The sequence below is a fragment of the Cyprinus carpio genome, chromosome A4 (assembly GCF_018340385.1).
Source record: "Cyprinus carpio isolate SPL01 chromosome A4, ASM1834038v1, whole genome shotgun sequence".
Taxonomy (NCBI): Eukaryota; Metazoa; Chordata; class Actinopteri; order Cypriniformes; family Cyprinidae; genus Cyprinus; species Cyprinus carpio.
In genome coordinates, this window is record NC_056575.1 from 32,493,117 (window position 1) to 32,565,205 (window position 72,089).

General features: G+C 38.3%; 4 protein-coding genes and 2 long non-coding RNA genes across 6 annotated transcripts in view; all 6 read left to right on the forward strand.

Moving 5' to 3' along the window:
* The window catches only part of LOC122140723, a 6,019-nt gene extending 4,363 nt beyond the window's left edge, over positions 1 to 1,656 (forward strand). The window contains exon 3 of the long non-coding RNA XR_006157313.1: positions 1,396 to 1,656. This is a non-coding gene — a long non-coding RNA (uncharacterized LOC122140723). The remainder of the gene's footprint in view (positions 1 to 1,395) is intronic.
* Positions 1,657 to 1,703: 47 nt separating this feature from the next.
* On the forward strand, positions 1,704 to 2,403 carry LOC122140719 (zinc finger protein 120-like). Its single transcript, XM_042745431.1, has one exon. The coding sequence runs from the start codon at positions 1,785 to 1,787 to the stop codon at positions 2,241 to 2,243; it is 459 nt and encodes a 152-aa protein (XP_042601365.1). The 5' UTR covers positions 1,704 to 1,784; the 3' UTR covers positions 2,244 to 2,403.
* Positions 2,404 to 10,120: 7,717 nt separating this feature from the next.
* On the forward strand, positions 10,121 to 28,435 carry LOC122141057 (alpha-tectorin-like). Its single transcript, XM_042746927.1, has 5 exons — positions 10,121 to 11,237; positions 20,536 to 20,709; positions 23,567 to 23,665; positions 26,689 to 26,873; positions 28,277 to 28,435. The coding sequence occupies exons 1-5, from the start codon at positions 11,165 to 11,167 to the stop codon at positions 28,433 to 28,435; spliced, it is 690 nt and encodes a 229-aa protein (XP_042602861.1). The 5' UTR covers positions 10,121 to 11,164.
* A 443-nt stretch (positions 28,436 to 28,878) lies between these two features.
* On the forward strand, positions 28,879 to 29,922 carry LOC122140726. Its single transcript, XR_006157314.1, has 3 exons — positions 28,879 to 28,907; positions 29,156 to 29,319; positions 29,459 to 29,922. It is a non-coding gene; the product is annotated as an uncharacterized LOC122140726 (long non-coding RNA).
* Positions 29,923 to 36,203: 6,281 nt separating this feature from the next.
* Positions 36,204 to 43,695, forward strand: LOC109056667 (gastrula zinc finger protein XlCGF8.2DB-like). The gene is made up of 2 exons (XM_042746934.1): positions 36,204 to 36,259; positions 42,848 to 43,695. Exon 2 carries the CDS (start codon positions 42,850 to 42,852, stop codon positions 43,693 to 43,695), a length of 846 nt encoding a protein of 281 aa, XP_042602868.1. The 5' UTR covers positions 36,204 to 36,259; positions 42,848 to 42,849.
* A 16,881-nt stretch (positions 43,696 to 60,576) lies between these two features.
* On the forward strand, positions 60,577 to 67,795 carry LOC109108493 (polyunsaturated fatty acid 5-lipoxygenase-like). Its single transcript, XM_042745379.1, has 14 exons — positions 60,577 to 60,786; positions 62,147 to 62,345; positions 62,432 to 62,505; positions 62,863 to 62,984; positions 63,144 to 63,250; positions 63,382 to 63,554; positions 63,767 to 63,913; positions 64,014 to 64,211; positions 64,831 to 64,917; positions 66,022 to 66,200; positions 66,327 to 66,451; positions 66,575 to 66,675; positions 66,767 to 66,937; positions 67,026 to 67,795. The coding sequence occupies exons 1-14, from the start codon at positions 60,631 to 60,633 to the stop codon at positions 67,203 to 67,205; spliced, it is 2,019 nt and encodes a 672-aa protein (XP_042601313.1). The 5' UTR covers positions 60,577 to 60,630; the 3' UTR covers positions 67,206 to 67,795.
* The last annotated feature ends 4,294 nt before the right edge of the window (positions 67,796 to 72,089 follow it).

Here is a 72,089-nt window from a genome sequence, read left to right on the forward strand (position 1 = left end):
ACCTGTGCGATCAGATGGATTAAATCAAATGAAGATATAAAGAAAAGAAATAAAATGCATTAAGAATGGCACAAAAACGAGCATAGCCTATACATAGTTTTTTCCCCCCTTTTGTTAATCTGTTAAATATGTTATAGCCTGTTCCGTATTTTGTGTGGTTCTATTTATTTTATTCCTTTTATAGAATTAATTGTTGTTTTTTTCTCCATTCACAGAAGGTCTGCAGGTGTGTGATGTGACGATGTGTGTATCCTCATGGTCTGCTATTTATGCTATTCATGCATATAAAACTAAAGCCCTGAATAAAACGAAAAAAAAAAAAGTCATTCTAATCTTACTGGTCAGTGATTGACTAATGAGTTTTGGTTGTTGGTCAGGAAAATAACCTAAATGAACAAAATGCTGTCATTCTACAATTCTCCACCAGATTTATATGCTGAACACAAGTTCAGGGTAAAAAAACCTTGTGTACACGATCTAAGACCAGACGTGAGATTTGATCGTATGTTCATTTCGTAAATGAGGCCCAGTGTGTCATAAGCTCTTTAGCCACTGTATTTTAAACAAACTAGGACTTATTTGTTGACCCTGCAGCACTTCTAGCACGCAAGAAGGCTGTTCTACAAAACCAGAATTGAAAATTAAGAAATAATTAATTGCAAGTAAATTACTAGCCATCCCACATTTTATATTTTCAATACACCTGTTAACTTGGAGAACTGTGTTGTTTCTTCAGGTTGTGAAGAAATACTAAAACTGTGTGTTACTGGCATGATAGTGAAATCTAATGATAATGTCTCTCAAAGGACCTATATATACATGAGAAACAGAAGACCTAATACTGAGCCCTGTGGCACTCCATACTTATTTCTGATGAGATGGTTTTTTTTTTTTAACAAAGTGGTAGCAGTCAAAGAGATAAGAAATAAATCTTAACTCTTGTCCATAAGTGCTTACACAATTCTCAAACTATCAAAGTGAATTCTGTGGTCTATGTTTTTAAAGATATTACAGCTCTAGGAGAGAGCAAAGTTTCCATGTTAAAATTGGGCTTAAATCCTGACTGATATTGTTCACAAATACAGTTTCTCTGCAAAACTGAACCTCGTAGAAAGGAAAATATTCTTTTAACGTTTTAGACCAGGAATGTCAAACTCGCAGCCCTACAGAGTTTAGTTTTTACTCTAACTGAACACACCTGAATTAAGGTTTTCATTACTTGAAAACGAAAGGTACAGTAGGTGGTGTGGGTTTTGGTAAGGTTGAAGTTAAACTACGCAGGACTGCAAAAGCTGAGTTTGACACCCCAGTTTTAGACATTTATGGCAGGTTCAGCTATTGTTGCTTACTGCTTTTAAACAAGGGTTAACTTGCATCTGTCTCTTTTCATCCTAGACATGATGCCGCTGAAAGAGGAAAATGAAGAACTAAATGTAATGCAAGATACAGATCAGTATAAGAAACATGATTTCATAACTGGACAAACATCATTTAGTTGCCCACAGACTGGAAAGACTCGCTCACAAAAAAAAGCTCAAAAGACTGGAACTAGAAACAATTTCACCTGCCAAGAGTGTGGACAGAGTTTCGATCAACAAGGAATCCTTAAAATCCACATGAGGATTCACACTGGAGAGAGGCCTTACATCTGCAAACTGTGTGGATATACTTTCAGTCGAAAAGAAAGCCTAACCAGGCACATGAAAATTCACGCTGGAGAGAGGCCTTACACCTGTGCACTGTGTGGAAGTAGTTTCATTCGAAGAGGAGGCCTTAAAAGCCACATGAGAATCCACACTGGAGAGCAGTCTTACACCTGCCCTCAATGTGGAAGGAGCTTTACACACAGACAAACTCTTAAAGCCCACATAAGAATTCACACAGGAGAGAAGCCTTTTACCTGCCAACAGTGTGGAAAGAGTTTCACTCAACATGGAAACCTTAAAGTCCACATGAGGATTCATGATGGAGAGAAGCCTTTCGTTTGCCAACAGTGTGGAAAATATTTCATTGAACATGGAAACCTTAAAGTCCACATGAGGATTCACACTGGAGAGAAGCCTTTCACCTGTCAACAGTGTGGAAAATGTTTTTCAGTAAAAGGAACCCTTAAAAGCCACATGAGCGTCCACACTGGCGAGAAGCCTTACTCATGCCTTCAGTGTGGAATCCGTTTCACTCGGCATGGAAGCTTTAACAGGCACAAGAGAATTCACAACAGAGAGAAGCCACACACCTGCTAACTGTGTAGAAGGAGCTTCACAACAAAACTAATCATGAACAGTCACTGGTGAGAAGATGTTTATATTTGGTTGATGATGGTTTCTCATGCAGTAACATCTCATGGCTCAAACAGATTTCTCACCTCAGTCCTCAGTCGTGGTATGGAGGATGGAAGAGAGCACTGTACATTAGTAACATCTCATGAATCCCTGCCGGACCTAAGACTCGAACCCACAACCTTCGGGTTACAAGTCTAACCAGTTACTCTCTAACCATTAGGCCACATCTCCCCCCATTATGTACCGTATTATGTACGGTAGATGGTGAAAGATTTATATTCTTTGAAGTCTTGCGTTGAGAAGTGTTAATTTTGAATGTTTTGATAATTATTACATTACGTTTGTCGGAAAGAGGTAATCCACAACCTATCTTTGCTTGAAAAGACTGGGACTTTTGTGGATGCCTGTTTATACCCAATCATACACTTAACAAAATTATAAACGCAACACTTTTGTTTTTGCCTCCATTTTTCATGAGCCGAACTCAAAGATCTAAGCATGATTATTGCACAGGTGTGCCTTAGGCTGGCCACAATAAAAGGCCACTCTAAAATGTGCAGTTTTACTGTATTGGGGGTCCGAGGGGGTCTGAAAACCAGTCAGTATCTGGTGTGACCACCATTTGCCTCACGCAGTGCAACACATCTGGGCTGGTGTAGTTACACGTGGTCTGCGGTTGTAAGGCCGGTAGGATGTACTGCCAAATTCTCTGAAACGCCTTTAAAGACGGCTTATGGTAGAGAAATGAACATTCAATTCACGGGCAACAGCTCTGGTGGACATTCCTGCAGTCAGCATACCAATTGCACGCTCCCTCAAAACTTGCGACCTCTGTGGCATTGTGCTGTGATAAAACTGCACATTTTAGAGTGGCCTTTTATTTTGCCCAGCCTAAGGCACACCTATGCAATAATCATGCTGTCTAATTAGCATCTTGATATGCCACACCTGTGAGGTGGATGGATTATCTCAGCAAAGGAGAAGTGCTCACTAACACAGATTTAGACAGATTTGTGAACAATACTTGAGAGAAATAGGCCTTTTGTGTACATAGAAAAAGTCTTAGATCTTTGAGTTCAGCTCATGAAAAATCGGGGCCAAAACAAGTGTTGCGTTTATAATTTTGGTTCAGTGTAATTCCCTCATATTACCAGTTCATCTGCTTATTGTCAAATGTCTTAAAACAGTTTAACTAGGATATTCTATAATCACATAACTTTTATTTTGCTTCTGTCCCAACTTTTTTTCTTCGTAGTTCTGTCAGTAAAATAAAGGTTAAAGATATATTTAAAAAAAAAACAAAAAAAAACACAGGTTCTTGTTTTTATTGCATTTTACAAAATGCCCCAACATTTTTATTCTGCTGAACGCAAATGAAGATATTTTGAATAATGTGGGCAATCAAACAGTTTCTGGTCCCCATTGACTATTTCTTGGAAATATTTCTTCAAAATTATTTTCATTTGTGTTCAGCAGAAGAAATGAACTTTTAAAGGGTGAATAAATGATGACAGAATTTTCATTTTTGGATGAACTATCCTTTTAATGTGCAGTACTACACTTTGCACCCTTTTCACTCCCATTCCATAAATTCAAGTATGGTAAACTCCATCCTGCAAATCTGGATGACAAGAAGATATGTGACTAAAAGGTTTCTGTATTAAGCCAATTAATTATAGCCTTACAAACCCTCACACATGCACATGTAACTGTCTGTAATCACTTCAGGGCTCAGGAGATCTGCCTTTGCTGTCAAAAAAGATATCCTTCATTTATATATGTATTTATATATCATCTTTTGTATGGTAACACCCATGTAGAGTCTGCAGATGCTCTTAGAATAATTGATGGTGTTTGGAGAGTAATGTAAATACATTTTGATGGATTTTAGTGGTATAACAATGCTTTTAGTGACATTGTTTCATAAATTATGTACTTTAATCCAGCAAAGTTGTTCTTTGTCAGTATTTTTACCAGCAAGTGCCTGTTTACCAGCAATCCTGTCTCATGCATCAACCACTAAGAAATGCCAGTTCTGTAATGTTTCTGTTAATTCTCAAGAAGAACCTTTGTAGACATATGAAAGAAAGCCAAACTGGTTTGTTAGTTAAGCTGGTAATGCTGGTGAGATCTTGAGAGATTTAATGCATTCTTATATTTGCAGTTGATTTTGTCTCTGGATGGATACATGACTGAGATTCCTTGGGTTGACATTGGGCTGGATGATGCTGTAAACTGTATATTCTTCTGTGTTTACTCCGTTCCCATCTGCCTAATTTCCTACATAGTTTCCTCATCTGTTAAGAAGTCCCTCATACCTCCCTGATTACTCTCCCTGTGTATTTATGCTGCGAGTTTCCTTTATTCCACTGTCTGGTCTTGTTTGCATTCATACTCGTGGATGTGTATTTTACCTTGGTTATTTCTCTTGGATTATTGAAGTGTCTTTCTGAAGCCCTTCTGAAGTTTGAGTGTTGATGTAAAACTTTACAATAACACAACGTCTTTTGCAATTACATCTGGTTAATTAAAACTTCTTAATGTTTTCACAACCATTAACAGCTAATTTTTTGCTGGATTACTTTTCATCAGTTAAGTATTGTTAACAAGTAGCAACAAATTAAACAAAAGGTACATTTCCAGTACAAATTTGCGTAAAACTTAAGTGATATTTTATAAATGTCTATAAAAAACTATTGCGAAATGGTGTTTCCACATAATGGTGGAGGTTATAGTACATTAAAGAATGAGCGTGTAACATCTGGTTCTCTACTATCAATGGAGGAATGTCTGTACTTCCTCAACAGACAATGAAACAGCCACTTTTTGGTTGTTAAAAAAGGTGCGCTCGTGTAAAACAGTTGCGTTAGATCCTTCACTGGCTGCGCTGATTTAAATCTAGCGGTTCTTTTGTGTTTGTGTCGCAAGTTCAGTAACGCAGGTAGTGACGATTCTCTCCTACCAATCAGTGATCAACAGAGATTACATGTCACGTTTTGGTAATGGTAATGGTTCACTTGGAACCTCAACCGAGGTAGTACTAAAAAAGTACCAGGTACTGTACCCGGTGGAAAACCCCCCAAAAGTGAACCATAGTGAACCGTACCATGCAGTGGAAAAGCGGCACAAGTGATTTTACTGGCCTTCCATGTCTGTGGATATTAGAAATTGGGTAAGTAGAAATGAACTTTTTCATGTACGTATATACAATCTACTACTACTAAATGACTCTGACTGGCAGGCAGCAAAGTGCCTGACCTAAACGAAGCAAGCTCAAATTAAGAACCAAGCTGATTATACCCCTGATGAAGCAAGTTCCTGTAAATGAGATGATTGAATTATTTTGTACTTATGATAGCAACAACATTGAACATGTAACCATTTTTCCTCGGCTGGTTGGGGGTGATATGAGACGCAGCTTTTCTGTCTCTGTTACAACCGGCTCGTAGTTGCAACATTAACGATAGGCAACACAGGTGGGCAAGTAGGAAAAAGAGAAGTTTTATTTAACGAAATCATATATTTAACAAAAGATAACCAAACAATCAGTAGTTAGTATATGGCCTGACGATCGGATTCAGAGACAGGGACTTGGTTGTACTCACTGGCCAGATCTAAAGTAGAGAACCTGTGGCAGGCCGAGTACACAGGTGGATGGAGGAGCACCAGGCGCAGCTACATGTTGCCATGGAGGGTGCTCGAGAACAGCTGCAGGTTGTGGCAAGCCGCCGTAAGGCAGGACACGATCAGCAGGTGAAGGAACTGCCATTGGGCAAGGGCCAGTTGGTCTACCTGCGAGACTATGGGGTCAGCTCGAGAACTGTTTATGGGGTAGTCAGAGCTCCTCGGGCTGGCGGTTCAGTGTATACAGTGGCCCCGGTAAGAGACCTGAGTCTGGTTCGGAATGTCCATCATTCTGCATTGAAGCCTCGAGTCCAGGGGGAGGCACCATTGGTTGGTCTCCCCGAGAGTCTGGCTGTCACCTGTGCCCTTGGAGGCCGGGGGAAAAGGGGAAGATGGGGATATGGCCTATGTTGCATCTAGGGCCCCTTTGTTGGCTTGTGAAAGGAGGTATGCTTCCATCAGAAGAACTTGCCACTGCTTCTCATGTGACTAACCTGGAGGTAGTGCCTATAGCAGAGGCCAGAGGCTTCCTTAGGAAGGTCTGTTTGTTTTTTGTTTGATGGACGGAGGACGCGGGGGGGTAGTGGTGGTTGGTCATTATTATGTTGTTCATTTATTGCGGAGGACTGTGCCCGGAGTGGTGGGTACTCCGGACCCTCCGGTATGTGGTGTTAATACCGTCACTGTTTTGTTTAGGCCCTGGAATTAGGGTCTTGTGGGGTAATACCCTTTAGATGTTTCACCGTCGGGATGATGATGACAAGGGGGGGGTAGACTGTAGCAGTACTGTTTATTTCTGTTGGGTTATTTAATATGTAGGGGGAGTGCCCTTTAATTGCGTCCCTTCCGTATATAGGGGTGTCACTATGGGTGTGTGTTCTGTCTGCGTCATTTGAGCGAGACACCGTGTTTCCGGCGGGACGCGCTGTGTGAATGTTTGTACGGTAAGAGCTGTTGGCAGTTGACTGTAGTATGATTTTGCTTGTGGGCTTGTCTCACAGGGATTACATGGGTTTTCTTGTTAAAGGTTGGACAGGGGAACTTTGTGGGATGCCGTCGATTTGATGCGTGTTTAGTACACAGCAGTTTTGGTGCCGTGTGGATCGCACTACAGGTATGTTTTAACCGTTGACGAACATGATTGCTAGTAGCCGGGCTGGCCAAATTTATTTTTTGTTTCGTTTTATATTTAAGGTGCGGGCCAACATGCAAGGGGACGTTACAGTGGGCTCTGGGTTCATCTAAACCTCTGTGCGGATGTTCCTTTTGCTGTCTGCATTGTTTTTGCTGCCGATTTCAACATCATCGGATTTGTCACAGTGATTATATCCTGTTTTCAGGATCTAAAGTGAGACGGGACTGTACAGTACAGTACAGTTTCTGTGATGTACTGAAATATAATTACAAGCACTTAATACGTTTCAAAGGCTTTTATCGACAATTACATTGGCCCTTCTTTTTCAGGACCTCTGCAATTCGACTGGGCATGCTCTCAATCAACTTCTGGGCCAAATCCTGACTGATAGCAACCCATTCTTTCATAATAACTTCTTGGTTAGTATTAGTGGGTTTTTGTTTGTCCACCCGCCTCTTGAGGATTGACCACAAGTTCTCAATGGGATTAAGCTCTGGGGAGTTTTCCAGGCCATGGACCCAAAATTTCAACATTCTGGTCACCGAGCCACTTAGTTATCACTTTTGTCTTATGGCACGGTGCTCCATCGTGCTGGAAAGTGCATTGTTCTTCACCAAACTGTTGTTGGATTGTTGGAAGAAGGTTGCTGTTGGAGGGTGTTTTGGTACCATTCTTTATTCATGGCTGTGTTTTTGGGCAGAATTGTGAGTGAGCCCACTCCCTTGGATGAGAAGCAACCCCACACATGAATGGTGTCAGGATGCTTTACTGTTGGCATGACACAGGACTGATGGTAGCGCTCACCTTTTTCTTCTCCGGACAAGCTTTTTTTCCAGATGCCCCAAACAATCGGAAAGAAAGGGGCTTCATCGGAGAATATGACTTTGCCCCAGTCCTCAGCAGTCCATTCACTATATTTTCTGCAGAAGATCAATCTGTCCCTGATTTTTTTTTTTTTTTTGAAGAGAAGTGGCTTCTTTTGCTGCCCTTCTTGACACTAGGCCATCTTCAAAAGTCTTCGCCTCACTGTGCGTGCAGATGTGCTCACACCTGCCTGCTGCCATTCCTGAGCAAGCTCTGCACTGGTGGCACTCCGATCCCGCAGCGGAATCCTCTTTAGGAGACGATCCTGGCGCTTGCTGGACTTTTTTGGACGCCCTGAAGCCTTATTTACAAGAATTGAACCTCTTTCCTTGAAGTTCTTGATGAACCTATAAATTGTTGATTTAGGTGCAATCTTAGTAGCCACAATATCCTTGCCTGTGAAGCCATATTTTATGCAACGCAATGATGGCTGCACGCGTTTTCTTTGCAGGTCACCATGGTTAACAACGGAAGAACAATGATCTTCAAGCATCACCCTCCTTTTAACATGTCAAGTCTGCCATTCTAACCCAATCAGCCTGACATAATGATCTCCAGCCTTGTGCTCGTCAACCTTCTCACCTGAGTTAACAAGATGATTACTGAAATGATCTCAGCAGGTCCTTTAATGGACAGCAATGAAATGCAGTGGAAAGGTTTTTTTGGGATTAAGTTAATTTCATGGCAAAGAAGGACTATGCAATTCATCTGATCACTCTTCATAACATTCTGGAGTATATTGCAAATTGCTATTATAAAAACTTAAGCAGCATTTTTTCCAATTTCCAATATTTATGTAATTCTCAAAACTTTTGGCCATGACTGTACGAGTTTGTCTGCTCCTATTTGAACCGCAGAGGAGCATCATTAACTCTGTGTTTCAGCTCGCGTGTTCGACGCGCTGTGTGCTTGATCTCTCGTCCATTGGTCATGTTTCATGGTGTTGAATGCACTACACATCAGCTGGACCGAATGAATTGCGGGCCGTTGGCGTGGTGCTTGTATCATTTCGTTATGTGCTCATTGACCGGACGCGGGCACCTTGATTAAACGAGCCAAACTGAGTTGGGGGGGGGTTGAAACTCTTTTTAAATTGTTTTTAGAATTGTCTGGGGCTCTGTTTAATGTTTTTGATATAAATTGGTTTACTGCGTGTGTTTTGTGTTACTTTTTTTTCTTACTCTCTTCTCTTCAGAATTGGGGCAGCTAGTTGCAGAAGATTAGCGTCTCTTCCCGATTGTGATGGTGGGTTCTTTCGCTCGAGTGCTGTGCTCACAGTGAGGTGTGGCGTGAGTGTGCAGAGAGTCTGCACGTATGATTGCTGTATCATTTCTGCCAAGGAGAGCAAGCGTCCCATTCTGAAGTGAGCGTTTGTGTGTCATTTTGTGTGTAGATTCTTTTGATTTATTGGTGTTGTCGTGTTAAATAAAATTTGATATTTTTTCATTAATGAGAAGTTTTTTTTTTTGCTTTTGTTTTACACTCAACCTTTGTCTGATACCTGACTGAGATATAACGAACCTCTGAGCCTTGCTCTTGTTTAAAGGGCATTTCCCCGGAAAGAGGCCCTGGGATGGCGTAGTCGGTAACTCTCCTAAATTTTTAGTGTACCACTAGTCAAAAGCTGCCACACTTATGACGTCACACCACCAGACCAAAATAAAAGTCCTTTTCATGCTAAAATAATAACAAATTTAGGTAAGAAAACAATTATAAATAGAAAAGTAAAGGGTGAATTCAAGGGATGAATTGCAGAGCTATCAAAAGGCCTCAAGCTATTGTAACATGTGTTGTCTCTGCGTTGTGTTGTGTTTGAACTCAGATGGACACCAAATCTTAATTTTAAGATGGATGTTTATTCTGGTTGATAACATAGAACAGCGGTGATCAGCTTCAGTTATCACCCCTCGTGGATATTATACTGGAGGTGAACATTAAACTTGATATTACAATACATATAAACAGGTGACCAAACCCAAATCATATAACATAACTTCTAAACACACATATAATTCAGTATTAACCTATAAAATGATTATAGAATTACTAAAATATATTTAAGACATGGAGCACTCACACAATGCGGCCATTCACACTCAAAATCAAATTTGTGTTGGCAGACTTTAGACTTTCTTTTAACTGAAACTGAATCATTACGTCAAAGTATTCATCTTATTCCCCAGAACGTAAAACTAGAGAATCAAATTTCAGCTTTATTTGGTTAAAGTGGATTTCATTAACAGTCCATGACTGTAAAAACAGACAAGTCTTTACTTTTTCCCCTCCATAAATTTCTTAAGAAAACTGTAATCATGTAAATGGGCTTCTTGTTTTAGCAGGTGTAATCCAGAACTCTGTGCCAGGTCAAAATAAAACACAAAAACCATTAAAGGGGTCATGTGGCGTTGCTGAAAAGAACATTATTTTGTGTATTTGGTGTAATGCAATGTGTTTACGTGGTTTAAGGTTCAAAAAACACATTATTTTCCACATAATTCCTTTGTGTGTGTGTGTGTGTGTGTGTGTGTGTGTGTGTGTAAACATACTTGGTATTAAAGCTCTTTCTGACTTCTGACATTGATGCTAAATGACTTCTTATTAACAGAGTCTCCTTCATTGACTGTGGGTTCCAATCGCATTTGGGAACAGTGAAATTGAAAGTTATATAATTGTTGAAATTATTGTGGCTGTGTAGATATGTACAGTTTGAGTATAGGGTTTCCAACACCGCACAAGGCTTAATAAACAGTTTCCTGGTTCTGTGTTTGAGTGATGTGGGGAAAACTGGCTTGTCTACAAGTCTGTTAAGTAGATTTGTCATTCCTGGAAAGCTACATTCCTGCTGAGTTTATTTTTGTGCTCCAAATACCAGAAATTCAATTTCTTTACTTGAAAAATACATATCTAATATCAGATCTAAAGCCTTTTCTGTGCTTTTAGAAACATGCCTCTGGAACAAAGAAAACAAATATTCTTATTAATTTTATCAGTGATGTTTATTAGTAATTTTATACATTTTATGTACTATGTGCATTTTTAATGTAGAATTTTAATCATTGTGACAAATGGCACTTTGATGTACTGCATAACATGCTTAGCCAAAAGTCACATGCGCAATTATGTGCACGATGCAAACAAAGAATGTTGTTTGGCCAGTCAGATTTTCTGCCCTGTTTAAACTCGCACACCACCTCATACTTGTGTAGACGGTAAAGTGATAATAAAGTGAGTTGAGCTGGACACACATACTTGGATCAGGATGAAGGTTGTAGTTGTCCACATCTGGCTTCTCACACTGCTCCTGAACCAAAGAAACAGTAACCTGGCTTCAGGTAAGACAGACCAAACTCACCAGATGACCTGTGCGGATACATATTCTGTGACAAGCTACAAAAAAGGAAAGAAAAACAGAACATAAAAACAAGTCTATCTACAACCACAGTAAAACCTGTCTGTGAAGAAGCAGCTATGATTATTTATTTATCTTTTATTTATTTATTTATTTATTGCCATTGACACATAAATGCATTGTTACAGTGTTGCAGTGAATATTTTATACTTGATCTGAATTCAGATCTTTACTTAACTACATGAAACCTAGTTGTGATATAACATGAGATCTGGGTGAAGTTGAGTCATTGTCTTGCTTTTATTTTTTTTTTATGATGTAATTTATATTATGAGATCTGGGTGAAGTGTTACAAGCTCTTGGTGCATAAAGAAGATCTGAAAAGTTCAATTCAATTCAAGTTTATTTTGTATAGCGCTTTTTACGATACAAATCATTGCAAAGCAACTTTACAGAAAATTAAGTTTCTACAATATTTAGTAGCAGCTTATCAGTGGTGACTGTCAGTTTATGTGCATACGGCAGAAATGTTCAGAAAATCAATAAAAGACATAAACAAACAGACGATTAACACTATTAAAGCAATTATGCAATCAAACTTATAGCAAAATGTGGTAGTTCTGTATGTTGTCTCTGGGTTAGCATCATCTGAGGTCCTCTGAGGGGTTGGCATCATCTCTTCTCAGGTGTTCTGGATCCAGACTGGGAGCTTGTGTAAATCCTAGTTACCACGGGATGTAAATCCAGCAGAAACAGAGAAACAAATAGAGACATAATTAGCATAGCTTGCTGTTCCAGCCAAGTAAAATTAATAAGTTTAACCCAAGCCCAACCCAAGAATAATAATGCACATTTGATCAGATATAACTGCAGTCCAAGATTATGAGATGCATTATTTGAATGCTTGGCCAAAAAGGTGTGGTTTTTAATCAAGATTTAAAACAGAGAGAGTGTGTCTGAACCCCGAACATTATCAGGAAGGCTATTCCAGAGTTTGGGAGCCAAATGCGAAAAAGCTCTACCTCCTTTAGTGGACTTTGCTATCCTAGTACTATCAAAAGTCCAGCGTTTTGTGACCTTAGGGAGCGTGATGGATTGTAGCGTGGTAGAAGACTAGTTAGGTACGCAGGAGCTAAGCCATTAAGGGCCTTATAAGTAAGTAATAATATTTTGTAACTGATACGGAACTTAATACGGAAAAAAAGTCTCAAATCCAAAGAGATATTCTTTTATAATAGTAGAGACTCATCCACGCCCCCCTAAAACGACTCGTTCTAACACGCCCCCGACATCTCTACATCAGTATGTGGAAAGATTTGCATAACGTCGCCCAGATGTTCACGCAAAGAAAGAAGGCATACCTTTTATTTTCGTTGTATTATTGTTGCTGCCGCCGCTGCCATGTCGTATAGACGTTGTGTGTTTCACTGTGAAAGCGAAACATGTGGTTGCCGCAAGACCTCACTCTAACCCGCAGTGTATGACGCGTTTTATGGAGGACTGTTTCCTGAACCTGCAGTTCTGCATAGTCTACAATGGGTCTGTGCTCAAAAGTTGTTCTTTAAAGTGGGGCAGTTACGACTTTGCAAGGACAGTCTGGCGCTTCTGACTCTGTAAGTACATTTTTATATGTAAAGAATTTGCCACTGATGATTCAAACGCGAGTTTTGAGCGGTGTAGAGTGTTGATTGTTTGTCTTTTTTGTGATTTCTATTGTAGAAATTGTTTTATGTTTACGCTACGCGATACGCGACACAACACATAAAAAGACAGTATAAGTCATTATAATCAGTAATTATATCCCCACAGAATGCAACAAATGCCTCGTTTGTGTCTCGTTTTATTGTTTTTGTCTGGGAGACGGCATCACAGTATGTTAAGGGGTGTAACATTTCCCGTCACACGCTTGAGGTATTCGGCCAATCACAACGCACTGGATAGCTGGCCAATTAGAGCACACTTTGCTTTTCAAAACGATGAGCTTTGTAAAAATCGATGTGTTTCAGAAAGGGAATAGAGGAGAAACAGTAATGTACAGTATGTGGAAAATAATGTTTTTTTTTTTTTACCTTAAACCACATAAACACTTTGCATTACCCCAAATACACAACATAATGATCTTTTTCACAAGTTCGCACTAACATATAATATGGTAGAGCAATTAGTAGCATATTTGGCATGCTGTCCGGAGGGAGGACTCCGAACTTAGCATAGAGCCCGAACCCAGAGAACCCCCCCCCTCCGCCCATGCCAAGAATGGGATGAAACTTGTTAATAAAACATAATTTAGCAACATCATATGACCCCTTTAAAAACCGCCAGATTTCTCAATTATTCCAATAATTCTGTGATTCAGCCGCTTGAAGGCAGAACATGATATGGGATGACAAAGTGTACAAAAGCACTGCCCTGCGCCCCAATTTTCATACTGTCCATCCTAAATAGAGATTAGAAAAAGTGTGTCCCATAGCATAGTATGTTGAAAAGAGTATGCCAAAAGTCCCTGTCACGTGTATGTTCCTGTTTGCCCTTATTTGGTCCTTCCTTTTCCTGTCCTCACTGTTTGTATTCGTTTCCAGCTGTGTTTGATTAATTAGTTTAATTTGCTCCCAGGTGTTTCCCATTGGTGTCTTTGTATTTAAAGTGTTCTCAGTTCCTAGTCCTTTGTCTGCTGTTAAATGTCTTCTGTGAGTTCATGTGGATTCCCTGTTGCTGTTTCCATGTTGAAGTATTTCCTGGTTCTCCTCGTTCCTTCCCTAAGTGTATCGTGACAGTATGCGGCACCCCCCTCTACCCGTGTTTGTTTTCTGTTTTTTGAAAAAAGTGTTTTTTTTTGTTTTTTTTTTTGTTTGATCCTCCCCACTAACATGGAGGAACAAACAAGCTTTATTTATCGCCGTGTCTCAGGCGAGTCACGACCCGATCACCTACGCGAGGGCATTTGTGCCGCTCGCTCTCGCCAGCTCCCTCGATGGGGAGACCCTGCTGACTCTGTTCCGGCTTGGGATCACATACCATCACACCGCGGTGCTCCCAGACACCACCAACCTCAAATGGAAGGAGGCAGTCATCTGGTGTCTGGAGAGCCTCCGATCCGGAATCCCTCCGCGGGCTGTTCCCAGGTCAAGTCAGCCTTCATCCCAGCCCCAGAGCTCGCTCCAGTGTGGGCTCCAGCCCCAGAGTTCGCTCCAGCCCCAGAGCTCGCTCCAGTGTGGGCTCCAGCCCCAGAGTTCTGTTTGGTGTTGGTTCGAGGTTAAGAGTTGGGAGGGGTGAGGGCTCCTTCACCGCTGGTACTGTTACGGCGCGTGACGCGTCGTCCAGGAGGGGGGCAATCTGTCATGTTAGCAGAGATGGCAAAAGCATACACATCCTTCACTCAAGTAGAAGTATTGTGTGTGTTTGTATAGATGTGTGTTTGATTAATTAGTTAATTTGCTCCCAGGTGTTTCCCATTTGGTGTCTTTGTATTTAAGTTGTTCCCAGTTCTTTGTCTGCTGTTAAATGTCTTCTGTGAGTTCCTGTGTTTTCTCCATTGCTGATTCCATTAAATTCCATGTTGAAGTATTCTATTGCGTCTCCTTGTTTCTTCCCCGAGTGTATCGTGACAGTCCTCAGATGGTCTAATATTTCACATAGATTGTCGAAGTGAGGATCAGTGCACATTCTAATAGCTAATATTACCCACAACCCATTGCACTATAGAGTAGGATTCAATTCAGAACTACAAACTTGAATAAAAGCATTTAAAGAAAAAACAAAAAAAACAATCATGGCATATTAAAGAAATACCCTTTGAGAGAAGCAGTTAAATCAGCGGAAGTTAAAAGCAGATCGTAAGTGTATTTATTTCTTGTCTCATTAGTGTTTAGCAGTTGTCGTTCCTAGGAAACGCTTGTTTGTTTACTGTGTTTGAGACGTGCTACGTTTGGTCTCGTACTCTATCGCATACCTTGTCAGTGTCGTGCGCTTGCTTAGACCTTTGTTGTGATAAACAGTAAAGTGTGTTCAGCTGAATTCTATTTCCGTTTTGTCTGACGGGTATACAAAAAAAGGTTAGTAAACAGCGGCAGCCCTCCTGTTAAGCCCTCCTCGTGTGAAGACCGAAGAGTGTAAAGACCATCGACTCTACTGTGCAGGGACACCGGCAAGGGATATAAGTATTGTTTTGATTACTCCTTTTTTTTTTTTTACTTGTTTCACTTTTATTTCAGTTTTTATAACCATTTATTACTATGTGTTTCCAGATCCCTACTATCACTACCACTCGCAAACCACGCATCACACAATGTAGGCAGCGCAATCCTAACAACCTGTACACTCTGCCTATGTTTGCTAATACACTACTTTCTTTTTCTATTGGTCTATGGAATTGCCAGTCTGCTGTAAACAAAGCCGATTTCATTACTTCTATTATTAGTCATTCAAAGCTTAATCTCATGGCCCTGACAGAGACCTGGATTAAACCAGAGGACACTGCTACACCTGCAGCCCTCTCCAATAATTTCTCATTTTCCCATTCCCCCCGTTTGACTGGAAGAGGTGGAGGTACTGGTCTGCTCATCTCTAATGATTGGAAATTTAATCTTTTATCATGTTTGACTATCAACAGTTCCTTTGAATCTCATTCCGTTACTGTTACCTACCCTCTTAAAATACATTTTGTAGTTGTCTATCGACCCCCAGGACCACTAGGTAACTTTTTGGATGAATTAGATGTGCTGCTCTCAACCTTTCCTGAGGATGGTTCTCCCCTAGTTATGCTTGGAGATTTCAACATCCACCTAGATAAACCTCTATCTGCTGACTTCCTCACTCTGCTTGCCTCTTTTGATCTCAAATGAGTGTCAACTACTGCTACTCACAAATCAGGCAACCAACTGGACTTTATATACACACGGCACTGCTCCACTGATCATGTACTGGTTACTCCACTGCACACCTCAGATCACTTCCTCCTCACTCTTAACCTCAACATGGTTCCTGACACATCACTTACCCCTCCACATGTCATCTTTCAACGTAACCTACGCTCACTCACCCTCCCGGCTATCTGCAATGGTTTCATCTTTGCTTCCTTCCCCTAAACAGTTATCATCTTTTGATGCTAACAGTGCTACTGATACTGCTCCACTCTTACATCTTGTTTAGCCACTGTTTGGCCCTTGTGTTCCAGGCCAGCCACTCTCACCCCTTCAGCCCCTTGGTTATCTGATGTTCTACGCGAACGTCGTTTTAAGCTTAGAGCTGCTGAAAGGGTGTGGCGCAAATCCAAAAATACTACTGACCTTAATGTGTATCAGTCACTCCTCTCTTCCTTCTCTGCTTATATCTCCACTGCTAAAAGGACATACTACCATAACAAAATTAACAATTCGTCTAACTCTCGCATGCTTTTTTAAAACATTTTCCTCGCTCCTTTGTCGTCCTCCTCCCCCTCCTGCTTCATCTCTAATAGCTGACGACTTTGCCACGTTTTTTCATTAATAAAATTTAAAAAATCAGTGCACAATTTTCCACACCACAATCCATCAAGCACATCTCACCAGCAAACATACATTCATTCACATCCTTCTCTTCACTCTCTGAGGCAGAAGTCTCCAAACTCATCCTTTCTAATCATCCTACTACTTGTCCGCTTGATCCTATTCCATCTCATCTCCTTCAAGCCACTTCTCCTGCAGTTGTACCTGCACTCACTCACATCATTAACACATCCCTTCATACAGGTGTTTTCCCTTCATCATTTAGACAGGCTCATATAACTCCACTACTTAAGAAACCCACCCTCAACCCATCTCTTTTAGAGAACTACAGACCAGTTTCCCTTCTTCCTTTCATTGCAAAAACACTTGAACGAGCTGTGTTCAACCAAGTCTCTACCTTTCTCACACAGAACAACCTCCTTGACAGCAACCAATCTGGCTTCAGAAGTGGACATTCAACTGAGACTGCCTTGCTGTCAGTTGTTGAAGCCCTAAGACTGGCAAGAGCGGAATCCAAATCTTCAGTACTTATCTTGCTTGATCTATCTGCTGCTTTTGACACGGTTAACCACCAGATCCTCCTGTCAACCCTACTGACAAAGGGCATCTCAGGAACCGCACTCCAGTGGTTTGAGTCTTACCTATCAGATAGGTCCTTCAAAGTATCTTGGAGAGGTGAGGTGTCCAAGTCGCAACATCTAACTACTGGGGTGCCTCAGGGCTCAGTTCTTGGACCACTTCTCTTCTCTGTCTACATGGCATCATTAGGTTCTGTCATTCAGAAACATGGCCTTTCATACCATTGCTATGCTGATGACACTCAACTCTACCTCTCATTCCATCCTGATGATCCATCGGTAGCTGCTCGCATCTCAGCTTGTCTAACAGACATTTCTTGCTGGATGAAGGACCATCACCTTCAACTCAACCTTGCCAAGACAGAACTGCTTGTGGTTCCAGCAAACCCATCGTTTTATCACAATTTCACCATCAAGTTAGGCACATCAACCATAACTCCTTCAAAAACAGCCAGAAACCTTGGAGTTATGATTGATGATCAGCTAACTTTCTCAGACCACATTGCTAAAACTGTCCGTTCCTGCAGATTTGCTTTATTCAACATTAAGAAGATCAGGCCCTTCTCTTACGGAACATGCTGCACAACTCAAGCTCTTGTTCTGTCCAGGCTAGACTAATTGCAATGCTATCTTGGCAGGTCTTCCAACCAGTTCTATCAAACCTTTACAAATAATCCAGAATGCGGCAGCAAGATTAATTTTTAATGAGCCGAAAAGAATACACGTCACACCTCTGTTTATCAATTTACACTGGCTACCAATAGCTGCTCGCATAAAATTCAAGGCATTGATGTTTGAATACAAAACCACCACTGGCTCTGCAACCCTTTACCTAAATTCATTACTTCAGACTTATGTGCCCTCTAGAAGCTTGCGTTCTGCAAGTGAACGTCTCTTGATTGTGCCATCCCAAAGAAGCACAAAGTCACTTTTACGGACTTTTAAATTAAATGTTCCCTCCTGGTGGAATGACCTGCCCAACTCAATCCGAGCAGCTGAGTCCTTAGCCATCTTCAAGAATCGGCTTAAAACACATCTCTTCCATCTTTATTTGACCCTCTAACTTTAGCACTCACTATTCTAATTCTATTTAAAAAAAAAAAAATCGAACTAGCTTTCTAATCTTTTTGTATTCTATCTGTTTTCTTTTTATTTATTATATTATTTAAAAGCCCTTGCTACGTATACTGTGTTTAAGCTAACTGAGACTTGTTATAGCACTTATATATCATTGCTCTTTTGTTGTTTTTGATTGCTTCCTTTGTCCTCATTTGTAAGTCGCTTTGGATAAAAGCGTCTGCTAAATGACTAAATGTAATGTAGTTGTATGTGTATTTTGTGTGTGAGCTATGTTTGGTTAAGTAGAGAAATTTAGATAAAGGGGTTTTGAGTTAGTAATAATCAACACTGAACTTGGTAAAAAAATATTTATTTAATGTTATCTGTGTTATATTTCATCTGCAACAACAATGTGAACTTCTATAAACATCCATTTGGTCATTAACTTTTAAATGCATCATTCTGCAAAAAATATAAGCAGAGTTCTCCACATAAAGACCCATGGCTGGCAGATAAACAAGCTCTATTTCTCTCCAATATGGTAGGAAGTTAAATGAAATAAAATGTGGAGGACGTTAACTGTGACAAGATGATTGACAGGCCAGTTTACAGTGACAGGGTGCGTGCGTTGAATGCTAACCTAATCCTCCCCCCATGATCCTCTGCACAGGGAAGTTGTTAGACTTGTTCAGCAGGAATAATGTTGACACCACTAATGATCTTACAGTAAGGTTAAAATGTGGTGGACTCTTGGCAAATGAAATGAATACATTAGACTAATAAAACGAACAAATAATTACATTAAATCTGCATGAGAACAAAGAAATAATTTAGAGCTACATGGCATGAATTATGCATAGGCAAAATGTATTCATTTAAAACCAATTGGTTATGAAGTAATATCCATTGACATGTCGGTCAAACGGCCTCATGGGCGGGCCTTGGCCAAAGAAAGCTGCCATGGATTCCAGACCTTCAACCGTCAGTCTGAAGATTAGCTACGCGAGACTAACCCTTCAAGTGCATAGTATAAGTATGCAAATTTGGTAGCAGCATTGGCGTTTAGATTTTGTGGCTAAAATAAGATCTGTTTTGTGCAGTGGCACATGCAAATAAAAAACACACCAACATATTAAGAAACCATCTTAATCAGTTTGACAACACATGCTGCAAATACTCAAATACAGAAACAGGCTGTAAATACTCACAACACACTGAAATAGAGAAATGTAATGCAAATACTCACAACACAACCGAATACAGAAAAGCGCTGCAAATACTTTGAAATAGAGGAATGCGCTACAAATACTCACAACACCACCAAGTATTGAAACACTTTGTAAATACTCGCAACAACCAAATACAGAAACATGCTGCAAATACTCAAAACACACTGAAATAGACAAATGTGATGCAAATACTCACAACACAACCAAATACAGACATGCACTGCAAATACTCGCAACACATTGAAATAGAGCAATGTTCTGCAAATACTCGCAACACAACCAAATACAGAAATATGCTGCAAATACTTGCAACAACCAAATACAGAAATATGCTGCAAATATTTGCAACACATTCGAATAGAGAAATGTGCTGCAAATGCTCGCAACACAACCAAATACAGGAACTCGCTGCAAATACTCGCAACACGGCCAAATAGAAAAACATGCTGCAAATACTCACAATGCCACCAAATACAGAAACGCAGTCCAAATACTCACAACACAACCAAATAAAGAAACATGCTGCAAATACACACAATGCGTCCAAATACAGAAAAGCATTGCAAGTAGCACAACCCACAACCCGTCCAAATACAGAAAAGCATTGCAAGTAGAGTAGATGTGTATTGAAATTGTTTGTTTTTTTATGATAGTAAAACCATGGTTGATTTTCGTAAGGGAAGTTTTAAAATTATTCGCAGCACGTTTTATTGTATTTGGTTGTGAGTATTTGCAGCGTGTCTTTCTATACCATGGGTGTTTTTTTGATGAGTTCTGCATGATAAGTGGGACTGCTGTCCTGACTACAATCTCAACACAAAACATTACAGGAAATCTGAAAAATCTTTTAAAAATGTTAAAAATCACAACACTTTTCACAGAAGCTGATTCTACATCATCAGTAAATTAACAGTATTTATCACCATTAACAGCTTTACCATCAACTTTACCATCATTTCTAACATCATCTGCATGGACCACACCAGACTCACAGAATCTGGGACTATCTTCATCATCCTCTTCATCTTCACAAACCTCCGCACCATCATCATCTTCACCATCGCAGTTCTCTCCAACATCTTCATCATCAATAACCTCATCATCAGGTATCTATTTTGATTATTTTAATAATTAAAGCTGCAGCTACTTTTTTTGGTTAAAAATGATATGGATATTGAGAAGCACTCAATAAGTCCCAGCTAGTAGGCTATATGGCATGTGAGGATGCTGCAGGTGGAGGATCATTTGTGACCCGTGCTGGCAAAGAAGTCACAATGCGCATGGGCTAATTTAGACCTACATGCAAAAAAAGAGAAAAATGTAGTTTAGTCGAATTTGAGTTTTTCACAAAAATGAGCTCATTAAGCCCTCGTCTAGCGATCCCAATGCTCCAAATAGTAATTAAGCATTAATAATGATCTTTATTTGTATGTTTTCTGAGAGGAGTACCTTTTCTCTGCTCGTAAGCGCCCGCATAAAGGCACCTCCGAGAGCCTGATCCCGATAAATATAAACATATACAGAGAATTACAGTATTTAAGTATTCACACAAACATAATCTTTTTTGTCTTAAGTGAACGTTTGGGGAAAAACATCTGATGTGTAGCATTATATTAGATCCATGTATTACAGCAGGTCTTAATATAAGGGCCGTCTGTTGCATTAATGTTAATCTAACAATAAAATAAAAGAAGGAATCACTTTTGATTGAACTGCTTTTGTAATTTTAATCATCAATTTATTTGTAATGAACACACTAAACAGATTTTTACATTTGATTATTTGATTTTCTTACTTGAATGGTTTTGTTTGGATGTAAAATGAAAAATGTAATGCATTATTTGTTTTTCTTATTTGTTCTACAGTTTTTTTTGTTTGTTTTTTGCATATGTTCTTATTTATAATTAACAAAGATAAAATAAAAATAGTAATTATTATTAAGAAAAGACCTGGAGGAAAAGATGCAATGTTGCTTGGTTTGCTTTGGAAGCTTCAGAAAACTTTAACTTGATTTTTCTCAAAATTGACTTTGATTGGTGGAAAAGATGTGGTGTTGATTGTTTATTGTTGTTTGTTTTTGGTTTGATTTCAACAAATCATACATCATTTTGAGGGTTTTTTAATGGAGAAGATTAACTAAATTTTGATACTTGCTCATTGTGACTCATTTTGCCAGCACAGGTCACATTTAGCCTTTTCTGACAGCAGCTGGAATAATTAAACTTGTCATTTTGATGGCGGATTGTAATCCAGAAAGGATTATGTGTTAATGAAATGCATATAAGTGACTGAAATTAGATTGGTCCGTGTATCATCCGATCATTCAATTATTCTATTTGATCTGGCAAACGCAAAACAGTAAAAACAGTCAATATTTAGTTTTTCTGTATGAACCAAAAATTGAAAGTTGTTGTTTTTCTGTATTATATTTTGTTTTTCTGTATGAACCAGATATTGAAAGTTGGCGTTCCCTGGAAGAATATAGTCTAGATATTGTGGGATGTGCTGAAACGCCCCTTTCATTTGATTGGTCAAACAGCCACGTCTTCTGTCCTGCGTTAATTCATGCGATGATAGTGAGGGTTGTTAATTACTTTTATTTGTAATAACGATTCTGAAGTAGGCCCTACCTGTTTTTCTAGGTATCATTGATCAATGCTACGTCATTGTGAAATAGTGATGACCGGAACGAATCTTGATGGGCCTGTTTGACTCATGGCCCTAGAGGTCTGTGAGAGATTTGAAAGAAATTGGCCACCTGGTGGTTAGCATATTGTGAAATAATGATGACAGTATTAATTTTTTATGTGCCTGTTTGTCTTATTGAACTAGTTTTCTTTTAGAGTTATTTCGTTTTTTATGATATTTTGTGAAATATTTCCCATTATGTAAAAAAACTACTTTTTTGAACGTGTTCTAGGCAGTTCATCCAATTTTTTACGAAAACTGATATAGACCTTCTTTGGATGGCCCTAACAAAAGTTATCAATAGTTTTCTGATAGACCCAACCGTTATCAAAAAACACATGAATCGAATGAATTTGATGAGGCTTTATCTTCTCAATGCCTTATTGTTTTCAGACCAAACTTTATGACAAATGTCCTGAGGTTACCTGCACAATTTCAACACAGTGCCACCTAGTGGTCAGGATAAATGAAAAATGCCAAAATACATCTGAGGCTGTTTTTTTTTTTTTTTTTGCAATTCTTTGGCATATTGGCACCAAACTATGTGTGTTATTATCCTCCCTAGTTAACGACACCACATAAATTTGGGAGCAGTGCCACCTATTGGCCAAAAGTGAATTTCAGCCACATCAATTTTGGTTGTACTTTATTTTACAGTACATGTATTTACACGTACTTACGGTGTACCTACCTAAGAAAGTTTTGGTAATATAAGGTAACTACATGGGGTAGAGTTAGGTTTAGGGGTAGGTTCAGGGTTAGTACCTTTTTATTACCTAGTTATTGTAATTACTATAATAAATACATAGTATGTGCATGAGTAACAGAACTGTAAAATAAAGTGCTACCATTTTACTAATAATTTTATTTATTTTTATTTTTTTTTTTTATTTTCTTTTTTTGTTTATATTTTCTTTAATTTTATATATACATAGTATATAAAAAAATAAAAAATGGCAACCATGGATTTAGCTGGTTTCGCAGCAAAAGACAATCATTTTTGTTAAATACCTTTTGAGTTGATAGCCCCATGGGCATTGCTCTGACATGTAGTGTGCTTGCGACCCAAGTTTGAGTCCTGACTCGAGGACCTTTCCTGATCCCATCCCCCTCTCTCCACAACTTCTACAACAAAAATCTATCTTTTACTTATTTATATAATATCATACTGTAGCCATTTATATCTATTGATATACTTCAACGCATATATCAGGATCAAAATCACTGCATGGTTCCATGTTTTTTGTGCAGCAGTCATCTTCTTTTCTGTTTTAGTTTGTAATGCTTGCACTGAAAATGAGGTCTGCCAAGAGAGACATGGTGTCTATGGCTGTGGTTGCTTGCAGGGACAAAGACCAAATCCTGAAAACTTTGGTAAGTATAGTGCACTCATACATTAAATGATGTTTGGCAATTTAGTCATTATGTTTTTGATTATTGTTGTTTTAATTATTTAATTGGTTATTATTTTTTATTGTAATAATGATTAGTGATTTATATGGTTGTGATTTAATTGGTGCTTATTTATATATGAATTTTTGATAAGCCCAACTCTGGCCCTCAAGGTCCACTTTCCTCACACCTGAATAAGAGTTGAGAACCAATGGCATAGTGTGTGTTATCAAAGATTATTTAGCATGCTAAATATCTGGATCTGTCTGCAACTCGCAGTCATGCAGTGTGAAATGTGTTTTGAATGGATATGACACCGGTGACAGGTGTAAAGCTAATGAGAGTGAGGGTGTAGGTTTAGGGTAAGTTAAGTTTAGGTGTCATAATAGACCTGCAACTTCCTATTGAAAAGTCACCAATCTGTCATGTAGTGTGCACACAACAGCAACTAGATGATACCCCAGACAGTCGTGCATGGTGAGAACAGCAGCGAAAATCGTGCAGTGTGAACCTGGCATAAGGCGAGATGACTGACAAGACCATGGCGGAGGATTCGTTGCACAAGAGCCTGAAGCCACCTTTCCAAGTCATTCATTTCCAATGGAGAGTAGTGTGGGAGCTGCATGGAACTCCAATCATATGTGTATGTGGAAATTTCGGATCCGATTTGAGATTTCGGAGGCATTAAAATATTTGAACTTATGTGGTTAGACCGTCCTGTAAACACCATTTCAGTAAAATAGTGGTTTAAAATATGTTGTGATGAACACTAGTGATGGATGCTTTTGAAACGATGATTTATTGAGATTTTTGGTATTTTTTCTGTAATATTGTGTTTTAAAATTATTTTTTGATGATTAGTAGTGTTTGATGATTTTTTTTTGTACCGTTTCATATAATAAATCAATTTGTGCTATGAAAACCATACAAAGGGATAAAAAAATGAAAATGTCATTGGACTTACTCAAAGTATGAATAAATGAGTCTGTGGATCATGTCTCCTGTAGGCATATATCCTCAAAATAAATGAAATTAATTTTTTGGTATGTGGATCATGACTCCTGTAGGTAAACACACACAAAAGTACAGATGTAAATATTGCGCTCATATTTGTGATTTATTCTATCACAGAATAAATGACACTTGCCCTTGATTCGCCTCGGTTTACCCGCGCTCATAACATTAGCAGTCACATGAATCAGTTTCAAAAACAAAAGAACCAGTTTCGGTTCAGACTGCCGCTGTGGTCCGTCAGTTTCTTTTTTTGAAATACATGCGCAGTATCATCAGCTCCCGGAATCTTGACCGGACGCGTTCGACAGAAACGCGTTCTTGAAAGCCAAAGTCAGTCAATGTTTCGTTCGTTACGAGGCTCGTTACGTCGTGTTTCATCTTGAAGTTGTTCTCTTCACAGCACGTTTCAGTGTACTGTTTGAGTAAATGAATACTCTCGGGATATGGTTTATTTGAACTCAGAGGGATTGTCACCCATGTTAAAAAAGTTGACAGCATTGAGTCATTGGTGGTCTAATGCTTATTGGTTTACGCGAACCGTTTCAAATCGATTCAGTTCGATTTGTGTGAACAGGTTTTTCAAGAAGATCCGGTTACATGAGTAATCGTTCGCGAACCGGATATCATTCGTAAACTGCACTTGTTGTGAAAACGCTCATAACAGACCCTAGAGAAGTCAATGGTGAATAAAGTCTAGTTTTTGATGATTTTTGGACCAAAAGTGTACTTTCGATGCTTCCTACAAATTCTAACAATAAAACCTCTGAGGTCACATGACTACTAATTGAGATGTGGTTTTATTACCTTTCTGGACGTGGACAGTATACCGTACATACGTTCTCAATGGTGATTTTCCAAGCTCTACTAAATCTAAAATATCTTATACTGTGTACTTCTGTGATAGAACGGAGGTCTCCGGTTTGGAACGCATTTGATGGGTATGAAAATTACTGACATAAGTTTTGAGCCTCATAGTTTTTGTAAGTGCAACTTCCCTTTAATACCTGCAGTGACACTGCAACAGGCCACCAGGACTACAGATTTGTACAATATTTGTTCATATATGTGATTTATTCTACACATACACAGAATTGAAATGACACTTGCTCATTTGGTTGGCCGTCATTTTTCATCAAATATGAAAAGCCGTCACGTTGGTTGTGGTGTAAAAAACGAAATCGGACTCTGAAGAGTTTTGAGATGTCTCGTTTTTTTGTGTGAAGAATGTGACTTGGATAGATTTTGTGAGATTTTTTGTAATTTTTGAATGTGACGTGTTTTAAGTAAATAGTTCTTCGTTTCTTTAGTTTGCTGTGAGATGTCTCGTTTTTTGATGTGCCGAATTGTTCATTCATTTCATTAAAAAAAATTGCTGACTATTCTGACTGCCACCGCAAATACGCTGTAAAGAAAATGTATTTGGTAGTTAAACAACTTCCTTGATAATACACATGTTAGTTGATCTATTACGGGTGATTAAAGTAAGTTTCCGGTGAACTGGGAGAAGAGTACACTAAACTTTTGAGACATAAATAACTGGACATAAATTACTGCATGATTTGGCCATTAATTACATAGATTCATCTAACCAAACATGGAAAACAGACAATTAGCAGTAATAAGTAAAAACAGTAATTGGCACTAATACTGTGATCTCAACCTCTTTCCCTTCATAGACATCCTTCTGTGACCTGTACACAGATAAACACCATCTGTTTAATTTGGCCACAGGGATGAAACTGCAGTCACACATAGCCTCTTGAGGAAATCTGAAGACTGTGTAAAAATATGACAATATGAGGGAGAATTAGGAATGAACTGTTGGTGATAACCCAACACAGATAATTGTATTGCAGTCACCCACTTTCACAATAAAACTTTATTTCACCATTATATTGTGAACGTGACCAACACATAATGTCTGATCTTGCATAAATCAAGTTAATCAAGTAAAAATAATTTTACATGACTTGAATTCTTTATCTGCTCAGATGCTGTGGAGTCTTGTGCCAGCAGCACTGGCTCCATGTCTCTATCCCGCTGCCAGCTCTTTGAGTCTGGTTTTCGTTCTGAGAACCTGCACCTAAATGACCCAGGCTGCAGAGGGACCCTCGAGAATGGCAGACTTGTGTTTCATTTTGACAATGAAGACCACATATGTGGTACCACTCTGATGGTAATGACCTTTCCAGTTCTGTTTCATCACTAGAGCTACTAATGAGATACCTCCAAGCATATGTGTAATGATTAGTAAGCTGTAGCAGGGGTCCTCAAAATAGCAGACCACGATTCGGTTCCGGACCCCGGCTTGGTTCTATCTGGTACATAATGGCAACAGAAGTGCATCAAAATAACAGAGAAGTACACCAAGTAATCACAAATTTTTTTTGTCAATATACTATCGAAGCCCATTTCAGCCACTGAATAAAAAATAAAAAAGGTAATTGCAACTTTTTTATCTCCCAATTCTGACTTTTTTCTTGCAACTGGGAGTTATAAAGTCTGAATTCTGAGAAAAATAAATAAGTCAAAGTCAACATTGTCAAAAACTCACAATTGCGACTATAAATCAGAATTGGGAGCTAAAAAGTCGCAATTCTGACTATTTCTTAGAATTGCGAGTTTATATCTCGGAATTCTGAGTTTTTAACATGCATAATTAGGAGATATTAACTCGCATCCTCTTCCTGAGAACGTCATTCTTTTTTTTCCAATTCAGATTGAAATCTTCTAGTCTTATCTTTTCTGAGAAAAAAAAGTCAGAGTGCAAAATACAAACTTGCATTTGTGAGAAAAAAGTTAGATTATATGTGAATATTAATAATATATTTGAATATTATGTACATTGTTTGTTTTGTAGTAGCTACTTATTTTAAGTAAAATATAAAAATGCATGGTCCAAAAACTTTTCTCAGAGTCATGTGGCCTTCTGCCATACATTTAATTGTAAAAATAACAGTAGCCTGATAAAACATCTGATCTAATCTTGTAATATTCATATCCCATTGGGCTCAACTAAAGAAATATGTTCTATTTTTTGGTAGAAAAGTCCTCAGACACTGCTGCTTTGGCCCTTGCGTCCCAATATGATCACCTTTGATGACTTTTCTCAATGTATAGGATTTTTTATTTTTATTTTTGCGTCCCAATATGATCATCTTTGATGACTTTTCTCAAACTGCTTTTAGCCAAAGCGACTTACGTGCATTCAGGCTATCAATTTGTTACCTATCATGTGTTCCCTTGGGAATCGAACCCCCAGTTCCCCTTGCGCTTGTTAACGCAACGCTCGACCCACTTGAGCTACAGGAGCACTTACAAAGTAATATAGGATAATAATAGTAACATAGCCTTATAATAATAATATTAATACTAATATTATTAGTATACTAATAATAATAAAAATAGTAATATAGGAGTAATGTACAAAGTGCTGCCCCCGGATGGAAATTTGTAACTATTCCAAAAAATGTATAATCTGTGCTGGGAAGGAAATATCGAGAACGGACCTCTTGGAAGTTTAATTGAAGTTTTAATTGTCCTATAGCTTGAGATTGACATTTGTTCATCTCCTCACAGAGCAACAGCACTCACTTCATCTACCAAAACTCAATTCAGTGTACTCCGAGAAACACTGAGCAGAGCGTCATTACGAGAGAGCGATGGATGAACATTACATTTTCTTGTGTGTACCCTCTGATCCAGAACCTATCTATGAGCAGGTGTTATCCAAGCTGAAGGAAGGTACTTCTCTCTTGAGGGCCCCCCCTGGGCTGGAATACAAGTATGTAATATTCAGACATTCTTGGCAAGGCAGTGTATATTGGCAATATCTCTCCTCACTCTTGATATAGGGCAGTATATGTTATATAGAACACATCACCTTTCTGTATGGGGCATCACCATAGCCATTTACTCAGTCTGTATTTTTATAGTTTTTTTTGCCGCAGTGAGATAAGTGAGAGCCTCCTGCTGGCCAAGGCACCTACCTTCTTGGATAGATGATTCCCTACCATGATGCAGAGTTTACTAGCCCATATGAGGGGAGGTGGAAAATACAGGTGGACCAGCAGATGTATGTGGCGGTTGATGTGGAAGAGAAATCTTATGGATCGCAATCAAAATCGCAACAGTTTCTGGACAACTGCTGGGGCCCAACCGGTTAATGATATTTGACTATACATCTGCGCAGGAATCTAATTATACGAGAGTGAGTGACTTGATGTTTAAATGGTTAAATGATCAAAATTGGTTGTAATCTCAGAAATTGGGGTCATCTAATAGGGAGATTGTGGTACCATATGCTTGCTCTTCAACAAATACTTGGTGCCTAGTGAGCCTATGCCTAGAAACGGCCCTGCTGACAAAGTACATCATAAACAAGACATTTTAAACTTTCCATGTTCTAGTTTTCCGTTCACTGCTTTCCTTTCTAAAACCCTTCTTCTCTCCTCCTAGATGCCCGAACCCTGAAGATGGCACAGTGGAAGTTCTTCAGAATGGTATTGATACAACGAGCCTCTTCTCCTTCAGGATTTTAACCTTCCCAGGAATCTCTGACCACGTCTTTCTGCACTGTGAGGTTCATCTTTGCCTTGTACAGAGTGGGCAGATGTGCAACGGTAATGTTTGGGCAGTAAATTATAACTGCATTGGTCTGATCTCAAATGAGTCTCTAAGTAAATTCTGAATCTTTTATGACCAGCCTCTCTAAAAGAAAACACATTAAACAAGGTTTTTTTTTTTGTCTGTCATCTTCAGTCATGCGACCATGGATACAGACGTAGAAGGCGCAGATCTCTGGACTTCCACCACTCGGCAGCGATCACCGTGGGTCTCATGAGGGGTCCCAGTAACCCTGCTGAATGAAAGAGCCTGCATTTATCATCAAAAACTTCAAAAATGACATTGAAATATGATTTGAAAGCACTCCCTTGTCTTGAAACAATTCAAAGATATTTGAAATAAACACAACACTTATAAGAACTAACTGCTAGGTGAAAAAGATGGAAAAACAATTGAATTGTAAATAACTCTCTGTATGTATTGTTTTATTGCTATAGAAAAAGTGTTATTGAAACAGTATATACAAAACTAAATTCTTTCTTGGGTGGATATAACTAAAATTTACTACTTATGGAATTAAATTAGAGAATAACTTTGTCTGTCTTTCTGCTTGTTGAAGGAGTAATCTTGGAACACAACCAGACTAACCTTGAATAAAACCTGCTTAGCAATAAAGAAAAAAATTTATTCTTGAATTTTAGTTTCATGTGTGTAAATTGAATTATATATTGAGTGCTACTTGCAGTGTAAGTAATATTGCAGAATAGACTGAACATGTCACTCAGATGTAATGCATACCCCCCCCCACCCATAATAATACACACATTTATCCTTTGCTGTTTTTTATTTGACAGGTGTGTTCACAGAGGTATTTTTATGAGGCAATGTGTATGCATAAATCTTTACGAACCAGGATTTGTAATCCAAATGTGACCTGGGGTCTGTTGTTAAAAAGTAATCTGATCGGATTTTGGCCATAGGATTGGATCAAATCTTGAAAATGGATTGTTTAAATGCTGAATTTGGTTTAGATTACAAAATCCAATCCTGGTTTTGATCTGGATTAAATCCTCAATTTGTGTTGTTCAATACGTTTTAGTAAGATTGGGATACTTTTGATCCCAGCAGAAGGGTTGATTTTAGGGACAAAAATGTAATAAAACTGGTCCAAAAAAAATACAACATATCCACAAATTTCCAAACAGCTGTCAATATCAAACCAAAATATTACATTTAAAGTTTTTTTTTTTTTTTTTTTTTTTTAATCAATGATTGTAAACTACATTGGCACAATCATCAGAGATGGACCAGTCAGTAGTTGTTGTGTAAATGCAATGCAAAAACTAGAATGCAAAACATTGGGTTTTTTTTTCTGTCTCATTTTTTTTTTTTTCTATCAATATGTCCCTTTAGGGTCTCCATAGAGCACTAATAATCCAGATTTGGGAAATCTGAAAAAGTGTGTATCTGGACAGGAGTAAGATGGGTTTCCTGACCAATATATATTTTTTGTGATTTCAGTTAAATATTTTTTTCTTTAATATTTCTATCATTTAAGAGGATTTACTAAATATTAACATCGCTAATAAACCAAATTTTTGGGTCAGTGCATGCGCTTGCTGACTAAATTCTGCACTTTGGTGAATTCTCTCATCAGAAACAACAAAGTGCAGACGTACAAGCAATGTAAATAAGAGATTCCTTCATCAGAGAGCTTTACTTATTATAACTGGAGCTTTTTTTTTTTTAGAGTGCTTCGTGCTATACTGATTTCAGTTTTATTCTTTGATAATGTAAATGCTCTTTAAATTTGTAATGTTTTTAACTGTTTATTATTTTCAAACATGTAAAGCATGCAGGGTTAACCTTACAGTAGCACTCAACACTGATTCCTGTCAGACTTTCAAAATCCTTCATCACTTGAATTAAGATTATAATAATTTAATTTTAAAGCACAGCCACCACAAAATCAGACTTACTCTGACATCATTATAAAGTTAAATACAGATTTAAAACCATAAAAAAAAAAAAAAAAAATAGTTTAGTAGATACAATACTGTTTTTTAAATCAAATCTGGCACTGGCATTAAACAGTAAATCTTAAAAAATAAAGCATTTACATAAACCCAAATGGGAAATAAAACAGTTATCGACTAAGCATGTGTCCTACTCTGTGGACTAATCTCCTGAAACATTGGTGTCTCATATTTTAGAGCAGTCAGTACAAATTATTAAAGATATCAATAAAATCTGTATGTGGGTGTGTGTGAAAAAATATCCCTTTGTAATCGTTAACATTTTCATAAGTAAACTGAAATTTAGTTACAGATTTTTTTTCTGAGTAACTGTAACTGATTACAGTTACATTTATTTTGTAATTAAATTACATAATTTAGTTTAATATAACTAGTTAATTCCCAACACTGATAATCGTGGATATGCGGCATTATAATTAAACTTAAAATGTCTTTTTATTACACGTGATCAGATTAAATACAAATACACTTTTTTTTTGGTGTTAAAGGGGAGAACGGCGGCTAGAGAGCTGATTGAGAGTCCAACGCTAGATTGATAACCACATCCCAGGAAGGAGATAAAGAGAGACAGAGAGATATTACAGGGGCTGGAGAATGTTAGAAGAAAGACAGGGAACAGGTCTTTAAACTGACAGATTTCGGCATTAAGATGAACATGCTGGAATGACGATTCACATCAGTGATGGAACCATTGACCAACAGCATCCCTCATTGATGTGCGTAATCAAAAACAAAGGGCCGGTGCTCACCGTGGGGCACAGCTGTCAATATCAAGACGTGGTGAGGCGAGAGTTAAAATTTGTTTCGAGCCCAGAAAGAGAGTCGTTGTCTGATTGCAACTCAATAAAGTCCTGGAAAAAAGAGGAAGAGGGAGAATTGGGACAAAATACCTTTAAGCACTTTAGTGGCAGAAGTTGGGAAACACACCATACAGATGCATGGCCACAGGGACTCATCACATCTGTTCATTTGTCTCTAACAAAACCGGTTGGACTCACTCTTTCTTATTTTAATGCTCCCACAGGAACTTGAAGTCCCTTTTAGGAATGCCGAGGTGGTTCATAAACACAAGCCAAGACCGGACATGGGCCACCGTCATCTTACAGTTCTCCAGTTGATGTCTCCGGGAACCCGAGCACATGCGACCAAGCCAGATGTTTAATACTTTCTCTGTGGAGAAACACACCGGGAGAAAAACCAAAAAACACAATTCTACAAGACGGAAAACCTCATATACTAGAAAGACATTTGAAGCATTATCAAAAGATAAAAACTTGTGAGAGTTAAGAATAGATTTGTTTGTGGTGTGCTGTTGGTGTTTGCAATGAACATTTAATTGAATAATAAATGTGCTATAATAATAAAAGTGACTTGACTTACCATATTTGGAGGAATCGTGTTCGCGCTCGGAAGCCCACTGGAACTTCTTCCTCTCCTTCGTCAACACATGGTCAGTGTCCTTGTATTTGGATGAATCCTCAAGCAAAGCTTTTAATGTTTTTATTTTCTTTTGGTACCTGGCACACAAGCCTCTCGCAGCCCCCTCCCCCAACGGCCTCGACCTCACTCTCCGTCTCACGGAGGGATAGAAGGTTCTCATCGGTCTTCAATACCAGCGGAATCTCAGGTTTGGACTTTGGAAGCCCATTTCTTATTTTTTTGTCAGTGTTGAACATCCTAATGGTAAATAAATATGGAAGCATATGCGTAGCAAAGTTCAATTTAAAATATGCAAAATGGCAATGCATTACTTAAATTGGCAATGTAGTTCTGTATTTTAATTTACATTTAAGCATGTATCCAAAATATAGTTTAAAATGAAAATCAGTTATATAATTTACATTGGCCATTTTCTACACTAGTTTTTATAGGCAAATTAAAAACATTTTAACACTTAATAAGTTGCAAAATTAAAACTGAAAATCCAAATGGATTTAAACGGTGTTTAACATGTCCAAGCAAAAAAACTGTAGCAAAAATGATAATTTAATAGCTATTTTTCCTAAATGCATTCAGACTTCAGACACTTGAGATTGCATTTTCATCATAATACTGTGTTATAAATGTAGCAAAATGGTGATTTAATTGTCTTTTATTTTTCTAAATAGCCTCCTGACAGGAAACAGGTGTGTCCGTGATGGTTCCTATGTGAGAGGCATGATGGGAAATGTAGTCCGGGATGAAGTGCAACAGTTAGTGTCCTTGTGGAGGAAATGATGACATCTGCTGGTGAGCGGACGGAAGAGCAGGGAGCAGATTCGTGACAAAAAAAAAAATTTAACTCCAAGCTCCTCCTGAAATGGCTCTGCCATTTCATCAGATATGCTCCTATTTTAATCATGAACCAACACGAGACACATGTCTCGAAAGACGTAATCATGTTCTGCAGAGAAAACAAAACAGAGAAAATCTATAATACTTGCCCACACCACACACAGGGTTTCTGCAGAAATATATTTCCTGGATAGATATGTTTTATATTTCCTGGGATTTTATCGATAATGATGATTAGACGATATTTTGCTGAGTGTGTAGTGCTGATATCTTAAGGACACCATGGACAGCTGACTCCTTTTTTTTTTTTTTTTATATTCTGTGTGATGGTCAGTTCACAGCAGTGATAGAAATTAATCTTTCCCAACACGACATTTTTTATGGACATTTTTACCATTAAGCCATTTTTTCTAAAAGTGTGCATCCTCTTTTGAGTCAAGTTCTTGCATATGGGCTGTTACCAAGCAAATGAAATCAGTATCAACAGAATGTATCTTTGTAATGCAGAGAAAATAGAAGCTACATTAGAAGTGGCACTTAGATGCATTTAAACACTGTTTAATGCAACTCATGGAATATTTTAACCTGCAGTTACAAATGCATTAACAATGTTTTGATATTTTTAAACATGAAACATTCAAAACTGATGTTTGAAACTATTTTTAAAAAGTAAAAGATTACTTTAAATGTGAAATTAAACCCACCAGTAGGTGGCGCCAAGTCACAGTTAATAAGCGAGTCATTGTGACTGAATCAAATCATTTAAACGGTTGATTCGGAACGAAACAGCGTCATGTTGCTCAGAGACGCAAAACAGCGCTGTGTTTGGAATTTATTTTTGTTGCCGAGAAATAGAACAAAAGCAGGCGATATGGTGTCTAAAACGTAAGTCTCTTAATATTAACTCATTGTTTACTGAACCGTTGCATTAAGCATGATTACAGATGTTGATATAGACTTTCTTTTGGAGAAAAAAAAAAACGTCACTCTTTGTATGATATTAACTATTATGAAATGATATAAATATATACATTTACTGCCCCCCATATCTTGAATTATGTGATAATTCTAAATGCATTTTAGTAGACTGTTTCATGCAGAACGCACTCTAAATTGTCGGCAAACCAGAATAAAAGTCCTGTTTAGGCTAGAACAAAAACAGGGGAGTTTAGGGTTGAATTATAGCTGAAATACATATTTAAATACATCTCATTCAGTCGTGTGCTGAAACTTAGGAAGAAACTGTGTGAGATTCTGTCTAAAGGGCAAAAAATATAATGAAATGTAACGTTTATACTAGATAGCTACTGAAATATGTAGCTATTATATGTCAGATTATAGAGAAGCAGTTAAAGAAGTATGGATAATAGTTTCAGACTAATTAAAAATTATTTTAGTTAAAGTAACAGTAAGTTAAAATATGATTGAGTTGCTGTCTATGTAGTGATTAATTGCTCATTTAGTGAACACAGACACAATCTTTAAGCAAGATTTAAAGGGGACCCATTATGCTCCTTTTTCTAAGCTGTAAAAAGCAACTTTCCCCAACACTTTAAAATTAATCTTGATTCATAACGACGCATCTTTTTATTAATAATGTAAATGCAAACACTTGAAACACTGTCAGCTTTTTTTTTATTTACAGTAAAAAAAAAAAAAAAAATATCAAAATTCAACTTACTCAGAAGTGTGTAAATACAATTTGCTAAAAAAAAAAAAAAAAAAAAAAAAAACCTTGGTTACTACACTTTTATTATAATAAAACCATGGTTAATTTTGACTACATGCATCAGACCTGCCATAATAAAATTACAATCTTAGTGTTAATGTTATTATTTATTTCATCTGTGTGTGATTTTCTATGCACGTTTGTGATTTTAGAAAGAAGTGTGTACATGGGACTTTTATTCTGGTTGTGTGGTGTGACGTCATAGGGCTGCGCAGCGCTCCTGCAGCTGATGTGGTACTGATGAAGAAAGGTTTGTGCTTTTAAGCATTTAAAGGGTTTAAATGGATATTAACCGTTCTGTCTATTTGGCTGTTTTTACAGTAAGTGTAAAGTTAAATAGCTTTTTATTGAATGTTGGATTGTAATGCTTTATCTAACGTTTATTTAATATTCAGTGGATTATAAACATGAATTCGTTCACTGTCGAGAGAAACGGAGCTTTTCGAAACTACGAGTCAGTTGAATCAAATGCTTCTTGAAATGATTCAGTGATTCGAATCTCCGCTCGCTAAACGACTCCTGCTGCTCAGAACAGAGTAGAGTAAAAATGAATGACAGCAATAGCAAATGTTTTCATGAATGTGGAATCTACAAATCAATGAATACAGACTGTAAATCATGCATACCTAAATATTATAACTCTTTAATTCGTTATACTTTATTAATTTGTGGCTAGTTTGAGCTAATGAGACCATTTAAGTGCATTAACTCTCACTCTGGCTGACTCCCTTACTAGTGTGCTGACTACTGAACTAGGGAGCAGATTGAGACGCATCCAGAGATTGCTTCCGCTCTGCCTACCTGCTGCTAACGCGCTGCTTCCACTCTGCTGCAGCTTGCGGTGTGAACCTGAGACACACACTGTTATAAAGATGGAGTTTATTAAAGAGGAGAGAGAAGACGTGAAGATTGAAGAAACATTCAGAGTCAAACATGAAGATACTGACACACACACAGGTTGGTTTTCATTCTCAAAGCTGAACTCACTCATCTGATCCTGATTAAAATGTCCAGCTCTACAGAAATGAGTGATGTTTTTGAAGAATGTTCCAGCTCTACAGAAATGAGTGATGTTTTTGAAAACTCATTTCAGGGAGGTATCACAAGAAGCTACTGATGAAATGCAGTTGAACATGCTTTTAGCTTTGGCAGCTTTGCAAATAAATCCATCCATTATATTATCCTGTGTTTTATTATAGATTGAGTCCACTGCAGCGAGAGCACTCAATACTGCTTGGTGTTCAGTTTTAATACTGTTTGGTGTTTTAGGTGTTTTAAATGCTGTAAACTTGAACTCTGTCCTCTAGGGGTCGCTATGGGGAACACCTCGTTGTGACCCGTGTCTAAAGCATACAATAAAAAAACACCAACGAGTTGGCCGGCGACAGCCTCTGACGTCACTACCGGTGTGACTATAAAACAGGCACCGGGAAAACACGTCATTCTCTTCTTCGTCTTCAAAACTGACAGTTTTGTTTGAAGTGTGCATCTGAAAGAACCGGTAAGAGCGCTCTTTCTCTGTCTATCATGGCGACTACTAGCAAGCGTTTAGACCATGTGTGCATCCGTGTCGGCGTTGTTTGACACCCGATGACACACACGATCTTTACGTCATTTGTTTGGGTAAAGAGCACGCACGCGATGTCTTTGAGGAGGCAATCTGCGTGCATTCAAGGAAAAAGCTCCGCTCTCGTTCGTCTCTCTTTCCGAGAAAAAATAAAAATAAAAACGGCAGCCATCTGCTTCCCGCGGTTCAGGACCCGCCGCTGCTGAGGCACGGAAGAGAATGAGCTCGTGAGAATTTCAGGTGGATCTGTCTGAATGGTTTAAAGAGGGACTTTCCCTTTCGCGCTCATAATGGTGGCGGACGAGAGAGAGCCTCGGGAGGATGATGTTATATCTTTAACACTTTCTGATACTGAGGTTAGTGCTCTGCTGGGTTTTTACCCAGGAAAAGCAGGAGATATTTGAGGATGGTGAAGAAGCTGAGGCTGAGCCTTCTCAATTCTCCTGCCCTGCGTATGTAGAGCTGTTGGAAGTTATGGATCACGCCTCGATGAGCGTTATCTTTTCGACCATAGCCCTCCAGCTCAGGTGAGCCTTCCATTTCTGCCTGATCTCCATATAGAGATCGAAAGGAAATGAAAGAGGCCGTTTTCTTCTCGAGGCGATGCGCGAAAACGGCTATGAGAGGATGCCCCCTGTAGAAAGAGCTTTCATTCTGCAGGGGAGACATCCTCTCTTAATCTCCCTCCTTGCCATCTAAGCCCCTTCAAGAAATATATGTAAGAAATATATCCGATATTAAATGGCAAGGCATACGCAGCAGCAGGTCAGGCTGTGGCTTTATTACACACAATGGTGCTGCTTCAAGCATATCAGCCTGATCTGCTAAGAGACCTGGATAGAGGCGACGGCCTTTTTCCTGATCAGGTAGCTGAGCTGCGCCGCACCACAGGCCTCTCTCCGGGCTACCAAGCAGGCTGCCTCTGCCAAGCGCAGGACTATGGCGGCCATGGTGGTGGCGGAGAGACATCTGTGGATGAACCTGGCAGACATCGGGAAGAAAGAAAAAGGCTTTCTTCTCGATGTTCAGGTTTCGCCTTCTGAACTTTTCGGTATTTCCGTTGAGACGGTGATCGAGAAGTTCGGGGAGACGAAGGCACACTCCGCTGCTTTCAGATCCTTCGTTGCACGAAGGTCCAGGTCTGAGCCCGAACAACATAGGGGTCCTGGCCTGTCTCGATCTGAGGATCAAAGACGGGCACAGAAGGCTAGTGTCACGACTCGCGCTCCTCCCCCACCTGCGGGCAGGGGTAAGAGGAATTGTGGGTCACAAGGAGGTAAGCAGAACCTAAGGGATGTGATCAAGACGGGGCAGCGTTCTCGTCTGAGTCAGAGTGATACTGAGGTATCTACTCGTTCCCTTTAGGGATTTTTAACTTCAGCTTTTATCCTCCCCTTGCTAATTCCCCTGTAACCACCAGATATCCACCTGATCGAGGTTAGGTGGAAACCTCTAATGCATAACAGTCTCCTATGCTGGACCTATAATGTTTTTGGCTGGTTCTATGTTCATAGCAACCACCTTACTGGTGGTCCGGACTAAAAGGAGGCACCCCTGAGCGCGGGGCTCCAGCGCAGGAGGGTGGAAGTATAAAAATAACCCTTTCTGTATATACTTATGTGTAAATTGTTGGTGGTTATGTGTCTACTAATAAAACTCTGTGAGTTTCCTTTGCAGTGCTCAGTTACAGTGTTTACTAAACACTCGTCAGCACCAGCCGTCCGGCTTCATGTTCTGGTATTAGGTGACCAGATCACAGGTTTCTGTGGGAGACTCCTTGATCATCAGGCCTGGCACAGCACTGCAGGGAATTTCATGGATGTCCAGCCAGGTCACCATGAGGGGTCTCCTGGCCGCTTGGGTTCTGTCGCATCCAGCGGGAAGTGAAGGTGGCAGTTACAGAAGTCTTCTTGTATATGCTGCCTCAGGTGATGCTCCCCTCGCTAGAGGTTTGTAAAATTTGAGCTTGCCTCTCCCGTGCGGTTCAGCGCCTCTGCGATGCTTAGGAACCTTTAGGTACACACGCTAAGTTCTGTGTACTTTCTGAAAACCACATGGTGGTCAGTGTGCACGTGAACACTTTGCGCACTTTCTAAAAATCCACGTATTGGTAAGTGTGCACGCAAGACTCTGCACACTTTCTGAAATCCTGTATGGGTAAGGGTTCCGCGTTCCTCCTCGTTCCCTTTCTTGAGATGATTAGACCTTGGTTCCTTGGGCTCAATTCAGGCAGTGTGTATTCGTTTATACACTTCAAGCATCGCTTCCCTCAACATGAGGGGCTATTTGGGCGAATCTCGTGGTAGTTTAGCAGCGCTCCCCTTTTCCAAGAAGGGTCGCCTATGAGCGCACTACTCTGGATTCAGGAGTTCTCCTCTCATATGAGACTGAGTTCACTGTTTTTCCCCAGAGCGCTCCAGCATTATTTTCACAGATCGAGTTGATGACTCTCAAACATACTGTTTTGAGATGCACAATTCCATCTATGAGCTAGTCTATCAGAGTGCCACGAGAGCCCATCCTTAGAACAGTATTTGAAAATCCATGATATGATAAGTGTGCACGTGAAGTCTTTGCACACTTTCTGAAATCCACACTGTGGTAAGTTCGCACGCTTGTATTCTGCGTTCTTTCTAAAATCCTATATGGTGAGGGGCTTCGCGCGGTTGCTTCGTGCCCTTGCTTGAGTTGGTAAAAGCCCCATTTATCTTGGGCACCACTCCACCTATGTATCCTCGGATACATATCTAAACAGGGTGTTGCTACAGGAGATCTGTTGAGACAGCTCCTTCAGCAAGCTTTTGCGGAAGCAAGCGGTAGCCCCTGTGTGACAGGCAGGACTTAGTATAAAATGCTAGTTTCCTAGCCGTATACCTTTAAAGGAATCTTTCCTGATTCCAAGCCTTCAGCTCTACACCGGGCCGAGGCCCTAACAATTAAGTTGGGTATGTAGCTTTGGCCTTTGGCCATAAGGGGTACTATCACAGACAGCCGTCTAAACGTCCCAGGGGCAACTCCCATGGAAATGGTAGAGTTGGTACTTAGTGTTTTCCATGATTCTGGCCTGCACTCCCCTCAGCATGGGTGTGTGGGTATACTGTTCCCCATAGCGACCCCTAGAGGACGCAGTTCGAAGTTCCCTTGAAAGGGAACGTCTCAGGTTACGAAATTAACCATGGTTCCCTGAGTAGGGAAAGAGACACTGCGTCCTCTAGCTCCCTGCCATGCTTTGGACGCAAGCTTCAGACGAAGAAGTGAATGACGTGTTATCCCGGTGCCTGTTTATAGTCCAGCCGGTAGTGACGTCAGAGGCTGTCACCGGCCAACTCTGTGTTTTTTCAGTGTATGCTTCAGACATGGGTCACGACGAGGTGTTCCCCCATAGCGATCCCTAGAGGACGCAGTGTCTCGTTCCCTACTCAGGGAACCATGGTTACATTCGTAACCTGAGACGTTTTCTCGCTGCAAGGAAATGGTATAGATCTGGGGTGGCCAACGTTGGTCCTGGAGAGCCACAGTCCTGCAGAGTTCGGCTCCAACCCTAATTAAACACACCTGAACCAGCTAATCAGGGTCTAAGGGTTACTGGAAAACTACAGGCAGGTGAGTTCTTTTAATAAGGTTGGAGCAAAACTCTGCAGGACTGTGGCTCTCCAGGACCAACGTTGGCTACCCTGGTGAAGAGTAATAACGTGGTATACAGTAGAGTTAGGGTTTGGAGACACTCTCATGTTATAGCATTGTCAGGTACAAAGAACAGATATATAAGGATAAGTGGAATAACTGAAAAAGCATACTCAAGTGTGTAGCCATAACATGAAAAAAAAAATATTTCTAAATGTGCTGTTCACCTGCAAAATGCAAGCCTCTGGTGGGCATGTAAGTCTGAAGTAGTGAGTTTTGGTATGGGCTGAGGAGCCAGTGGTTGTTTTGTAGGCAAACATCAATGCCTTGAATTTCATGCGACTGGCTATTGGTAGCCAGTACGATGTGATGAACAGACTTGTAATGTGCTCTCTCTTAGGCTCATTAAAGACCACTCTCACTGCCGCATTCTAGATTAGTTGCAGAGGTTAAGCTGAAAGTAATGGTCCTTCATCCAGCAAGAAGCTATGGTCACATCAAGCTGGAATGAGAGGTAGAGTTGAGTGTCATTAGCATAGCAGTGAATGGAAAAGCCATGTTTCTGAATCAGAGAACCTAGTGATGATGTACAGATGGAGAAGATAAGAGGTCCAAGCACTGAGCCTTGAGGCACCCCAGTAGCTTGATGTTGCGATTTAGACACCTTACCCCTCCAAGACACCCTGAAGGACCTACCTGAGAGGAGGTAAGGCATGAAACATTGAAATGTGGTTCCTAAAAATGCCATTTGCCATGAATGTTGACAGGAGGATCTCATACTAAATACTGTAAAAATCAGTGGACAGATCCAACAAGATGAGAACTGATGATTTGGAAGCTGCTCTAGCAAATATTATAGATTCAACAACTGAGAGCTGGCCAGTCTCAATTGAATCCAAAGAAGGGATAGGAATACCTGCCTGTAATTTTCTAAAAGTGCTGGGTTTAGAGTGGGTTTCCTAAGCAGTGGTGTTATCTGAGCCTGTTTAAATGTTGTGGGAAAGGTACCAGTGTGAAGAAAGGTGTTGATAAGCGAAGTGAGTGCATGGACAACTGAAGGAGAAAAACTGGGTAATAGTATAGCGCTTTTTTAGGACTACACTACTGCTTGAAAGCTGTCATTTTCTTATCTCAAGTGATAGTCAGTGGTCCTCAGAAAGCTGGTCAGAAAAAAAAAAACTCCACAGTGAGTTATGGATGGAAAGTGTATGTGATCCTGTACAGAACAGTTACAAAAGTGTAACGTGGGTCTGTGAGAGAGATGTGTGGGTGCTGCGAGTCATGCTAGAGATTATTATGTTGCATGACACTAATGGGTCTCATTTTGTGCTAAATGGACCAATCAGATTTGTTTCTGTGGGCAGGCTTTACCATAGTGGTGTTAAAATCAACACGGAAGCTCCGAACCTTGTATAAAAAACACAATTTACTGTATTGCACTGTATTGGACAGATCACAGATTTAATTTATGGATTTAGGTTTTATTTATTTTACTTATTTTAGTGCCAATACGGTGGCAAATTAATGACTTTGACCATTATTTATGTTCAATAATTATAACAAATAATCAGTTGTAGAACCAGATGTGGAACCAGCAGCTGTAATGGAACACTGCACTTTGGAAGGTGTCATACATTTTTACATTACATTCACATTTAGTCATTTAGCAGACGCTTTTTTGACGAAGCAAGGGTTTTTTAAATAATATAATAAAAAGAAAACATAGAATAAAAAAAGGATAGAGCAAGCTAGTGTAAGAGGTTTTTTATGCTTTTGTTAATTGTATAATAAATGAAAATAAAACAGACAGAACACAAAAAAGCTTAGAAATCTAGTTTGTTTAATTCCATAGAAAGAATTAAGCACAAGAAAATTACTAGCCAGCCCATATTGATATGTTTAATACACTGTGTTAACTTTCGTCATTTTTTCAGGTTGTGAGGAAATAATAAAACTGTGTCAGTGGCATAATAGTGAAATCTAATGATAATGTCTCTCAGAGGACCTAAAAGAAAAGCAGAGGACCTAATACTGAGTCCTGTTGCACTCCATACTTGTTTTTGATTAGATGTTTCTTCGTTTACACAAAGTGGTTGCAGTTGGATAAGATATAAACCATACTAATTCTTGTACACAAGTGCCTACACAAGTTATATAGTTGAAGCTATATGCTTTTAATTTTTTAGATCAGGAATGTCAAACTCCTGGAGGGCCACAGCCCTGCAGATTTTTGATCCTACTGAACACACCAGAATCAAGGTCTTCATTAATGGCAGATTTTGGCCATTGTTGCTCTCTGTTCTGCTGTTGCTTTTAAACAGGGGTTAACTTGTATTTGCCTCTTTTTATCGTAGACATGATGCCGCTGAAAGAGGAAAGTGAAGAACTGAATGAAATACAAGATAAAGATCAGTATAAAAATCATGATTTCATAACTGGACAAACATCATTTAGTTGCTCACAGTCTGAAAAGACTTCCTCACAAAAAAGAGCTCAAAAGACCGGAACTAGAAATAATTTCACCTGCCAAGAGTGTGGACAGAGTTTTGATCAACGTGGAAACCTTAAAATCCACATGAGGATTCACACTGGAGAGAGGCCTTACATCTGCAAACTGTGTGGAAATAGTTTCAGTCGAAAAGAAAGCCTAACCAGGCACATGAGAATTCACACTGGAGTGAAGCCATACACCTGCAAACTGTGTGGAAATAGTTTCATTCGAATAGGAGACCTTATAAGCCACATGAGAATTCATACTGGAGAGCAGTCTTACACTTGCCCTTATTGTGGAAGGAGTTTTACACACAGACAGACTCTTAATGTCCATATAAGAATTCACACAGGAGAGAAGCCTTTCACCTGCCAACAGTGTGGAAAGAGTTTCACTCAGTATGGAAACCTTAAAGTCCACAAGAGGATTCACGATGGGGAGAAGCCTTTCACCTGTCAACAGTGTGGAAAAAGTTTCATTGAACATGGACCTCTTAAAGTCCACATGAGGATTCACACAGGAGAGAAGCCTTTCACCTGTCAACAGTGTGGAAAATGTTTTTCAATAAAAGGAACCCTAAAAAGGCACATGAGGGTGATTAATGGAGGGGAGAATTATTTATGCTGTCAGTGTGGAATCAGTTTCACTCAGCATGGAAGCTTTAACAGGCACATGAGGATTCACACCAGAGAGAAGCCACACACCTGCTAACTGTGTAGAAAGAGCTTCACAACAGAACTGAACCTTAGCTTTCACATGAACAGTCACTGGTGAGAAGACGTTGTTTCTCATGCAGTAACATCTCATGGCTCAAAGGTTGCACACATTCAACAGAGGTTTCCTGCTTTTACCTTTTATAGACAGATTTCTCCAGATTTCCTGAATCTTTTCACAATATTATGTATGGTAGATTCTTTTTAATCTATAATTGAGAAGTGTTATTTTTGAACAGTTTGACAGTTATTGCTTGCAAAGACTGGGACTGTGGTGGATACCTGTTTATTTGACCAATCATAATGCCCTCACCTTCTACCAGTTCACCTGTTTATTGTGAAATGTTTCAAAACAGTTTAATTGGGAAATCTCCCAATATTTTTCTTCTGCTTATCACAAAAGTAGATATTTTGAATAATGTCAGCAACCAAATAATTTCTGGTCCCTATTGACTAACATTGTATTTTTGTCCTTACTGTGCAATGTGCACTACACTTTGTGCTCTATTCACTCCCATTCCAAAATTTTAAGTTTGGTTAACTGTCCTACAAATTTGGATCATACAAGAAGATACATGACTAATAGGAGATTGGTTCAATACAAAAATTCTTTCAAAGCTGCTTATTTTCAGTGTAATGGGAAAGCAAGGTATATTTTGTTATTATATATTATAATTTATATTTATTTATTATACATTTACAAACCCTCACACATGGTTCCTCACCCCAGTTTTTGTACCCACATCGAATGTTCTTTTGTCCAGACACATCATTTTGTTCGGTTTGTACTCCTTGAGTTTAATAACTGCTGAATAATTTAGTAATGTTTAAATCGGACACCATATTCTGCACAGTTTCAGCCCACAATTTTTGTGAGGTGTTTTTTTCCTGCAAATCTTGTGTTTTTGCAGGATGCAGTATTTCCTTTTATGATTTAATGGAAATGTTTTAGTGCTTGTATTAAAAAAGTTCAATTACTACCATTGTTTTATGTTGTATGAAGTTCTTATATTGTGACGAGGTAATGACTGAGTAATTAATGAAGAGTTAAAGTTTTTTTCTTTTATAATTCTGATCCAGATCACTATAGTTCTATAAGAAAGACTCTAAAACAGATTCATGAATTGATGATCAGATTCTGAAGACACAGGGTTTACTCTAGGGAAACCGAAAAGTGGAAAAATACACATATGGGACTGCCATGTGCCATGTTAGGTTACCACCTGATCCCAGGAAGGGGGTAGTGGGTTCCTTAGGCACATAGCCGGGCCGGGGTTACATAATGTAACAAAGGGCCACAGGTGTATTTAAAACCAAAATAAAGAATTTGAAGTGGATGCCACATACATAATTAAAAAGCATGAAATGGCCAACATTACTATTTTTTTGCCTTATTTACAGGACCAAAGACACTTAAAAAAAAGGGGGGGGGGGGGGTATGATATTCTAACATTGCAGAACTCTGACAGGAAGAATAGCTGGATCCAAATGCTCATAAAGTTTAATAAGCCAAGATAAAGGTACAAAAAAAAAACATTGCAGAACTCTGACAGGAAGAATAGCTGGATCCAAATGCTCATAAAGTTTAATAAGCCAAGTATGACAACAGTGGTGGACAAAAACAGTATTTTACTTGATTACTGTATTTAAGTACATTAAAGAGTATCTTTATTTTTAACAATATTTTTTTGAGGGAAACTTTTACTCCACTACATTTCATAAAAACATTGTTCCTCATTATTTTCAACTGAAGAAATCACCATCACCTCTGAGACCCAAAACCCAGCAAACACTTTACATTGTGACACTAAGCAAAGGACGACTAATTGGTAATGTTTTCACAATGTCATAAAGTTTTATCTTTTTACATATTTTTTAACTTGTTAAACTTTTTTTTTTTATGTTGATCAATTTGGAAAAAAATTCTGGTATAGTACATAACCCTAAGGGGAAAAATGGCAAGATAAACTACAACAGAACAGACTTGATTAATAAAAATAACGCAGAATGCATTTCATAGGTAGTTTAAGACTTTTTAAAATAACTGTAAAGAAATGGTAAAGGATTTTTTTTACTATTACAACAACAACATGACGATGTACAGGTGCATCTCAATAAATTAGAATGTTGTTGAAAAGTTCATTTATTTCAGTAATTCAACTCAAATTGTGAAACTCATGTATTAAATAAATTCAATGCACACAGACTGAAGTAGTTTAAGTTTTTGGTTCTTTTAATTGTGCTGATTTTGGCTCACATTTAACAAAAACCCACCAATTCTCTCATATCTCAACAAATTAGAATATGGTGACATGCCAATCAGCTAATCAACTCAAAACACCTGCAAAGGTTTCCTGAGCCTTCAAAATGTTCTCTCAGTTTGGTTCACTAGGCTACACAATCATGGGGGGAAGACTGCTGATCTGACAGTTGTGCAGAAGACAATCATTGTCACCCTTCACAAGGAGGGTAAGCCACAAACATTCATTGCCAAAGAAGCTGGCTGTTCACAGAGTGCTGTATCCAAGCATGTTAACAGAAAGTTGAGTGGAAGGAAAAAGTGTGGGAAAAAAAGATGCACAACCAACCGAGAGAACTGCAGCATTATAAGGATTGTCAAGCAAAATCAATTCAAGAATTTGAGTGAACTTCACAAGGAATGGACTGAGGCTGGGGTCAAGGCATCAAGAGCCACCACACACAGACGTGTCAAGAGATTTGGCTTTTCCGCGACATTGTAATTTACTGAGATGCACCTGTAAGTAAAATCACAACCTATCACAAAAGGTCAAAGAATCTCTACCAGAAGCGACAGTGCAATATAGCAGATGAACAATTCCTTACCAATTTGCCAGTAATAAGCTGGACTCTAAGAATATTTATTGTTGTTAGCCACTTTAACATTGTAAATACACAGTTTGAACATTAACACTGCACCATGCTTACATACAGGTAAATGAAAAACTTAATGATTAAATTAAAATGTGTTATAACAAAAACTGCATAGTTGTACTGTACTTAAATGTAAAAAAAATACTTTACTCAAATAAACGTTAAATTAAAATGTATTAATATTAATTTACATTTAATTTAGTGATTCTTCTGCGTACCACTAGAGGGAGCCTGAATAACCACCAGTGCTACTAGTACCACACTTTGTGAACCACTGCTTTAAAAATCTTAATAAATTTAAATTGTAACGACATTTGCAATTATATGTTATACTGTATTTGAGACTATTATAAGATTTAAAACATATAACACACGTAATGCATGGGATTCATATCAGGAAAATGTGGAAAAATCTCTAAAAGACAGACATTAACACATAAATTACCAGCAACACAACAACATCAGATGAGCATCTAACTTGAGCATCTGTGATAAAGTAATTGGCTTTTGCCAGTATGTTTGCAGGACCTCGCAGATCACATCTGACCCTTCTTGTGTTCACATTACAGTTTTTGTTCTCCATTGACATGTCATGACTCAAATTTGCTCGAAATAAAAAAATTAACAGGCAAATATAAATGAGCTAGCAGCAGCTCACAGTCAGCCGCCTCACTCACAGAAAGACGACAGTAACTGTCATATTTTCAAATTTAGAAAGGCGCCAACAGTTTCATTGTCCAGATTAACCAATCATGATCAAAGCAATAAAGTAAAACAACCAATAGGAATTGTTTCAGAGTGATAACGCAGTGAAATGTATTTGGTATTATTGTTGTTAATGATGATAATATTTAACATTTTAGAATAGGCTTCATGATCAAAATATTGTAAAATGCTATTAAAATAATAATAATGATCTTAATTTAATATTAATCATTTAAAAGGCAGAATTTTTTTTTTTTATGCTGCTGAAGACGTTAAGTTGATTCAACATACAGATCTTATTAAAAAAAATTAATGTTGATTTACAAGTTTTTGTTAACCTTTTTCAACCATTTAGCATTAAACATTTTTCAACGTTGTTTCAATGTTAAAACAACATCTGACCTTATTTCAACCATATTTCAACATTGAAGGTCAGTCATGTGCTGGCTGGGAATGAGAGCAGGTGATTGGCTTCTCTCCACTGTGAATTTTTAGACTTTATTTTCATGGGAAGCTCTTTTCACACTGTTGGCAAGTTGTAGGGCTTCTTTCCAGGGTGAACTTTCATGTGGATCTTGAGGGTTTCTTTCTTTGTGCCGCTCTTGAAGACACATAAAAGGCTCCTGTCCGATGTGAGTTATCACGTGCCTCTTAAGGTGTCTCTTCTCTGTGAGGCCTTTCCACACTGCTGACATATAAAACAGCTCTCTCTAAGATGAACCATGTTTTTCCACAAAGTTTACAGGTGTTAGGCTTCTCTCCAGCGTGAAGACTCTTGTGGTTATTAAGACTTCCTTTATGTGCCTTTTTTTTTCCACACTGATCACGTGAACGGTTTCTCTCCAGTGTGACTGTTCATGTGGGAATCAAGATTTTTTTTGTGTGTGTGTGAAATTCTTTCCACAGTGATCACGTGAAAGGCTTCTCTCCAGAGTGAACTCTCATGTGGTTCCCATTTCTATTGAAACTCTTTCCACACTGTTGGCAGGTGAAATGACTTTTAGTTCCAGTGTTCCAAACTTTTTTCTCCAGTGTGAGATTTTTTTTGGTTAATGTTTTTATTGTGTTTCTTTCACAGATATTTCTCTTGTTTTATTCAAATCTTGACTCTCCTCTTTCTACACAATCTGGTCTAAGGCAAAAAAGACAAATATATGTTAACCTTGGTTTAATGGCACAAAGCAAGAGACATCAAAACATAGACATTTAAGCATCATACACCAACAGTATACACTTCTTGCTGCCAACTGGTGGTGATATGAATTTTACCACTCGTGTTTCACGAGACGTCTCTTCATTCATACAAAGCATGAAGTGCCACAGGGCTCTGTATTAGGTCCTCTGCTTTTCTCCTTGTATATTTTCCTCTGAGGGACATTAGCATTAATTTTCAGATTTATAGATTTATATACAGGTGCTGGTCATATAATTAGAATATCATCAAAAAGTTTATTTCATTTATTCCATTCAAAAAGTGAAACTTGTATATTATATTCATTCATCACACACAGACTGATATATTTCAAATGTTTATTTCTTTTAATTTTGATGATTATAACTGACAGCTAAGAAAAATCCCAAATTCAGTATCTCAAAAAATAAGAATATAACTTAAGACCAATACAAAGAAAGGATTTTTAGAAATCTTGAAAAGTATGAACATGAAAAGTATGAGCATGTACAGCACTCAATACTTAGTTGGGGCTCCTTTTGCCTGAATTACTGCAGCAATGCGGCGTGGCATGGAGTCGATCAGTCTGTGGCAGTGCTCAGGTGTTATGAGAGCCCAGGTTGCTCTGATAGTGGCCTTCAGCTCTTCTGCATTCTTGAGTCAGGCATATCGCATCTTCCTCTTCACAATATCCCATTGATTTTCTATGGGGTTAAGGTCATGCGAGTTTGCTGGCCAATTAAGAACAGGGATACCATGATCCTTAAACCAGGTACTGGTAGCTTTGGCACTATGTGCAGGTGCCAAGTCCTGTTGGAAAATGAAATCTGCATCTCCATAAAGTTGGTCAGCATCAGGAAGCATGAAGTGCTCTAAAACTTCCTGGTATACGGCTGCGTTGACCTTGGACCTCAGAAAACACAGTGGACCAACACCAGCAGATGACATGGCACCCCAAACCATCACTGAATGTGGAAACTTTACACTGGACCTCAAGAAATGTGGATTGTGTGCCTCTCCTCTCTTCCTCCAGACTCTGGGACCCTGATTTCCAAAGGAAATGCAAAATTTACTTTCATCAGAGAACATAACTTTGGACCACTCAGCAGCAGTCCAGTCCTTTGTGAAGCGAGACGCTTCTGACGCTGTCTGTTGTTCAAGAGTGACTTGACACAAGGAATGCAACAGCTGAAATCCCATGTCTTGCATACATCTGTGCGTAGTGATTTCTTGAAGCACTGACTCCAGCTGCAGTCCACACTCTTTGTGAATCTCCCCCACATTTTTGAATGGGTTTTTGTTTCACAATCCTCTCCAGGGTGCGGTTATCCCTGTTGCTTGTACACTTTTTTTCTGCCACATCTTTTCCTTCCCTTCACCTCTCTATTAATGTGCTTGGACACAGAGCTCTGTGAACAGCCAGCCTCTTTTGAAATGACCTTTTGTGTCTTGTCCTCCTTGTGCAAGGTGTCAATGGTCATCTTTTGGACAAATGTCAAGTCAGCAGTCTTCCCCATGATTGTGTAGCCTACAGAACTAGACTGAGAGACCATTTAAAGGCCTTTGCAGGTGTTTTGAGTTAATTAGCTGATTAGAGTGTGGCACCAGGTGTCTTCAATATCGAACCTTTTCACAATATTCTAATTATCTGAGATAATGAATTTAGGATTTTTTCTTAGTTGTCCGTTACAATCATCAAAATTAAAAGAAATAAACATTTGAAATATATCAGTCTGTGTGTAATGAATGAATATAATATACAAGTTTCACTTTTTGAATGGAATTAGTGAAATAAATCAACTTTTTGATGATATTCTAATTATATGACCAGCACCTGTATACTCACAACCTGAAAACATTGTAAAACTTAAGTAATTAACAGACTGTATTAGAGCTGCATTAACTAGTCAAATTATTCTAGCAAAAATATAATCAATAATAAAAAAATCTTAACTAATTTCTTTACTGATCAATTGTGAAACCATCCACCACTTTACAGCAGCAATGCATCTGAAGAACTTTAGATAGAGATACTTTGAAAGCTTCTTCAATACTCATGTCTTCTCTCTCCTCTCCTCTAATAAATGCCATCTTTATAATAGTGTCACATGGATCTCAGTCGCTTCAGCAGGAGTTTTTCCTGTGTGTTTGGACACTTTGTCTTGTTTAAGATGAACAATTATTGAGGTTCATATTTGTATTAAGATTTATATTTGGTATTTACTGATTTGCAGTTTATATTTACTACATTATACTTTGTTTGCAGTTGGTTTGGAGAATTTGTCATTACATGTTTGTGTTTGTTCTCGTTGCATTTACACTGCAAAAGCACTTCAAATCACTGAATCATTTTGCTATACTGAGTTTCGAAAAGCTCCGTTTTACTACAATGACTGAGTTATTTGGTAAACATGCCTTACATTGAGTGAACCTTCAGCAGGTTCTTGATTGAGATCATACTGTGTGGTGCTGCAGTCATCAAGACACTCCAAAAAGAGATTCCTTTTCAAATTTAAATGACATTTATTCTTCTGCTGACTTTCTAAGGCTACAATTTAATTTAGACTGAAATTGTTGTTTTTGAAGTAATTATATTAAAAGGCCAATCATCTTTCCTTTTCATATCCATTATCATAAATACATTTGTCAATAAGGAGGCTTTAGAGAGGTTGAACACATTTACTGATGATCATAAATACATTTGTCAATAAGGAGGCATATAACAAGAAATAAATTATTTTTGAATTTTTTATGCATCAAGGAAAATTTATCAAGACTCAAACTCTTTTCAGAAATGTAAATGAACTGGAAATATCCATTCTTTGGATTTATGAAAAATATGAATGAATTTGTCATTATTATCACTGTTATGGAGTAGATTTGGGATGCAACCATTATAAGTATAGTTTTGTATAAACAAAATGGTAAGCCGTATGTGATAAAGAATGAAGAAGAAGAAAAAAAAGAGTGTGATGAAGTTGTATCTGTTTTTATTGTTCAGGTAAGGGATGATTGTGTGTTTAATAAATTATTGTGTAAACCGCTCTCTGAAACTCAGTAGTAGTTTTAGAATTCATGTAAATTTGCCTGAACTCAGAGATGATCACATTAAAATATGGCAGTACAACCTTACCTTTGTTTTTTCAGCATGTTCTTGACACCAAGTCGACTACTATATGTGCTCCCTGTGTGTAGTGTAGCTCTGTTTTCTGTGGAATTGCTCCCCTTGTCGGCTCAATTCGAGATGACATGCTAGCTGAGAGGAGTTTCGTCAAAGCTGACTAAAAGTTATCGAGCATGGATAATTTCAACAAACATGATGAACCCGTTTTAGGGTTAGGGGCGTCAAAGGAAAATAAAAGAGAAACTTTAAGCACGTTAAAGTGGTGAGGGAAAAGCTATCTGTATTGTGTGTAATCACAACAACAAAGTTCAGGCGTCTATATTGTCAGCTGAAGTGATTACAAAGATCAACCAAGTGTTTTTGTTTCACTCTGAAACATGAAATTTAGAGTTGTCTGCTTTTGCAAAAAACAAAAACACAACACTGAAGTTATCTGCTTTTGCTAAAAAACAAATGTTAAATGTATAAAAAAATAAATAAAACATACTTTCAATTAACTTTAATTTTGTAAGTTACCTGTATTTTTTTTAGTTATTATTACTTAAAACAACCCAACTGGGGGGAGATCATGTGACCATTCGACGGCGGTGCACGCTCGGTCCTACACTCTACTCACTCTGTCAAATATTCTAAGTAAGTAGATGATGTTCGACTCTTCTCAGAAAGCGGAGGATTTTATCAGCTCACTGTCACAGAAGAAGCATCTTAACTGCCCAGGAGAGGAGAATAACAAGGTGGACATGGACACTTAAGTTTCTGCTGTGATCTTTTCTTTCCTGCAAACTTGTCTAGTGACTGATAAGCTTTGAAATCTCTTATTGGAGCTAATGGAGAGAAGGTTTGATTGCTAGTTCTTGACACTGTGGGCTTTTTGGGGCCATGTTTTGCGTTGTAGTGGATCGGTCACGTATCCAAACATTTTTCTGTTTTTTTTAGGCAGACCTATATTCTCGGTAATGTGCGGTCTGTTTTGGTTCTTGTTCAAAGTTGTTTGTCATTCCTTTTTTTTGTGCTACTTTTATTTTATACAACAGACATTAATATGTTTATTTATTTCATTCGAATTTTAAAGGGATTGTGCACTCGGGTGGTTTGGCATATAGAGATCTCATTTTGTGCGGGATTGGATTGCGCTATCTTCTGGTGGACCATCTGTTTCCTTGGTGTGTGGTGGAATTGTTGATCGTATTACAATGCCTTTCTCTGTCAAATCTGTTTGGAATCGGGAATTATCTGACCTTAATTTGTCTGTCGACTTGGGAAAAAGTGTGGTCTAACCTCAGTTTAATCTCTAAAAACGTGGCTCATCATCTTATATATTTCAAAGTTATTCATAGAGCATGTATAATAACTCCTAGCAAAAGACTCAAAATGAAACTACCACCAAATTACAACCATTTCTGTAATACTGTATCAGCAGGTATTTTTCTTCATATGTTTGGGGAGTGTCCTCTTCTATTAATAATCTATGGACTCATGTAAACTTTGTTTTATCCTCGTTACTACAAACTGATTTATATTGTTAATTATGCGTCTCTGGCCTGTGTTAACAGGCTTTTACAGACTTCATATTTTCACATAAATTACATTTTGGAAAATGATGCAGTTTGTGCAAATGTCCAGAACAGAGACGAGCTGCAATAAGACAAAACGGCCGGTTGCCGATCGTGTAAGTTGTAAAAAATAAAAAAAAAAAAAAAAAAAGAGCGGGAAAAGGAACTGACCAAAACAGAGTTCTAGAAATAATCGAGGGAACTAATAAGTTAATTAACGAACTACAGGTGAACTGAATGAAACTCACAGAGACAAGGAACAAAGAAAGCATACTCCTACAATTACATAAAACAGTTTTTTTACTATCGCTATGACAATTTTTTCTATACTTAACATTTTTCCTAAGCTCTTAATGCACCAACACACCTTTAACACACAATTGGCAAAACATTTAATTTCATGCTCAAAATCACACTCTGTAAATACATTTTCAAAATACAATACTACACTAACACAATACACTATGACTACCAAAACAGTGCAAACATGTCTCAGAATCAAATAATTATTCCAAAACACTAACACGTGTTCTCTTCCAACAGGAACATTTAGTCCATCATAGCACAATGTCATAAAACACTAACATGTATTATTTTATATGCCTCAGGCCTGCCCTTACACAATAGACAGTATGTATTGATCACAGATTGTGTTTTTCACTGCAGATTCTTTTGAAACTTCTCTACATTTTAGTGTTGTTGTGTTTAGTAAATGCATGCATTTTGTTTCTTTTACTGCAGAAATTCAGTATAAAAAAGTATTAGTGTTCCTGTAGCTCAGTGGTAGAGCATTGTGTTACGAAGTGTAAGGTTGGGGGTTCGATTCCCCGGGAACACATGATAGGTAAAAATTGATAGCCTGAATGCTCTGTAAAGTCGCTTTGGATAAAAACGTCTGCTAAATGCATAAATTTAATTTTTAATTAAATTCAGTATAAAAAAGTAGCTTTACAGAATGTACAGTTTACAGTGTGAAAACATTTGTAAATTTGACAGGAAAAATCCATTGTTTTGGTCTTGGTTGAGCTTGTGTGTAAAAGAAGTTCTTGCATTTTAAATGTGTGTTAACTGTATGCATTTTGTTGAGCTTGTGTGTAAAAGAAGTTCTTGCATTCCTACAGAGACCGATGTTGTGATAACTGTAAGTTGCTTTGCAATGATTTGTATTGTAAAAAGCGCTATACAAATTAACTTGAATTTAATTGACAGAGTTTAGGAAAGTTGTTAAAAGTATTGAAAAATTGTCATGCCGGTAGTAATATAGTGTGATGTGGTTATTATTTAGGAATGATTTGAATGTAAAAAAAAATAATCTTATGTGATTCAGAATGAGTGATTCAGAATGACTGCTTAAGGCACAACAATATATACTGAAGAGTTCTTTAGAAATAAATAAAACATTAAAATGTAAAAAATATATATAAAATGTGTTCTGTTGCATGTTCACACACTTGAATTTATTGTTTTCTCATGTTGTTTATAATATGTTTAAATAATTTTTTATTAAATATTTATTTTATTTTTTTTGAATATTTATTATGTATATTTTGGGTATTTTTTTTGTATTTTTTTAATTTAATTTCTCTTTTAAATAAATGCACCACTGAGCTAAAAAGCCATGGGGAGAATTGGTAATGAAATAACTCGGTAAATTGAAAGTTCCCCCGCAATTGTTAATAATACACAAATTCATCAAACTCAATTCCTGGAGGGCCGGAGCCCTGCAGAGTTTTCTGGCACTATATCCAACATTAAGAGATGCCACAATGAGTGGCAAAAAAAAAAAAAAAAAATCAGTGCAAAACTTCTATGATCGAATCAAGCAGTGTAAATTGCCTTATCATGTCGTAACCATTTTGGAATAATTTGCTGCACAATTCTTTTTAAACTCTGCCTGTTTTTACCTGTTTCTGTCTGTCAAAATGAGAGACAGGTGATCATAGATTATGGTTATAAATCATCATTCTGACACATAGTAAGGGTATTTGGAATCATTGACATATTAGGCCTGTCTGTTTACACCTGGTCACTTCATGTGCTTTCTCTGATCCGATAGCTATCTGATAGTGAAAAGACCAGGTGTAAATGGCCTTTGAAACAGTTTCAGGATGGATTTAAATCTGATCACCCAAACTACATCAGGGGGTGGTCTGGGCCACATTCCAGACGAAACCAGACGAGTGCAAATGCATCCGGTCATTGAAACCACATACATCAGCGCTTAACCCCTCCCAACAGGAAGTATATTTTTTAGAACAAAATGAGTGCTATGAGGACATTATATTTCTGTGAATTTCTTTGAGACTGTACATGCCACAGTTTTAAGTCTGGATGTCCTCTACAGAGCACATTCAGGGCTTTTCAGAGATACCAAATGGTATCTAATGGAAATATGATAATACTTTGCAATTATCATATAAAATCTGTCAAGTTTTTCAATTGCGTGTCATAAATCAACATCTCAGAAAATATTTATGGGGTTTCAAATCAAAATATGACTTTCTGTTATGAAACAGGAAGTTTATTTCATACATGTCCTCATATGAGGACACCAGGACTAAAAGCATGATTATTATGCATTTTGGCAGACATATCAAATGAATAGGGAAAGAAATCATATTATTATATATTATTATGAAAATCTTACTCCCATTATTACACTTCTTTTTTCATTACATGTTTTTCAACACATTAATATGCAAATAAGATTTAGTTTATGGGAAAGAAATCATATTATTATATATTATTATGAATTTACACACATTTTGCAGAAAGAAAAATGGTATATTGAATCATTCTGTTATAACATAGTTGAGAATCATCTCTATACAAAGTGTGGTAAAAAAAACAAATTCCTAAAACTTTTTTCTTGGGTCTTAAGAGGATATATCACTCGCAAATGCTTCACTTGAAATTTAAGAACCAAACAAACGAGTCTGAGAGGCGACAAGTGTCTAAGCAAGTAATTGTTGGGACTATATTCAACTAAATTTGTCAGAACAAGAGAATATTTCACTTGATTTGTAAGAAGTTAAATAACTATTTTATCATAAACATGGAAAATGTCCCTTGTCCCTCAAGTATCCTACGGCCATGGAAAAGAGGTTAAAGGGGTCATATGATGCTGTTAAAAAGAACATTATTTTGTGTATTTGGTGTAATGAAATGTGTTTATGCGGTTTAAGGTTAAAAAACACATTATTTTTCACATACTGTACATTATTGTTTCTCCTCTATGCCCCGCCTTCTGAAACACGTTGATTTTTACAAAGCTCATCGTTCTGAAAAGAGAGGTGTGCTGTGATTGGCAAACTATCCAGTGTGTTGTGATTGGCCGAATACCTCAAGCGTGTGACGGAAATGTTACGCCCCTTAACATATTGTGATGCTGTGTGTCTCGGCTCGACATTGTGAGAACAATAAAAGACATTAAAATTGAGGCATTTGTTGCATCTAGTGGGGACATAATTACTGATTATAATGACTTATACCAGTAGTGTCCAAACTCAGTCCTGGAGCCGATTTCACAAAGATAGACTTTGACTATGGCTTAGATATAGTTTATAGTCAGACTTCAGATAGACAGCTAATTCAGACCGTTGCACAAAGCACTTAAGACTCTGACTACCTTAAAGAGCAGGTCAGATGGGTTTTTGAAAAATCTCTCTTTTGCAGTTTATAACGTAGCTATCCTTAAAAGAAAACAATCTGCAAAGTTGTTAATCAAAAAAGTGCATGATAAATAAAGATATTGTCTCTCAAAAGAGAGAGTCGGTTCTGAATCACTGGGTAACACATTTGCATAATCCCCGCCTGCCCGCGAAATACGAACAGAGTCTGATCTGCCCACAAACACTTTTGCTATTAGTGCGTTTACATCATGTTGAGAAGACGCTGTGTTCAAGGATACCACAGAAATACAATTCGAGCCTTTTGTTGTGTGCTTGTCATTTTATCAAGAACTGCTTCTCTAATCTGGGCTTTTATCTTCGTTGGCTTCTAATCTTCTTGATTTGGACTAACAAGCTCTCTGAACCACGACCTGTAAGTAGTACGATTGATACGTTAGGTGTACATTTTCAATTGAGTGCTCAAAATATAATTTTTTTGTGCCAATATGTGATGTATAACTAAGGCAAGTGTAGGTTTCCAGGTAAAGCACGATATTACTGTCTTACTGAAGTAGTTCTAAAAATTCGCAGTGAACCTAAGAATATGTCGATTATTGTAGATTGACGTTGTTCTAATTACTTTGTTTAATAATAAAGAATGTAGTGTAGCACACAGACTTTATAATAATTGTGAAACTGCTGTTTATTGTGTTGCACTGGCAGTTACAGGGTTAATGCGGGAGAGAGATGAGTGATTTCGGCTGGTGCTCCTGTGATACAACTGTTCTGCGTTCTGATTAAAAGTTAAGACCAAGCGTCTTTTTTTCTGTCGTTCTTCAAACATTACAGTAGACATATTTTGGTTTACAAACTGTATTGTTTCATCAGTTAGTCACGTTAGCACTCGGCTAACGTATCCACCTAGTGTTCACAGTTTTAGCAGCTAAACTTTAGCTGTGGGTACGAATCGCTTGCATAAGTGTTTTTGTATTTTATGTCATTATAAGAACGGATTGACTATATTATTGTTTTATGTAAAGGTACTTTGTCAATTGGTAGCGCTGGCTAACTGGCTCAAGGACTCATCTCTGTGCCAGTCACAACAGGTTTGGCCAGCTGACCAATCAGAGCAGAGTAGGCTTGAGGAAGGGAGGGGCTTGCTCCGAACTTGCTTGAAACTAATCATTTCCTAATCATTGGCAAATGACTCTAATATTAAATGTATATTCTGAGAAAATTACAATGTTTTCTGACCTTAGATGCATTTAAACCTGATGTAGGGGACTCCAATACAATATTGGGACACTTTAAAATACCATCTGACCTGCTCTTTAAGTAGGACTACACTGCAGTGCATTCTGGGTAAAATAAGATACTTTTCCGACCGTTGAGCGGAGCGTTAAAGACGCACAGAAAAGATACAAAAACATGGTACAAGATGCCAAAAAAGAAATATTTAAGAGGAAATATCCAAAAACGGGAGGAGGACCCCAAGAGAAACTTAAAGACACCACTGAAATGGTGATGAATATTTATGGTGGACAGTCGCCTATGTTCTGGGGGATAAGTGGAGGACGGGAAAGTGGAGTGTGTGTTCCCTCAGCCACTGACAGCAGCACCCCGCCGCCACGTCAAGAGGAAGAGCCAGACAGTCAAGATGAGAATACAGGTAACAGCGGGTGATTGTTATAAATAAATCAGTTTGGTTTTTCCTTGCTTTATTACCTTTCATTTGATTGAAGTCTAATAAGTATCAATTTGTTTATGATGATAATGTGAACCGGTAATGATGTATGCTAATGTGTAATGTAACCGTAATGCAAAGTAAATGCCGGTAAGCTTGCTAGCCAGCAAATCAACGTGAACAACGTAATGACTCAGCCTATAATACAAGGAACCTACAAGTAATAAAATGTTATGTACTTATTTTTAGTGAGCCTGTCTTTGAATTGGGACTGAGGCAGTGGTGGAGGAGCCGGCTGAGAGACGTGAGGGGACGGGAGATGAAGAGTCTGAGTCAGTGTCAGCATCAGCTACAGCTGCTGGTCCCATGGTTTGCACATCAGTGTCGAGAGGAACAACCATGTCAATGGTGCTAGACAAACAATACAGAAATCTTGAACTGGAAGAGAGGAAATTGCTGCTAGAGACTGAATTTTACAGCTTCAGAGAGATAAATTAAAATTAGAGTTTCACAAACAGTCGCTGGAGTCGTGAATATCTTGAGTAGTCTACTAATCTATTGAATAATTTATTGAATGAACAGTATGTCACTTGTTTTGTGAGTTAATTGTTTTACAGTTTGTATAGTATGTTGTACTTTTAATAACCTTGAGGATTTTGATATGAATGAAATGAGACTCGAGTGTAGTGTAATTTATTGAATAATTTATTGAATGAACAGTATGTCACTTGAGAAAACTTACAAAAATATATTTATATATTTATTAAGTTGTTTGCTACTCATTTAAGCCTAGTAGGTAAAGACAGGCAACATGATTTTTGTTGTTGTTTCAGACATTGAAAATCCTGTCAATGTACATCTGACGCATATATCAACCAGTTCCATTCTGCTCCTCTAAATCTTCTCTGTCCTCCAGTTCATTGAGATTGTCATCTCTATATCCTCACCTTCAGGCTCAGGTAGCCAGAGATCCCTATAATAAATTACACGCTTATTTAAACTAAAATTTTAATGTATGTATATAATGTTTAACTAAAGCCATTTATGATTATTCGTATGGGTGAATTGGTCCATCAAAGGTGAACACTGAGATTAAATACATAATACATACTTGCGTTATTTAACAGATTTAATTATTGTAGGTTTGCCGAATATTCCCAGTTTGCATTTCATTGTTTTTATTAATTTCTAGGATACTGAATCTGGTTTTTGAGCAAGTGAGAACTTTTGTTCACATTTAGTCTAGAGCTACAGTAACAATCATGTTTACACACACCGCACACAACTTCTCTTACTCACAATCTAAACATGGAAAACCTAGCACACTACAAAACTGAATAAGACAGAAATTTGCAACATTTCTACAGTAATATCGTATAGAAAAAAAGTCAAATTTTAGAATTTTAAACGTTTTAAAGAGAGCATAAATCTAAGGAACTGATTAAATAATTGTACAGTGTTGGTGTTTCCATCTCTCAAGTTATGCTGAGAGACCACAGCCCCAAACCTGCTGAGAGAAGACAGACAGTGTGTTGTAGTGAGGGGAAGTCCAGTTCTTCTGCGTGAACCGGTTCTTTCGGACAGATAGTTTCAATGAAACGGTTCATCGGTTCTTTTGTGCCCATGACCTCGTTCGTGATGACGTAATGATATCAAGTCTATGCAAATACACACTCAAATATATAAAGTCAGTAATCATGACTTCAGTCAGTTACAACATCATAATCATGATCTGAAAAGTTTACAATTATGTTTTGCACACAGATTAGATATATTCATCTTTTAAAAAACTAACTAAATAAAATACAATGTATTTATATCAGCACACTTTGTGGTGTTCAATAACATACTTGGATAAGTTTCGTCCTCTTGAAACGGTGCTCGGTTGAGAGTAACGGTGATCCGAGAACCGATGCAACCGGTTCAAGCAGTTCACTCAGTGTAGCTACTGTTTGAGTAAATTAATTACTCCGGGGTATTGGTTTCGACTCAGAGGGAGTGTCGGACACATTCAAAAGTGATTAATTTAAGTAGTTCGTGGATTAGTGACTGGAGACGCGATCCGCTTCAAACGATTCAGTCCGAATCGGTGAACTGGTTGAACCGGTTCACTAAGAAGAAGCGCTTAAATAGAACGATTCGTGCGCGTACCGGACATCATCACTAACTAGTGTGTTGTACTAGTGTTCACATATGAGCAGGATGTTCTCGTACACGGTGTCTGTCACGACTGGCAGTCAGGAGTTTGCTGGGACAAATGATAAGGTTTCCCTGACGCTGGTGGGCTCGGAGAGATGCAGTGACCGGACTCTACTGGACAAATCCTTCTTTGACCGTTCGAGAGGATCGGTAAGAACAGTTTTTCTCCTTGCAGATTCAGTGGAAACACATATGTCATGTGTTGAACAGTACAGACGGTTCACTATTTAAACATGAAGTTATTCCATTCATTTATTTATGTCTAATGCTTATCAGATAGGTTTATTCACTCTCATTTAATTGTGGCTGTCATTTAAGACTTTTGTTTCCTCACAAAAAGTGAAAAGTCACTGTCAGCAAATCATGCAATATCATAACACATTACTCTTTAATTTACAATAAAGTTACTTTTCAAATAAGTAAGGCCAGTTACTTTGTTTTGCATGTATTGATAGACAGCTCTCCTGTGCTCATGTTGAGAGGAATCCGGAGTGAGTTCAGATGTGTTGTGTGCGCTGTGTGAATGTGATGATACTGTAGTTCTAGACTAATGTCAGCATGTATTCACTCGTCACATTCTCACAAAAACAGATTCAGTATTCCTCAAAATGAAGGACATCATGCGTCAGGACATGACGCAAACATGTTAAATACACAAATGTGTATTCAGTTCCACTTTATTAACCAGTATCTTTGCTGCTGTGCTTCGATGATCAACCATTCTAATAAACAAAAATGACTTTAGATTAAACATACATACTTTTATTTTCTGAAGAGAGAAAAATGAGGCCAAGGCAGATGAGAAAAAGTAATGCAAAAGTAACGTAGCGCATTACTTTCCATAAAAAGTAACTAAGTTACGTAATTCGTCACTACATTGTAATGCATTACTTTTAAAAGTAACTTTATAAAGAGGATAGTTCCGGTCCTTGATTCTGATTGGCTGAGCCGCGTTTGAAGCTGTTGTAAATTACTCTACAAACATACACATTTATTCACGTCTGTGTGTTGCTCGGCAACCACTTTGTTGAAACCACAACCGTTTCTGAGGAACTACATTGTTTGGCGGAAGAATACTGTTTTTATTAATATCATATCATTACATTTTATTTGCTTTGTTTTATTTTGTGAAATCCTGCTAGATACAGTATATGGAATAACTGTTTTATAAATGCTTTGTGTCATTCCTAGCAGCGCACCTTAGCTGTTATAAATTCACTGTAAACCACGGCTTCTTGGGGCTTATTGCGTTATTATTATTAATATTGTGTTATTCCCCAACGCTGCCCATTTTTCCCTCTCAAAGCTTCCAGACACTTCCTCACTCGTCCACTTTATTCACAGTGATTTAGATCCCTCGGTTAGATACTCAATGTTAAATACATGTTTATATCACCAATCCAGTGATAGTTAGGGTGGTATTTCTGGATTCATCGCACATGATTCTTCAGTTAATGTTTGCGCTCAAGCCGTGTGATTCAGTTATGGCTAACAGAAGCTGTTGTTAAAGGTGGTATCTGTGGACGTCAGCGTGAAGGAGCTCCTTGGAGACATAGTGCTGGTGAAACTTGAGAAGGAGAAACTCTTGTTCAATGATCAGTGGTACTGCAGATGCATCAATGTGACGACTCCGTCTGGAGAGCGCCTCCAGTTCCCCTGTTATCGCTGGATAGCCAATGAACAGGAAGTGGTTCTTCGAGATGGCAAGGGTGAGTCCCATCTCGACTGAATGAAGCGTGTCACAAATACTGTTGTTTGTGTATAATTATGCATGTATTTGTGCTTGTGCATTTAGGTCGATTGCCTCAGGATGATGATATGAAAGAGTTCAGGCGTATGGAGCTGGAATCCAGACAGCGACTGTTCAGGTTTGATGACACAGTTACAATCCTGTGTAAACAATCAACAGATATTTAATCAGTTGTTAATGTGTTACACCATACCATCCTGCCTCCATGTGCACGGTCAAAGGACTGTTTGTTCTCGCACCAGCGCCCCCTTGCTGTCAGGGGTGGAATATCCTTTTTAACCCCTCTCACCTTTGACTGGCGACGACTCACAACATTAACAACACGATAATCAAAGGATTTTTGAACAAACCAGTTTATAAAAATTAAATAAGCATGGCTCCTACAAGAGCCTCGTGTTGTGGGGGAATAATAACTTTTCATATCACCTAAAATAATTCTCCAAACAACTGAAAGATGAATTTTGCTGTTTCTTGAGTGGAAGGAGTGGCGCACTGGTTTCCCGCTGAGCATCGATGCCAACACAAGCACTGAACTTCCTGTGGACATTCAGTTTGAAACGGCAAAATCTGTGGACTTCTCTTTGAATTTCCTTGAAGCGTAGGTTTGCGTTCATCTCTTTGCACGTATCACCAACAGATATGCATGCTGTTGATTTGCTGTGACTATTGCTAGGAAATATCTCGAAATAAATCTGAAACTGAACCAGACATTATGAGCATTCAGTTGATTTGTTCTTGCCATGATCTTCTCTTTCAGGATTGCCAATCTTGGTCTTAATAGATTTATGAAGTTGTTCCAGTCCTCTTGGACCGATATTGCAGATTTCAGAAAAGTATTTGTGAAAATCAAGAACACTGTGTCAGGTTTGAATCATTTCTTCCTTTATTTATATTCGCTTTTCTCTGATACTAATCCAAGCCGTCTATTGAGTGAGTGTAAATGCAAACACACTCCTGAACTCACTGGCAGCTGACTCTATTATTCTCTTTGACAGAGCATGTGATGCAGAACTGGAACGAGGACTTAATGTTTGGCTATCAGTTCTTGAACGGCTGCAATCCTGTGATGATCAGTAAGTGCAGGAATCTTCCAGACAGCTTTGCAGTCACACAGGAGATGGTGGAAAGCTCCCTGGATAGAGGTCTCACACTACAGGAGGAATTAAAGGTCAGTAGAAAAACAAAACAACACGTATTCAAATAAAATGTGAAGCTTTTGGAGGACAAGCAGTGAATATGCAGGTGTGCAGCAGAGTTCTGGATCGTGTCTGGATCAATTTTAGATGATGTGTCACAAAGAAAGCTGTAGCAGTGGTCAATTCTGATGTGAATAGAATAGAAATTCTCCAGTGTCCAATACTAAACGTGTCTCTGTTACAGGCAGGAAACATCTACATAGCAGACTATGCAATACTGGAGGGAGTGCAAGCCAATGCCACAGACCCAGATACCCAGCAGTATTTGGCTGCTCCCTTCTGCCTGCTGTACAAGAACAGCCAGAATGAAATCCTGCCGATTGCTATTCAGGTGCCTGCAGAAATAATGAAGGAAAACAGTACTTAAAAACTTGGTGCTTGAACGAAGCCTTGGGGTTTTTACCAAATACTGTGTTTGCTCTCTGAAACAGCTCAGCCGTCAGACCGCCGCAGAGGTCTTTCTCCCGAGCGATGGTCAGTACGACTGGATGCTGGCCAAGATGTGGGTGAAATGCTCCGACTTCAACGTACACCAGCTGGTCACACACCTTCTCAGGACGCATCTGACCTCTGAGGTTTTTGCCATCGCCATGTACAGACAGCTCTCTGCAGTCCATCCAGTATACAAGGTAGCTTCCTTTAACGCTTTCATTGCTGTGAGATTTAGAGGTAGATTTACTAACTCTTTTGGTGTTAAAAATGTATTGTCAGGATTTACGAAAGACACGCAGTGAAACATTAGTGATGAAAAGGCATGGATACATTTATTTTTTTTAGGAGTTTCCCATTTATTTATGGGAGGAGATTATTAAATGAATCATGCAACAGGATTGACTATGGTTTGTGGTACTCAGTTTTCTGGTATACGCTATTATTTAAAAAGCATGTGTTAACCCATTTAGTGCCTGTGTGTTTACAGCACTAGATTACACACAAGTTCTTGTCTTTCCAGGATTCAATCATGGTTTTTGTGCCCTAAAATTGACTAAGTATCTCAAGGGTATAAAATGCAACGTACATTTTCCAGTTTCTGAATTACTTCTGAATTCTGATTGGATGAAGTGTGTTCAAATCATTGTAAAACACACTGATGTACTTTATCATATTGCTCTTGTTATAAAAACAAAAAGGCACTCAGGGCAGGTGTTACAATGATTTAGGCATGAAGCCCCTTATCTGTGGGACAAACACTGAAACGAGTGACCTAGAGTGCCTGTTATTTTTAAATGCTTCATTTTCTCCTCACAGTTGCTGATACCTCATGTCCGTTACACCATTGCCATCAACACTGCAGCTCGTGAAAAACTCATCAGTGAATCTGGGGTCTTTGAGAAGGTATCTTTAACCCTGCCTAAACACTACCTTGTTAGGAACCACAGCTTTTCTGTTCATGTTTATCTTAGGGCTGTCAAATGATTAATCACGATTAATCACATCCAAAATAAAAGTTTTGTTTACATAATATATGTATGTGTACAGGGTATATTTATTATGTATATATAAATACACACACATGCATGTATATATTTAAGAAGAATGTGTTATGTTTATGTATTAAATATATTTATATATAATATAAAATATAAGAATATAAATATATAAATGTATATACATGTAAATATTTTCTAAATATATAATTTGTGTGTGTATTTATATATACATGATAAATATACCCTGTACACATACATATATTATGTAAACAAAACTTTTATTTTGGATGTGATTAATCGTGATTAATCATTTGACAGCCCTAGTTTATCTGCTTCGCTCACATGACTTTAAGGTCTGAAAATGAGTAGGGTTTTAAATTTCAGCCTCAGATATTCTGTCATCTACCTGTTAGGTTTGGGAATCACCAGAGAAGCCACAATACAATATTATCATAAGCCACAATACTGTACCCAAAGTTAACGTTATTCAAGAACATGCACGATTCCACCTGAGGCTCAAATATAGGAATATATTCCTTGCCTCCACAAGCTAACGAACACTTTGGTGATGCCAAAGATGAAAATATTCACAACAGGCTTGTGATTGAGATTCAAAACAAGTCCATGGATAAAAATCTCCTGATCTATACTTCCTTCCTCCTTGTGCACTGACCAGACATGAAGAAAGCAGGAAACCACACAGAGTCCAGAACAGCATTATGGGAGATGGAGTTAACATAAGTTTTAAGGGATAAAAATTTGACATGCTTAATAATTACTTTGACTTCTCACATGGTACTGATGTAAATTAAGTGTTAATATGTAGAGGTGCTACAACAGTCCAAAACCAAAACCCCATTAGACTTGAATATAATGTTATGCTGCATTGATTTTTCCCAGCACCCCTTCTAGATGTAGGCTCTGGCTTCAAATTCACTGCACTTCTTTAAACAAGCATTTACAAAATGTAATCTGAGACAGAAAAATAATCACTAGTGTCCTACCTCGGGCTAACGGCACCGGTGGGATTGCAGTTGTTGAAGTGATTCATAAGGCCATGAAGACTTTAACCTACAAGTCCATGTGCTTCCCTGAGTCCGTGAAAGCTCGAGGAGTGGACAACAAGGACGAGCTGCCCCACTACTACTACAGAGATGATGGCATGATGGTCTGGGAGGCAGTGAGAAGGTAACTGATAAAATACACAAAAATGTACAGATGTTCAAATGCTACTGCTGAGATTGAATGACAATGAAGTAATTAGTAATTATTTTAGAATTTGCTGATTCATCGTTGCTCTTGATCTTCCTCCAGTTTCGTTTCTGATGTGGTCAGGATCTACTACGGCAGTGATGAGTCCGTTCAGGAGGACGAGGAGATCCAGGCATTTGTTCAAGATGTCTGCTCCTCCGGTATGAAGAACTGTCCCCAGAATGGTGGTGAGTACAGGATCGATTAACTACAAGTGTGCATGTTCTTATGATTGCATATGCATTGTGTTTGCATGCCGTACAAAGTCACATTTCATTGCATATATCTCAAAATGTTACCAATGTTCACAGAATTTCCAGATCTCCTGAAAACTCGGGAGCAGTTGGTCGAGTACCTGACTGTTGTGATTTTCACAGCTTCAGCACAACATGCTGCTGTTAACTTCGGACAGGTGGGATGAAGCACTCTTTTCTGGACGAATCTAAACTATGCCTGGGTTAGTATCTATTGGCTGATACCTGTGTGCCTGTCCTGTGTTCCAGTTTGACTGGTTTGCCTGGGTCCCCAACAGTCCTTCCACCATGAGGAAGCCTCCTCCCACACAGAAGGGCCAGGTGGATATGAAGTACATCATGGAGAGTCTGCCGGACCGTGGACGTGCCAGTTGGCATGTAGGAGCAGTCTGGGCCCTCAGTCAGTTCCAGGACGGAGAGGTTTGAGGACTGATTATTCATAACTAGTTTGAATATACTTAAAACACAAAACAAAGAAAACATAGTATTTTGTCCAAATCTTCCCCAGCTGTTTTTAGGTGTGTATCCAGATAAATACTTCACTGAGCAACCAGTCATGGAGGCCACTACGACTTTCCGCAAGAAACTAGCTGAAGTGACCAACATCATCAAGAGCCGAAATGAAAAACTGAAACTGCCCTATTGGTATCTGTCTCCAGACAGAATCCCCAACAGCGTGGCCATCTGAGAGAACATCTGTGGGGAATATATATACACACACACTTTTTAACTGGGCCATTTGGATCAACATCACAACATATCTCCAGAAACAAAATCATTGCTACAGTAACTGTAAGGATTTTAGTGAAAATGGTAATCCGGATGGACATAATACAAAGTATTATACACTTACACCAAGAATTGGATGTCAATACAAAATAAAAACAAAGAAATATGCAATCAAAATTCACGGTCATTGAAATATTATGCATTTAGGGATTTTCATCAGCAACCTGTGGGTGTGTGTTACTTCAAGAGAGCAACCATCTGCAAACGTGCAAACAAATGTAATTTTTATAATCATTAATCATTCATGTAGTTGTCATTTGATTTATCATTTAATCACATATTCATTTATAACATCATCATTTATTCATCATTTTATAATTCTTTATGTAATTTTATGTTTTTATATTTTATATTATTTATTATTTTACTTTCTATCTTATGCTTGTGGGGTTTTGTAACATAACACTTGTTGGATTTGTACTGATTAGATGAAGTCTGATCATTGAAACATACTAAGATTATTCAATAAACCAACTCTGCTCATTTTTACCATCACTTTGTCTCCTGCTTTCTGCTCTTGTCAAATTTGCTTTGGTTACCAGACAAGACTTGCTGTTGACATGTTTTACTGGTTGACAAAATGGATACTTGCTGGTAGGATTCGCCATCTGAGAGGTTGGAAATCTTCCATAGAAATCTAACCGTAACACAAATACGATATTATTTTAGCATTGACGCTATGGGAACACTACTGTATGAGCTGGTGTCTGAAGCACGTCTGAACACATGAATCTTAACATATGGATGTCATGCAATAGCGTAGTGCTTCACTGAGTGAGTAAATAGATGGATGAAGAAACGTTTAGTGTAGGGCTGTGCGGTTACGGTATAATGATAGATATGGCTACCACGGTATAAAGTGTCTATTGTTAGAAATTCTGCTGCATCATTTATTTCGCGGTATGCAAATATATCCATGTTATATACACCTAAGAGTAATAAAGAAACCTGCATGAATGAGTAGCTAGTAGGTGGCAGCGAGTCATTGGGATTGAACCGAATCATTTAAACGGTTGATTCATTCAGGAACGAAACACTATCATGTTGCTCAGAGACGCTGTAATAGGTATAGTTTTATTTTTTTTTTTATAGATAGAGAAAGGGGTGTGTGTTTTTTGTATAGTAAGTCTCTTAATATTAACTTATTGATTTTATACAACGGTTCAATAAACAAGATCACATTTGTAATTATGCTGACTTTTGGAGAAAAACGTCACTCTTCGTGTGATAGTAACTATATGAAATTATATAGATCTATACATTTTCTGCCCTATATCTTGAAAAATGTGATAATTCTACATTTCCAGTGAAAGAACACACTATAAATGCGTATGCGCACTAGTCTAGACCATCACCATCACGTAATGTATGCACACACTCTGTAAGTGGTTTTTTTTTGCTTTTCTCAATATACTCGTTAAAAACCATACATATGTAGCACATCAATACCATGGTAAAAATGTAACTATATGGTTTTTATTTTGTATTTATATGAAAAACAGTAGTGTTTGTGCCATTATGTATATACCAATCACAAACAATACTGTAAAATATATTATATTAATCCTTTAATAGATTTAATATATGTCTATTAAATAAAATTTGATGTGAATATATCCCATATGACATTTATGACAATGCATGGTGCAGTTAACAGAAATAATAAGTAATATAAAAAATAACAAATTAGTTGTGTTTCCGCGTGTTGTGGTAAAAACTGCATGGCACTCCGGACAAAGTGCCTCTTTTTGGTCAACATCATCCTTTCTGTAGCTAAAATATTTCCAAATAACTGACGATGTGTTTCGTTTTTTGTGACCAAATCATCCATTTTGGTGCTTTTCTCCCGTTCCTCTTTAATTTCGCCATGCGCACGCAAGAGACTGCGTGTCAAAAATGTGAGGCAACAAACGTGTGATTTGTAAATAGTTTTTTTTTAATAACCTTTAAATCAGAATTAATTACTTTATATCAGGAAAACATAGACTTGTGCAAAAAAAAAAATTTCTTTTGAATCAAAACAAAAAATATGTATGCTTTTGCCCTGCATGGCACCTCCTGCGATTTGACTATTGCGCATGCACACATCGCGATGACGATGCTGAAACGATACATCGTGCAGCCCTAATGCAGATCAAATTTTAAGTTAAGCGAAATCAAGCAGTTTATAAGAAAGGTTTATTCTTTCTTTATACTTTTTGAATGTTTCATTGATACAACATGGCACTGAGTTGTTAGAAAAGAAATGTGTAGTGACATCATTGCTTGATGACGTCAGGAACTGATGAATCGGCTTTTTGAACCGGTTCAGTGAGCCGAACTGTCTAAAAAGAACCGGTTCGTGCAAATGAATCGGACTTTGCATCACTAGAGGACAGAGGAGACAATGAGAAGGGAAGAAGTCAGAGAGGAGAGATTACTTTCAATTTTAGAAAAAAAATTGTAGAGAAGCTGTTTTTTTTGTTGTTGTTGTTTTTAAAGATTAATTCATGCTAACAAACAATTACATTAATATTGCAATCTACTGTCAAATGGGTCCAAACACACATGAACATTTAATTATAGCAATTATATTCTCAAGGGCTTTGAAAAAGAGGGGGGAGCACAACCAGGTTTTCAGACTGCCAAAGGATCTCTCTATAATGGACCGAGCTTTTGCATGGAGATAATTGAAACGCCTCTGAACTGCATTTAGAAGTGGCTCTCTGGAGTGAATTCGGTCATCTGGGACACCTAAACTCCATTTCCTGTTCTAACTAAATTTAGTCAACAGGACTTTTACTATAATTTTAGCATGGATGTTAAGTGCTGAAATCACATGACTCCATGGGGGTGATTGCACAGAAAGGAGCGGGGCACTTGTCAATCAAGAAGCTCCACTGGGAATTGCATGACAAGGTGAGTGACATAGGATTCTGACTAGATTAAGGCCATGTCCACACGTACACAGGTATTTTTTCCATCTTCCATTTAAAAAAAAATCTCCGTCCACATGAAAATGCAAAAGCATGCTATGAAGCACTGTCAAGAGCATGCCAGGCCAACAGGTGGCGATATAATCTCAACTGTAAAGCCATGTTGGCCAATCAGAAGCCTGAAAAAGTTTTTCAGTAGGCGGAGATAACAGCTCATGCTCCGACTTCAAGCCAAAAACTCCGGTTTCGCTCTCTACACGATAACACCGCAACCAGAGTTTTTGAAAATCTTCACCCTGGCAGGAGTTTTCACAAATGTTTGGTTTCACCTGGTGCTGCGTTTGTGTGTGGACGAACGGCCAAACCATGTAAAAAAAGCTGCGGTTCTGAAAATACCCACGTTCTTGTGGACAGGGCATAATGTCAAGGACATAAATCTGTCATAAGACAATGTTCCTAATTGTTGTCAAATTATGTTTGTGATCTATTCAAGCAACAAAATATGTATTAAAGTGTTGAAAATATGTTTTATCAAATGTGGGACAGCATGCTTTGGGTAATCTGGGACAGTCTTCAAATGGGGGAAATTTGCATTTAGGGACTTTATAAGTTTAATGACAAGGGCTAATATATGCCATTATGAGAAATGGGTGTTCACTAGCTAGGACCACGCCACAAACATGCTATGAAACTGTTAGTTGAACAGAGTGTTGGGGAAGAGTAGAAAGAGGACGAAGGGGTCGAGGGAATGGGATGATGGTCAGGTTGATCAGGGCATCTGGAATTGATGGCTCAGAGAGACTCAGGTACCATCTCTATCATATATTTAGGCCAGACAATTTGGACCCCCCAATACAACCTGAAAGAAAGAGAATGTGGGATAAGGTTGGCTGAATGGATGAGAAAGGGAGGGAAGGGTGGGTTCGAGAGAAAGAAACAACAGTACGGTATGAGGTGGCCCGATATATGGAGGTTTTGGGAAGTCAGGTGATCGTTTGGGGCGTGGCCCTGCTCCTGAACATCTGTTAACCAATTAACTCCATTTCACTAGCTAGGACCACGCCACAAACAGAGTGTTGGGGAAGAACAGAAAGAGGACGAAGGGATCGAGGGAATGGGATGATGGTCAGGTTGATCAGGGCATCTGGAATTGATGGTTCAGAGAGACTTCAGAGAGGTTGGGAGTACCATCTCAATCATATATTTAGGCCAGACAATTAGGACCCCCAAAGTTGGGAAGAGCTGAGTTAAGCGTGAGCTTGGAATGTAGATGGCCTGATCATACGGAGAGGATGCAGAGGCTAAATAGTTCAGGCGTTCAATGGCTAACACAGGTTCTTGTTTCCATAAGCCTTTATTAGTACAAATGTGTGAGAATGAGAGAAAGCTGGGCAATCATAGCCAGTGGTTGTTCATAGGAGTAGTTCACAAGTAGGTTTAGAAATGCACATGTGGATCTTAGGAAGAAATGAGCGTAAGATTTTAAGTTGTGAATGGACAGTGGGTCGGTTGATGGGAAAGATGATGAGCTGGATGATGACATTGTATTCAATGATGAACTGCCTTTTTGCTTTATTGACACACTATTTTCCTATTTAATGCTGTTCAGTTGCTTTGTTACAGTCTCTATTATTAAAAGAGCTATGTAAATAAAGGTGACTTGACTTGACAAAGGAAAGCAAAGACTGCATGAGCAAAGACTATAGAATACCCCAGACGTGTCACTCCTTTAGTTTTGAATGGGGAAAAAAATGCAACGCTCAATATGGCCGCTCAATTGCAGGAAGCCCTGCCTTCTGAATGAAAGAGCCAATCACTAATCGGAAAAATCAGCGCGTCACTGCAGCTGCTGTTAGAAGCGTCCCGGT

Excerpts from the sequence above, each read along its gene's own strand:
- LOC122140719 (XM_042745431.1), top strand. The coding sequence starts at position 1,785 with ATGAGAATCCACACTGGAGAGCAGTCTTACACCTGCCCTCAATGTGGA.
- LOC122141057 (XM_042746927.1), top strand. The coding sequence starts at position 11,165 with ATGAAGGTTGTAGTTGTCCACATCTGGCTTCTCACACTGCTCCTGAAC. Across the intron at positions 11,238-20,535 it reads AAACAGTAACCTGGCTTCAG|CTTTACCATCAACTTTACCA; the intron begins GTAAGACAGACC and ends CACCATTAACAG. Across the intron at positions 26,874-28,276 it reads TATGTGGTACCACTCTGATG|AGCAACAGCACTCACTTCAT; the intron begins GTAATGACCTTT and ends ATCTCCTCACAG.
- LOC109056667 (XM_042746934.1), top strand. The coding sequence starts at position 42,850 with ATGATGCCGCTGAAAGAGGAAAGTGAAGAACTGAATGAAATACAAGAT.
- LOC109108493 (XM_042745379.1), top strand. The coding sequence starts at position 60,631 with ATGAGCAGGATGTTCTCGTACACGGTGTCTGTCACGACTGGCAGTCAG. Across the intron at positions 62,506-62,862 it reads CCAGACAGCGACTGTTCAGG|TGGAAGGAGTGGCGCACTGG; the intron begins TTTGATGACACA and ends CTGTTTCTTGAG. Across the intron at positions 66,676-66,766 it reads CTGCTGTTAACTTCGGACAG|TTTGACTGGTTTGCCTGGGT; the intron begins GTGGGATGAAGC and ends CCTGTGTTCCAG.